The following is a 72,089-nucleotide window of genomic DNA, read 5'->3' as shown; positions in this document are numbered from 1 at the left end:
CTAGTATCGGGTAGTTTTTGAGAAATAAGGAGTGTATATTGGACGTGGGACCCGCTAGTGCGGTAAATGCGATATATTTTTGACAACTTGTTGGGGTTTTGTATTAAGTGATATTATTTTACAAGGTGCTCGGAGATAATTAGAAGTTACCTATATGGATTAGTGTTAGAGAGACAAAGAGATAAGTTTAAGCAAGCAAGGTGACAAGTGTCACTTTGTGATTGGGTTGGACTTTGACCTTTGGACCAACTTTACCAATAAATCAAAAATTGACCAAAATCATCTTCATTCTTCATGCTTCTTGGCTGAACACATTGAGAGAGAAAAGAGAGAAAACCTTTCATTTGGTCACTTCAACTCATGTCCAAATCTTGAGTTCCAACCGATGAAATTGCAAACCACTCCATAAAACTTGCTAGCTAAGGAAGATTGAAGCTCTTGGTGGAGTTGTTTTGGAAGAAAAACCCCTAAGCCATCACCTTTCTTGATATTTGAAGGTATCATGTCTAGCCATCCTTTCTTTGTTCTTGATTATGTTAAATTAATGACTTGTGATGGCTAAAGAGATGTTTTTGTGGAAGATTAGCACTTGAATGCATGAATTCCAGTTTAGGGTTTTAATTTTTCCTATTTTTCCCGGCCCTGTTACCCCTAGTTAGAGGCCGAATTGGCCTTAGCACAAAACATGAAAGTTTTAGAGAATGATGTTTTCTAGTTGCCTGTAAATGTTGAGCGCAATCCGAGCTCGGTAACCTGAGATAAGACTGAAATACCCAGACTGGTCTAGGTTGGAGTTCAGCGAACAGGGTTGTCATTTCACCCAATCTGAACGTGAATTTTGACCATGATCCTTACCGAATTAGATTTTGGCAAAAACATGAAAGTTGTAGCCAATGGTATAAACTAGTTGCCTACAAAATATCAGCTCGAGCCTAGCACTGTAGCTTGTGAAATGACCGAATTACCCTTGACTGTCCATGAAACCTGTTTCGCGCCCAGATTTCTGTTTTCGTATAGTTTTCCATTTTTGACCATGAAAATGCATGATTTGGCCTTGGAGGTCTTTATAAGAAATGTAGGGTTGTGTTTTGGGTTCGAAACACCATAAGATACACTTCAATCGGACTTCGGTAGCCTGAGTTATTGCTGTTTAATAATTGTGCGGTTAGCCAACCTGTTTGTGAGATTCTGGTTTTGTATATTTCAAATTTGACCTAGTTAGGGTGAGAACTGGACTGAGTTGCCTTCATCAAAGTTGTAACCCTATGTCTTAGCTTCACAACGGTATAAATTTCACCCCAATCCGATAAACGTAGCTTCGATTGTATCCGTTACGCAAAAACACGTCAAATCTGTCTTTTGCTAAACCTTTTCCGCACATGTCGTTAGCTTGATTTTGTATTTGTATGACTTGGAGCCTATGGAATGGCTAGTGAAATGAGATGAATTGATGTTGTTTGTAGGTTGGAAATGAAGCATTTATGGGGAAATACTGTCCGAACTTTGAGTATGTATGATTGCTTTGAGTATGTGATTTAGGGCTTGGACTCGGACAAGGTAATGATATATGATGGATGATTTCTGAGCCGTGGAGGTGAGTGACTCTAAACTGTTTCCAAAGTACTTTTGAAATGTTTCTTGCATTATTTACTCGACTGCATATCATGCGTGCTTGCATGTGAGTTCATGACAAGTTTTGGCTTTACTGAGTTCTTGGGGAGTCTTGTGCTGGACACCAACGTCTCCACCCCGTTTATGGTTCATGTTCATGTTTATCTGGAGCTCAAAAAGGGGCTCCCTCTCTCTGTTTACTGTTATACGTTCAAGGATCTATTTGAGCGTTGGGTGTTTAAGTGCAATGATTTCACTGGCTCACCAGAGCAAATATCCGTACATTTGATTTCAGAATCATGACATCATCGAAATGCATTATTGTGAAAGATATTCGATTACTGGTTTTATTCGGTTACTCACTGAGCTTTTAGCTCACCCCAAAACTATTTTATTCCCCTCCACAGGGCTCGAGGCGAAGGAAGTGCTTGTAGTACTTATTCATGTGGCTGGATGGATTATCTCCTGTATAGTTTGAGTTTTCGATTTATCTTGTGTAATAGTTGGGTTTGTATGAATGTTTGGACTTGAATGGATGTATGTGTACGTTCCACGCTTGGGAATTGTTTCCGCTTCGTTTATGACATGTAATTATTGGAGAATTTGATGCATATTTGAGATTTATCTCGTAATTTATTTGAGGACTGAAGTGAACGACTGAGTCCCGGCGAGAGCTGGGCAGGCGGTCCGCCGAACCCTTTGGTTCGCCTTAGGGAAAGGTTGGGCTGTCACAGTTGGTATCAGAGCTTAGGCTTCAGATTCCTGTAGTGTATCCTAGTCTTGAAGTTTAGGATGCCGGACTGTGGGTTTGGTTTGAAATATCAGTGATTCTTGCGGGATGTCTTGACTTGATTGGTACAAGATGGAATGTCGAGGACGACATTCTTTTAAGGAGGGGAGTTTGTGACGCCCCGAAAGAATGAGTGCGAGAACACGAAAATTTTCTAATTTTCTAGGGTTTATTTTTTTTAATCGCCCGCCTTTTCTACATTTTCTTTATTATAAAAATTCCCAGATAAAGTTTATGAGTAAATATAGTTTTAAGATGATTTTTCTAGTATCGGGTAGTTTTTGAGAAATAAGGAGTGTATATTGGACGTGGGACCCGCTAGTGCGGTAAATGCGATATATTTTTGACAACTTGTTGGGGTTTTGTATTAAGTGATATTATTTTACAAGGTGCTCGGAGATAATTAGAAGTTACCTATATGGATTAGTGTTAGAGAGACAAAGAGATAAGTTTAAGCAAGCAAGGTGACAAGTGTCACTTTGTGATTGGGTTGGACTTTGACCTTTGGACCAACTTTACCAATAAATCAAAAATTGACCAAAATCATCTTCATTCTTCATGCTTCTTGGCTGAACACATTGAGAGAGAAAAGAGAGAAAACCTTTCATTTGGTCACTTCAATTCTTGTCCAAATCTTGAGTTCCAACCGATGAAATTGCAAACCACTCCATAAAACTTGCTAGCTAAGGAAGATTGAAGCTCTTGGTGGAGTTGTTTTGGAAGAAAAACCCCTAAGCCATCACCTTTCTTGATATTTGAAGGTATCATGTCTAGCCATCCTTTCTTTGTTCTTGATTATGTTAAATTAATGACTTGTGATGGCTAAAGAGATGTTTTTGTGGAAGATTAGCACTTGAATGCATGAATTCCAGTTTAGGGTTTTAATTTTTCCTATTCTTCCCGGCCCTGTTACCCCTAGTTAGAGGCCGAATTGGCCTTAGCACAAAACATGAAAGTTTTAGAGAATGATGTTTTCTAGTTGCCTGTAAATTTTGAGCCCAATCCGAGCTCGGTAGCCTGAGATAAGACTGAAATACCCAGACTGGTCTAGGTTGGAGTTCAGCGAACAGGGTTGTCATTTCACCCAATCTGACCGTGAATTTTCACCATGATCCTTACCGAATTAGATTTTGGCAAAAACATGAAAGTTGTAGCCAATGGTATAAACTAGTTGCCTACAAAATATCAGCTCGAGCCTAGCACTGTAGCTTGTGAAATGACCGAAATACCCTTGACTGTCCATGAAACCTGTTTCGCGCCCAGATTTCTGTTTTCGTATAGTTTTCCATTTTTGACCATGAAAATGTATGATTTGGCCTTGGAGGTCTTCATAAGAAATGTAGGGTTGTGTTTTGGGTTCGAAACACCATAAGATACACTTCAATCGGACTTCGGTAGCCTGAGTTATTGCTGTTTAATAATTGTGCGGTTAGCCAACCTGTTTGTGAGATTCTGGTTTCGTATATTTCAAATTTGACCTAGTTAGGGTGAGAACTGGACTGAGTTGCCTTCATCAAAGTTGTAACCCTATGTCTTAGCTTCACAACGGTATAAATTTCACCCCAATCTGATAAACGTAGCTTCGATTGTATCCGTTACGCAAAAACACGTCAAATCTGTCTTTTGCTAAACCTTTTCCGCACATGTCGTTAGCTTGATTTTGTATTTGTATGACTTGGAGCCTATGGAATGGCTAGTGAAATGAGATGAATTGATGTTGTTTGTAGGTTGGAAATGAAGCATTTATGGGGAAATACTGTCCGAACTTTGAGTATGTATGATTGCTTTGAGTATGTGATTTAGGGCTTGGACTCGGACAAGGTAATGATATATGATGGATGATTTCTGAGCCGTGGAGGTGAGTGACCCTAAACTGTTTCCAAAGTACTTTTGAAATGTTTCTTGCATTATTTACTCGACTGCATATCATGCGTGCTTGCATGTGAGTTCATGACAAGTTTTGGCTTTACTGAGTTCTTGGGGAGTCTTGTGCTGGACACCAACGTCTCCACCCCGTTTATGGTTCATGTTCATGTTTATCTGGAGCTCAAAAAGGGGCTCCCTCTCTCTGTTTACTGTTATACGTTCAAGGATCTATTTGAGCGTTGGGTGTTTAAGTGCAATGATTTCACTGGCTCACCAGAGCAAATATCCGTACATTTGATTTCAGAATCATGACATCATCGAAATGCATTATTGTGAAAGATATTCGATTACTGGTTTTATTCGGTTACTCACTGAGCTTTTAGCTCACCCCAAAACTATTTTATTCCCCTCCACAGGGCTCGAGGCGAAGGAAGTGCTTGTAGTACTTATTCATGTGGCTGGATGGATTATCTCCTGTATAGTTTGAGTTTTCGATTTATCTTGTGTAATAGTTGGGTTTGTATGAATGTTTGGACTTGAATGGATGTATGTGTACGTTCCACGCTTGGGAATTGTTTCCGCTTCGTTTATGACATGTAATTATTGGAGAATTTGATGCATATTTGAGATTTATCTCGTAATTTATTTGAGGACTGAAGTGAACGACTGAGTCCCGGCGAGAGCTGGGCAGGCGGTCCGCCGAACCCTTTGGTTCGCCTTAGGGGAAGGTTGGGCTGTCACAGTTGGTATCAGAGCTTAGGCTTCAGTTTCCTGTAGTGTATCCTAGGCTTGAAGTTTAGGATGCCGGACTGTGGGTTTGGTTTGAAATATAAGTGATTCCTGCGGGATGTCTTGACTTGATTGGTACAAGATGGAATGTCGAGGACGACATTCTTTTAAGGAGGGGAGTTTGTGACGCCCCGAAAGAATGAGTGCGAGAACACGAAAATTTTCTAATTTTCTAGGGTTTATTTTTTTAATCGCCCGCCTTTTCTACATTTTCTTTATTATAAAAATTCCCAGATAAAGTTTATGAGTAAATATAGTTTTAAAATGATTTTTCTAGTATCGGGTAGTTTTTGAGAAATAAGGAGTGTATATTGGACGTGGGACCCGCTAGTGCGGTAAATGCGATATATTTTTGACAACTTGTTGGGGTTTTGTATTAAGTGATATTATTTTACAAGGTGCTCAGAGATAATTAGAAGTTACCTATATGGATTAGTGTTAGAGAGACAAAGAGATAAGTTTAAGCAAGCAAGGTGACAAGTGTCACTTTGTGATTGGGTTGGAATTTGACCTTTGGACCAACTTTACCAATAAATCAAAAATTGACCAAAATCATCTTCATTCTTCATGCTTCTTGGCTGAACACATTGAGAGAGAAAAGAGAGAAAACCTTTCATTTGGTCACTTCAATTCTTGTCCAAATCTTGAGTTCCAACCGATGAAATTGCAAACCACTCCATAAAACTTGCTAGCTAAGGAAGATTGAAGCTCTTGGTGGAGTTGTTTTGGAAGAAAAACCCCTAAGCCATCACCTTTCTTGATATTTGAAGGTATCATGTCTAGCCATCCTTTCTTTGTTCTTGATTATGTTAAATTAATGACTTGTGATGGCTAAAGAGATGTTTTTGTGGAAGATTAGCACTTGAATGCATGAATTCCAGTTTAGGGTTTTAATTTTTCCTATTCTTCCCGGCCCTGTTACCCCTAGTTAGAGGCCGAATTGGTCTTACAACAAAACATGAAAGTTGTAGAGAATGATGTTTTATAGTTTCCTTTAAATTTTCAGCCCAATCCGAGCTCGGTAGCCTGAGATAAGACTGAAATACCCAGACTGGTCTAGGTTGGAGTTCAGCGAACAGGGTTGTCATTTCACCCAATCTGACCGTGAATTTTCACCATGATCCTTACCGAATTAGATTTTGGCGAAAACATGAAAGTTGTAGCCAATGGTATAAACTAGTTTCCTACAAAATATCAGATCGAGCCTAGCACTGTAGCTTGTGAAATGACCGAAATACCCTTGACTGTCCATGAAACCTGTTTCGCGCCCAGATTTCTGTTTTCGTATAGTTTTCCATTTTTGACCATGAAAATGTATGATTTGGCCTTGGAGGTCTTCATAAGAAATGTGGGGTTGTGTTTTGGGTTCGAAACACCATAAGATACACTTCAATCGGACTTCGGTAGCCTGAGTTATTGCTGTTTAATAATTGTGCCGTTAGCCAACCTGTTTGTGAGATTCTGGTTTCGTATATTTCAAATTTGACCTAGTTAGGGTGAGAACTGGACTGAGTTGCCTTCATCAAAGTTGTAACCCTATGTCTTAGCTTCACAACGGTATAAATTTCACCCCAATCCGATAAACGTAGCTTCGATTGTATCCGTTACGCAAAAACACGTCAAATCTGTCTTTTGCTAAACCTTTTCCGCACATGTCGTTAGCTTGATTTTGTATTTGTATGACTTGGAGCCTATGGAATGGCTAGTGAAATGAGATGAATTGATGTTGTTTGTAGGTTGGAAATGAAGCATTTATGGGGAAATACTGTCCGAACTTTGAGTATGTATGATTGCTTTGAGTATGTGATTTAGGGCTTGGACTCGGACAAGGTAATGATATATGATGGATGATTTCTGAGCCGTGGAGGTGAGTGACCCTAAACTGTTTCCAAAGTACTTTTGAAATGTTTCTTGCATTATTTACTCGACTGCATATCATGCGTGCTTGCATGTGAGTTCATGACAAGTTTTGGCTTTACTGAGTTCTTGGGGAGTCTTGTGCTGGACACCAACGTCTCCACCCCGTTTATGGTTCATGTTCATGTTTATCTGGAGCTCAAAAAGGGGCTCCCTCTCTCTGTTTACTGTTATACGTTCAAGGATCTATTTGAGCGTTGGGTGTTTAAGTGCAATGATTTCACTGGCTCACCAGAGCAAATATCCGTACATTTGATTTCAGAATCATGACATCATCGAAATGCATTATTGTGAAAGATATTTGATTACTGGTTTTATTCGGTTACTCACTGAGCTTTTAGCTCACCCCAAAACTATTTTATTCCCCTCCACAGGGCTCGAGGCGAAGGAAGTGCTTGTAGTACTTATTCATGTGGCTGGATGGATTATCTCCTGTACAGTTTGAGTTTTCGATTTATCTTGTGTAATAGTTGGGTTTGTATGAATGTTTGGACTTGAATGGATGTATGTGTACGTTCCACGCTTGGGAATTGTTTCCGCTTCGTTTATGACATGTAATTATTGGAGAATTTGATGCATATTTGAGATTTATCTCGTAATTTATTTGAGGACTGAAGTGAACGACTGAGTCCCGGCGAGAGCTGGGCAGGCGGTCCGCCGAACCCTTTGGTTCGCCTTAGGGGAAGGTTGGGCTGTCACAGTTGGTATCAGAGCTTAGGCTTCAGTTTCCTGTAGTGTATCCTAGGCTTGAAGTTTAGGATGCCGGACTGTGGGTTTGGTTTGAAATATAAGTGATTCCTGCGGGATGTCTTGACTTGATTGGTACAAGATGGAATGTCGAGGACGACATTCTTTTAAGGAGGGGAGTTTGTGACGCCCCGAAAGAATGAGTGCGAGAACACGAAAATTTTCTAATTTTCTAGGGTTTATTTTTTTAATCGCCCGCCTTTTCTACATTTTCTTTATTATAAAAATTCCCAGATAAAGTTTATGAGTAAATATAGTTTTAAAATGATTTTTCTAGTATCGGGTAGTTTTTGAGAAATAAGGAGTGTATATTGGACGTGGGACCCGCTAGTGCGGTAAATGCGATATATTTTTGACAACTTGTTGGGGTTTTGTATTAAGTGATATTATTTTACAAGGTGCTCAGAGATAATTAGAAGTTACCTATATGGATTAGTGTTAGAGAGACAAAGAGATAAGTTTAAGCAAGCAAGGTGACAAGTGTCACTTTGTGATTGGGTTGGAATTTGACCTTTGGACCAACTTTACCAATAAATCAAAAATTGACCAAAATCATCTTCATTCTTCATGCTTCTTGGCTGAACACATTGAGAGAGAAAAGAGAGAAAACCTTTCATTTGGTCACTTCAATTCTTGTCCAAATCTTGAGTTCCAACCGATGAAATTGCAAACCACTCCATAAAACTTGCTAGCTAAGGAAGATTGAAGCTCTTGGTGGAGTTGTTTTGGAAGAAAAACCCCTAAGCCATCACCTTTCTTGATATTTGAAGGTATCATGTCTAGCCATCCTTTCTTTGTTCTTGATTATGTTAAATTAATGACTTGTGATGGCTAAAGAGATGTTTTTGTGGAAGATTAGCACTTGAATGCATGAATTCCAGTTTAGGGTTTTAATTTTTCCTATTCTTCCCGGCCCTGTTACCCCTAGTTAGAGGCCGAATTGGTCTTACAACAAAACATGAAAGTTGTAGAGAATGATGTTTTATAGTTTCCTTTAAATTTTCAGCCCAATCCGAGCTCGGTAGCCTGAGATAAGACTGAAATACCCAGACTGGTCTAGGTTGGAGTTCAGCGAACAGGGTTGTCATTTCACCCAATCTGACCGTGAATTTTCACCATGATCCTTACCGAATTAGATTTTGGCGAAAACATGAAAGTTGTAGCCAATGGTATAAACTAGTTTCCTACAAAATATCAGATCGAGCCTAGCACTGTAGCTTGTGAAATGACCGAAATACCCTTGACTGTCCATGAAACCTGTTTCGCGCCCAGATTTCTGTTTTCGTATAGTTTTCCATTTTTGACCATGAAAATGTATGATTTGGCCTTGGAGGTCTTCATAAGAAATGTGGGGTTGTGTTTTGGGTTCGAAACACCATAAGATACACTTCAATCGGACTTCGGTAGCCTGAGTTATTGCTGTTTAATAATTGTGCCGTTAGCCAACCTGTTTGTGAGATTCTGGTTTCGTATATTTCAAATTTGACCTAGTTAGGGTGAGAACTGGACTGAGTTGCCTTCATCAAAGTTGTAACCCTATGTCTTAGCTTCACAACGGTATAAATTGCACCCCAATCCGATAAACGTAGCTTCGATTGTATCCGTTACGCAAAAACACGTCAAATCTGTCTTTTGCTAAACCTTTTCCGCACATGTCGTTAGCTTGATTTTGTATTTGTATGACTTGGAGCCTATGGAATGGCTAGTGAAATGAGATGAATTGATGTTGTTTGTAGGTTGGAAATGAAGCATTTAGGGGGAAATACTGTCCGAACTTTGAGTATGTATGATTGCTTTGAGTATGTGATTTAGGGCTTGGACTCGGACAAGGTAATGATATATGATGGATGATTTCTGAGCCGTGGAGGTGAGTGACCCTAAACTGTTTCCAAAGTACTTTTGAAATGTTTCTTGCATTATTTACTCGACTGCATATCATGCGTGCTTGCATGTGAGTTCATGACAAGTTTTGGCTTTACTGAGTTCTTGGGGAGTCTTGTGCTGGACACCAACGTCTCCACCCCGTTTATGGTTCATGTTCATGTTTATCTGGAGCTCAAAAAGGGGCTCCCTCTCTCTGTTTACTGTTATACGTTCAAGGATCTATTTGAGCGTTGGGTGTTTAAGTGCAATGATTTCACTGGCTCACCAGAGCAAATATCCGTACATTTGATTTCAGAATCATGACATCATCGAAATGCATTATTGTGAAAGATATTTGATTACTGGTTTTATTCGGTTACTCACTGAGCTTTTAGCTCACCCCAAAACTATTTTATTCCCCTCCACAGGGCTCGAGGCGAAGGAAGTGCTTGTAGTACTTATTCATGTGGCTGGATGGATTATCTCCTGTACAGTTTGAGTTTTCGATTTATCTTGTGTAATAGTTGGGTTTGTATGAATGTTTGGACTTGAATGGATGTATGTGTACGTTCCACGCTTGGGAATTGTTTCCGCTTCGTTTATGACATGTAATTATTGGAGAATTTGATGCATATTTGAGATTTATCTCGTAATTTATTTGAGGACTGTAGTGAACGACTGAGTCCCGGCGAGAGCTGGGCAGGCGGTCCGCCGAACCCTTTGGTTCGCCTTAGGGGAAGGTTGGGCTGTCACAGTTGGTATCAGAGCTTAGGCTTCAGTTTCCTGTAGTGTATCCTAGGCTTGAAGTTTAGGATGCCGGACTGTGGGTTTGGTTTGAAATATAAGTGATTCCTGCGGGATGTCTTGACTTGATTGGTACAAGATGGAATGTCGAGGACGACATTCTTTTAAGGAGGGGAGTTTGTGACGCCCCGAAAGAATGAGTGCGAGAACACGAAAATTTTCTAATTTTCTAGGGTTTATTTTTTTAATCGCCCGCCTTTTCTACATTTTCTTTATTATAAAAATTCCCAGATAAAGTTTATGAGTAAATATAGTTTTAAAATGATTTTTCTAGTATCGGGTAGTTTTTGAGAAATAAGGAGTGTATATTGGACGTGGGACCCGCTAGTGCGGTAAATGCGATATATTTTTGACAACTTGTTGGGGTTTTGTATTAAGTGATATTATTTTACAAGGTGCTCAGAGATAATTAGAAGTTACCTATATGGATTAGTGTTAGAGAGACAAAGAGATAAGTTTAAGCAAGCAAGGTGACAAGTGTCACTTTGTGATTGGGTTGGAATTTGACCTTTGGACCAACTTTACCAATAAATCAAAAATTGACCAAAATCATCTTCATTCTTCATGCTTCTTGGCTGAACACATTGAGAGAGAAAAGAGAGAAAACCTTTCATTTGGTCACTTCAATTCTTGTCCAAATCTTGAGTTCCAACCGATGAAATTGCAAACCACTCCATAAAACTTGCTAGCTAAGGAAGATTGAAGCTCTTGGTGGAGTTGTTTTGGAAGAAAAACCCCTAAGCCATCACCTTTCTTGATATTTGAAGGTATCATGTCTAGCCATCCTTTCTTTGTTCTTGATTATGTTAAATTAATGACTTGTGATGGCTAAAGAGATGTTTTTGTGGAAGATTAGCACTTGAATGCATGAATTCCAGTTTAGGGTTTTAATTTTTCCTATTCTTCCCGGCCCTGTTACCCCTAGTTAGAGGCCGAATTGGTCTTACAACAAAACATGAAAGTTGTAGAGAATGATGTTTTATAGTTTCCTTTAAATTTTCAGCCCAATCCGAGCTCGGTAGCCTGAGATAAGACTGAAATACCCAGACTGGTCTAGGTTGGAGTTCAGCGAACAGGGTTGTCATTTCACCCAATCTGACCGTGAATTTTCACCATGATCCTTACCGAATTAGATTTTGGCGAAAACATGAAAGTTGTAGCCAATGGTATAAACTAGTTTCCTACAAAATATCAGATCGAGCCTAGCACTGTAGCTTGTGAAATGACCGAAATACCCTTGACTGTCCATGAAACCTGTTTCGCGCCCAGATTTCTGTTTTCGTATAGTTTTCCATTTTTGACCATGAAAATGTATGATTTGGCCTTGGAGGTCTTCATAAGAAATGTGGGGTTGTGTTTTGGGTTCGAAACACCATAAGATACACTTCAATCGGACTTCGGTAGCCTGAGTTATTGCTGTTTAATAATTGTGCCGTTAGCCAACCTGTTTGTGAGATTCTGGTTTCGTATATTTCAAATTTGACCTAGTTAGGGTGAGAACTGGACTGAGTTGCCTTCATCAAAGTTGTAACCCTATGTCTTAGCTTCACAACGGTATAAATTGCACCCCAATCCGATAAACGTAGCTTCGATTGTATCCGTTACGCAAAAACACGTCAAATCTGTCTTTTGCTAAACCTTTTCCGCACATGTCGTTAGCTTGATTTTGTATTTGTATGACTTGGAGCCTATGGAATGGCTAGTGAAATGAGATGAATTGATGTTGTTTGTAGGTTGGAAATGAAGCATTTAGGGGGAAATACTGTCCGAACTTTGAGTATGTATGATTGCTTTGAGTATGTGATTTAGGGCTTGGACTCGGACAAGGTAATGATATATGATGGATGATTTCTGAGCCGTGGAGGTGAGTGACCCTAAACTGTTTCCAAAGTACTTTTGAAATGTTTCTTGCATTATTTACTCGACTGCATATCATGCGTGCTTGCATGTGAGTTCATGACAAGTTTTGGCTTTACTGAGTTCTTGGGGAGTCTTGTGCTGGACACCAACGTCTCCACCCCGTTTATGGTTCATGTTCATGTTTATCTGGAGCTCAAAAAGGGGCTCCCTCTCTCTGTTTACTGTTATACGTTCAAGGATCTATTTGAGCGTTGGGTGTTTAAGTGCAATGATTTCACTGGCTCACCAGAGCAAATATCCGTACATTTGATTTCAGAATCATGACATCATCGAAATGCATTATTGTGAAAGATATTTGATTACTGGTTTTATTCGGTTACTCACTGAGCTTTTAGCTCACCCCAAAACTATTTTATTCCCCTCCACAGGGCTCGAGGCGAAGGAAGTGCTTGTAGTACTTATTCATGTGGCTGGATGGATTATCTCCTGTATAGTTTGAGTTTTCGATTTATCTTGTGTAATAGTTGGGTTTGTATGAATGTTTGGACTTGAATGGATGTATGTGTACGTTCCACGCTTGGGAATTGTTTCCGCTTCGTTTATGACATGTAATTATTGGAGAATTTGATGCATATTTGAGATTTATCTCGTAATTTATTTGAGGACTGTAGTGAACGACTGAGTCCCGGCGAGAGCTGGGCAGGCGGTCCGCCGAACCCTTTGGTTCGCCTTAGGGGAAGGTTGGGCTGTCACAGTTGGTATCAGAGCTTAGGCTTCAGATTCCTGTAGTGTATCCTAGGCTTGAAGTTTAGGATGCCGGACTGTGGGTTTGGTTTGAAATATCAGTGATTCTTGCGGGATGTCTTGACTTGATTGGTACAAGATGGAATGTCGAGGACGACATTCTTTTAAGGAGGGGAGTTTGTGACGCCCCGAAAGAATGAGTGCGAGAACACGAAAATTTTCTAATTTTCTAGGGTTTATTTTTTTTAATCGCCCGCCTTTTCTACATTTTCTTTATTATAAAAATTCCCAGATAAAGTTTATGAGTAAATATAGTTTTAAGATGATTTTTCTAGTATCGGGTAGTTTTTGAGAAATAAGGAGTGTATATTGGACGTGGGACCCGCTAGTGCGGTAAATGCGATATATTTTTGACAACTTGTTGGGGTTTTGTATTAAGTGATATTATTTTACAAGGTGCTCAGAGATAATTAGAAGTTACCTATATGGATTAGTGTTAGAGAGACAAAGAGATAAGTTTAAGCAAGCAAGGTGACAAGTGTCACTTTGTGATTGGGTTGGACTTTGACCTTTGGACCAACTTTACCAATAAATCAAAAATTGACCAAAATCATCTTCATTCTTCATGCTTCTTGGCTGAACACATTGAGAGAGAAAAGAGAGAAAACCTTTCATTTGGTCACTTCAATTCTTGTCCAAATCTTGAGTTCCAACCGATGAAATTGCAAACCACTCCATAAAACTTGCTAGCTAAGGAAGATTGAAGCTCTTGGTGGAGTTGTTTTGGAAGAAAAACCCCTAAGCCATCACCTTTCTTGATATTTGAAGGTATCATGTCTAGCCATCCTTTCTTTGTTCTTGATTATGTTAAATTAATGACTTGTGATGGCTAAAGAGATGTTTTTGTGGAAGATTAGCACTTGAATGCATGAATTCCAGTTTAGGGTTTTAATTTTTCCTATTCTTCCCGGCCCTGTTACCCCTAGTTAGAGGCCGAATTGGTCTTACAACAAAACATGAAAGTTGTAGAGAATGATGTTTTATAGTTTCCTTTAAATTTTCAGCCCAATCCGAGCTCGGTAGCCTGAGATAAGACTGAAATACCCAGACTGGTCTAGGTTGGAGTTCAGCGAACAGGGTTGTCATTTCACCCAATCTGACCGTGAATTTTCACCATGATCCTTACCGAATTAGATTTTGGCGAAAACATGAAAGTTGTAGCCAATGGTATAAACTAGTTTCCTACAAAATATCAGATCGAGCCTAGCACTGTAGCTTGTGAAATGACCGAAATACCCTTGACTGTCCATGAAACCTGTTTCGCGCCCAGATTTCTGTTTTCGTATAGTTTTCCATTTTTGACCATGAAAATGTATGATTTGGCCTTGGAGGTCTTCATAAGAAATGTAGGGTTGTGTTTTGGGTTCGAAACACCATAAGATACACTTCAATCGGACTTCGGTAGCCTGAGTTATTGCTGTTTAATAATTGTGCCGTTAGCCAACCTGTTTGTGAGATTCTGGTTTCGTATATTTCAAATTTGACCTAGTTAGGGTGAGAACTGGACTGAGTTGCCTTCATCAAAGTTGTAACCCTATGTCTTAGCTTCACAACGGTATAAATTTCACCCCAATCCGATAAACGTAGCTTCGATTGTATCCGTTACGCAAAAACACGTCAAATCTGTCTTTTGCTAAACCTTTTCCGCACATGTCGTTAGCTTGATTTTGTATTTGTATGACTTGGAGCCTATGGAATGGCTAGTGAAATGAGATGAATTGATGTTGTTTGTAGGTTGGAAATGAAGCATTTATGGGGAAATACTGTCCGAACTTTGAGTATCTATGATTGCTTTGAGTATGTGATTTAGGGCTTGGACTCGGACAAGGTAATGATATATGATGGATGATTTCTGAGCCGTGGAGGTGAGTGACCCTAAACTGTTTCCAAAGTACTTTTGAAATGTTTCTTGCATTATTTACTCGACTGCATATCATGCGTGCTTGCATGTGAGTTCATGACAAGTTTTGGCTTTACTGAGTTCTTGGGGAGTCTTGTGCTGGACACCAACGTCTCCACCCCGTTTATGGTTCATGTTCATGTTTATCTGGAGCTCAAAAAGGGGCTCCCTCTCTCTGTTTACTGTTATACGTTCAAGGATCTATTTGAGCGTTGGGTGTTTAAGTGCAATGATTTCACTGGCTCACCAGAGCAAATATCCGTACATTTGATTTCAGAATCATGACATCATCGAAATGCATTATTGTGAAAGATATTTGATTACTGGTTTTATTCGGTTACTCACTGAGCTTTTAGCTCACCCCAAAACTATTTTATTTCCCTCCACAGGGCTCGAGGCGAAGGAAGTGATTGTAGTACTTATTCATGTGGCTGGATGGATTATCTCCTGTATAGTTTGAGTTTTCGATTTCTCTTGTGTAATAGTTGGGTTTGTATGAATGTTTGGACTTGAATGGATGTATGTGTACGTTCCACGCTTGGGAATTGTTTCCGCTTCGTTTATGACATGTAATTATTGGAGAATTTGATGCATATTTGAGATTTATCTCGTAATTTATTTGAGGACTGTAGTGAACGACTGAGTCCCGGCGAGAGCTGGGCAGGCGGTCCGCCGAACCCTTTGGTTCGCCTTAGGGGAAGGTGGGGCTGTCACAGTTGGTATCAGAGCTTAGGCTTCAGATTCCTGTAGTGTATCCTAGGCTTGAAGTTTAGGATGCCGGACTGTGGGTTTGGTTTGAAATATCAGTGATTCTTGCGGGATGTCTTGACTTGATTGGTACAAGATGGAATGTCGAGGACGACATTCTTTTAAGGAGGGGAGTTTGTGACGCCCCGAAAGAATGAGTGCGAGAACCCGAAAATTTTCTAATTTTCTAGGGTTTATTTTTTTTAATCGCCCGCCTTTTCTACATTTTCTTTATTATAAAAATTCCCCAGATAAAGTTTATGAGTAAATATAGTTTTAAGATGATTTTTCTAGTATCGGGTAGTTTTTGAGAAATAAGGAGTGTATATTGGACGTGGGACCCGCTAGTGCGGTAAATGCGATATATTTTTGACAACTTGTTGGGGTTTTGTATTAAGTGATATTATTTTACAAGGTGCTCCGAGATAATTAGAAGTTACCTATATGGATTAGTGTTAGAGGGACAAAGAGATAAGCTTAAGCAAGCAAGGTGACAAGTGTCACTTTGTGATTGGGTTGGACTTTGACCTTTGGACCAACTTTACCAATAAATCAAAAATTGACCAAAATCATCTTCATTCTTCATGCTTCTTGGCTGAACACATTGAGAGAGAAAAAAGAGAGAAAACCTTTCATTTGGTCACTTCAATTCTTGTCCAAATCTTGAGTTCCAACCGATTAAATTGCAAACCACTCCATAAAACTTGCTAGCTAAGGAAGATTGAAGCTCTTGGTGGAGTTGTTTTGGAAGAAAAACCCCTAAGCCATCACCTTTCTTGATATTTGAAGGTATCATGTCTAGCCATCCTTTCTTTATTCTTGATTATGTTAAATTAATGACTTGTGATGGCTAAAGAGATGTTTTTGTGGAAGATTAGCACTTGAATGCATGAATTCCAGTTTAGGGTTTTAATTTTTCCTATTCTGCCCGGCCCTGTTACCCCTAGTTAGAGTCCGAATTGGCCTTAGCACAAAACATGAAGTTGTATAGAATGATGTTTTCTAGTTACCTGTAAATTTTCAGCCCAATCGGAGCTCGGTAGCCTGAGATAAGACTGAAATACCCAGACTGGTCTAGGTTGGAGTTCAGCGAACAGGGTTGTCATTTCACCCAATCTGACCGTGAATTTTCACCATGATCCTTACCGAATTAGATTTTTGCCAAAACATGAAAGTTGTAGCCAATGGTATAAAATAGTTTCCTGCAAAATATCGGCTCGAGCCTAGCACTGTAGCTTTTGAAATGACCGAAATACCCTTGACTGTCCATGAAACCTGTTTCGCGCCCAGATTTCTGTTTTCGTATAGTTTTCCATTTTTGACCATGAAAATGCATGATTTGGCCTTGGAGGTCTTCATAAGAAATGTAGGGTTGTGTTTCGGGTTCGAAACACCATAAGATACACTTCAATCGCACTTCGGTAGCCTGAGTTATTGCTGTTTAACAATTGTGCGGTTAGCCAACCTGTTTGTGAGATTCTGGTTTCGTATATTTCAAATTGGACCTAGTTAGGGTGAGAACTGGACTGAGTTGCCTTCATCAAAGTTGTAACCCTATGTCTTAGCTTCACAACGGTATAAATTTCACCCCAATCCGATAAACGTAGCTTCGATTGTATCCGTTACGCAAAAACACGTCAAATCTGTCTTTTGCTAAACCTTTTCCGCACATGTCGTTAGCTTGATTTTGTATTTGTATGACTTGGAGCCTATGGAATGGCTAGTGAAATGAGATGAATTGATGTTGTTTGTAGGTTGGAAATGAAGCATTTATGGGGAAATACTGTCCGAACTTTGAGTATCTATGATTGCTTTGAGTATGTGATTTAGGGCTTGGACTCGGACAAGGTAATGATATATGATGGATGATTTCTGAGCCGTGGAGGTGAGTGACCCTAAACTGTTTCCAAAGTACTTTTGAAATGTTTCTTGCATTATTTAATCGACTGCATATCATGCGTGCTTGCATGTGAGTTCATGACAAGTTTTGGCTTTACTGAGTTCTTGGGGAGTCTTGTGCTGGACACCAACGTCTCCACCCCGTTTATGGTTCATGTTCATGTTTATCTGGAGCTCAAAAAGGGGCTCCCTCTCTCTGTTTACTGTTATACGTTCAAGGATCTATTTGAGCGTTGGGTGTTTAAGTGCAATGATTTCACTGGCTCACCAGAGCAAATATCCGTACATTTGATTTCAGAATCATGACATCATCGAAATGCATTATTGTGAAAGATATTTGATTACTGGTTTTATTCGGTTACTCACTGAGCTTTTAGCTCACCCCAAAACTATTTTATTTCCCTCCACAGGGCTCGAGGCGAAGGAAGTGATTGTAGTACTTATTCATGTGGCTGGATGGATTATCTCCTGTATAGTTTGAGTTTTCGATTTCTCTTGTGTAATAGTTGGGTTTGTATGAATGTTTGGACTTGAATGGATGTATGTGTACGTTCCACGCTTGGGAATTGTTTCCGCTTCGTTTATGACATGTAATTATTGGAGAATTTGATGCATATTTGAGATTTATCTCGTAATTTATTTGAGGACTGTAGTGAACGACTGAGTCCCGGCGAGAGCTGGGCAGGCGGTCCGCCGAACCCTTTGGTTCGCCTTAGGGGAAGGTGGGGCTGTCACAGTTGGTATCAGAGCTTAGGCTTCAGATTCCTGTAGTGTATCCTAGGCTTGAAGTTTAGGATGCCGGACTGTGGGTTTGGTTTGAAATATCAGTGATTCTTGCGGGATGTCTTGACTTGATTGGTACAAGATGGAATGTCAAGGACGACATTCTTTTAAGGAGGGGAGTTTGTGACGCCCCGAAAGAATGAGTGCGAGAACCCGAAAATTTTCTAATTTTCTAGGGTTTATTTTTTTTAATCGCCCGCCTTTTCTACATTTTCTTTATTATAAAAATTCCCCAGATAAAGTTTATGAGTAAATATAGTTTTAAGATGATTTTTCTAGTATCGGGTAGTTTTTGAGAAATAAGGAGTGTATATTGGACGTGGGACCCGCTAGTGCGGTAAATGCGATATATTTTTGACAACTTGTTGGGGTTTTGTATTAAGTGATATTATTTTACAAGGTGCTCCGAGATAATTAGAAGTTACCTATATGGATTAGTGTTAGAGGGACAAAGAGATAAGCTTAAGCAAGCAAGGTGACAAGTGTCACTTTGTGATTGGGTTGGACTTTGACCTTTGGACCAACTTTACCAATAAATCAAAAATTGACCAAAATCATCTTCATTCTTCATGCTTCTTGGCTGAACACATTGAGAGAGAAAAAAGAGAGAAAACCTTTCATTTGGTCACTTCAATTCTTGTCCAAATCTTGAGTTCCAACCGATTAAATTGCAAACCACTCCATAAAACTTGCTAGCTAAGGAAGATTGAAGCTCTTGGTGGAGTTGTTTTGGAAGAAAAACCCCTAAGCCATCACCTTTCTTGATATTTGAAGGTATCATGTCTAGCCATCCTTTCTTTATTCTTGATTATGTTAAATTAATGACTTGTGATGGCTAAAGAGATGTTTTTGTGGAAGATTAGCACTTGAATGCATGAATTCCAGTTTAGGGTTTTAATTTTTCCTATTCTGCCCGGCCCTGTTACCCCTAGTTAGAGTCCGAATTGGCCTTAGCACAAAACATGAAGTTGTATAGAATGATGTTTTCTAGTTGCCTGTAAATTTTCAGCCCAATCGGAGCTCGGTAGCCTGAGATAAGACTGAAATACCCAGACTGGTCTAGGTTGGAGTTCAGCGAACAGGATTGTCATTTCACCCAATCTGACCGTGAATTTTCACCATGATCCTTACCGAATTAGATTTTTGCCAAAACATGAAAGTTGTAGCCAATGGTATAAAATAGTTTCCTGCAAAATATCGGCTCGAGCCTAGCACTGTAGCTTTTGAAATGACCGAAATACCCTTGACTGTCCATGAAACCTGTTTCGCGCCCAGATTTCTGTTTTCGTATAGTTTTCCATTTTTGACCATGAAAATGCATGATTTGGCCTTGGAGGTCTTCATAAGAAATGTAGGGTTGTGTTTCGGGTTCGAAACACCATAAGATACACTTCAATCGCACTTCGGTAGCCTGAGTTATTGCTGTTTAACAATTGTGCGGTTAGCCAACCTGTTTGTGAGATTCTGGTTTCGTATATTTCAAATTGGACCTAGTTAGGGTGAGAACTGGACTGAGTTGCCTTCATCAAAGTTGTAACCCTATGTCTTAGCTTCACAACGGTATAAATTTCACCCCAATCCGATAAACGTAGCTTCGATTGTATCCGTTACGCAAAAACACGTCAAATCTGTCTTTTGCTAAACCTTTTCCGCACATGTCGTTAGCTTGATTTTGTATTTGTATGACTTGGAGCCTATGGAATGGCTAGTGAAATGAGATGAATTGATGTTGTTTGTAGGTTGGAAATGAAGCATTTATGGGGAAATACTGTCCGAACTTTGAGTATCTATGATTGCTTTGAGTATGTGATTTAGGGCTTGGACTCGGACAAGGTAATGATATATGATGGATGATTTCTGAGCCGTGGAGGTGAGTGACCCTAAACTGTTTCCAAAGTACTTTTGAAATGTTTCTTGCATTATTTAATCGACTGCATATCATGCGTGCTTGCATGTGAGTTCATGACAAGTTTTGGCTTTACTGAGTTCTTGGGGAGTCTTGTGCTGGACACCAACGTCTCCACCCCGTTTATGGTTCATGTTCATGTTTATCTGGAGCTCAAAAAGGGGCTCCCTCTCTCTGTTTACTGTTATACGTTCAAGGATCTATTTGAGCGTTGGGTGTTTAAGTGCAATGATTTCACTGGCTCACCAGAGCAAATATCCGTACATTTGATTTCAGAATCATGACATCATCGAAATGCATTATTGTGAAAGATATTTGATTACTGGTTTTATTCGGTTACTCACTGAGCTTTTAGCTCACCCCAAAACTATTTTATTCCCCTCCACAGGGCTCGAGGCGAAGGAAGTGATTGTAGTACTTATTCATGTGGCTGGATGGATTATCTCCTGTATAGTTTGAGTTTTCGATTTCTCTTGTGTAATAGTTGGGTTTGTATGAATGTTTGGACTTGAATGGATGTATGTGTACGTTCCACGCTTGGGAATTGTTTCCGCTTCGTTTATGACATGTAATTATTGGAGAATTTGATGCATATTTGAGATTTATCTCGTAATTTATTTGAGGACTGTAGTGAACGACTGAGTCCCGGCGAGAGCTGGGCAGGCGGTCCGCCGAACCCTTTGGTTCGCCTTAGGGGAAGGTGGGGCTGTCACAGTTGGTATCAGAGCTTAGGCTTCAGATTCCTGTAGTGTATCCTAGGCTTGAAGTTTAGGATGCCGGACTGTGGGTTTGGTTTGAAATATCAGTGATTCTTGCGGGATGTCTTGACTTGATTGGTACAAGATGGAATGTCGAGGACGACATTCTTTTAAGGAGGGGAGTTTGTGACGCCCCGAAAGAATGAGTGCGAGAACCCGAAAATTTTCTAATTTTCTAGGGTTTATTTTTTTTAATCGCCCGCCTTTTCTACATTTTCTTTATTATAAAAATTCCCCAGATAAAGTTTATGAGTAAATATAGTTTTAAGATGATTTTTCTAGTATCGGGTAGTTTTTGAGAAATAAGGAGTGTATATTGGACGTGGGACCCGCTAGTGCGGTAAATGCGATATATTTTTGACAACTTGTTGGGGTTTTGTATTAAGTGATATTATTTTACAAGGTGCTCCGAGATAATTAGAAGTTACCTATATGGATTAGTGTTAGAGGGACAAAGAGATAAGCTTAAGCAAGCAAGGTGACAAGTGTCACTTTGTGATTGGGTTGGACTTTGACCTTTGGACCAACTTTACCAATAAATCAAAAATTGACCAAAATCATCTTCATTCTTCATGCTTCTTGGCTGAACACATTGAGAGAGAAAAAAGAGAGAAAACCTTTCATTTGGTCACTTCAATTCTTGTCCAAATCTTGAGTTCCAACCGATTAAATTGCAAACCACTCCATAAAACTTGCTAGCTAAGGAAGATTGAAGCTCTTGGTGGAGTTGTTTTGGAAGAAAAACCCCTAAGCCATCACCTTTCTTGATATTTGAAGGTATCATGTCTAGCCATCCTTTCTTTATTCTTGATTATGTTAAATTAATGACTTGTGATGGCTAAAGAGATGTTTTTGTGGAAGATTAGCACTTGAATGCATGAATTCCAGTTTAGGGTTTTAATTTTTCCTATTCTGCCCGGCCCTGTTACCCCTAGTTAGAGTCCGAATTGGCCTTAGCACAAAACATGAAGTTGTATAGAATGATGTTTTCTAGTTGCCTGTAAATTTTCAGCCCAATCGGAGCTCGGTAGCCTGAGATAAGACTGAAATACCCAGACTGGTCTAGGTTGGAGTTCAGCGAACAGGATTGTCATTTCACCCAATCTGACCGTGAATTTTCACCATGATCCTTACCGAATTAGATTTTTGCCAAAACATGAAAGTTGTAGCCAATGGTATAAAATAGTTTCCTGCAAAATATCGGCTCGAGCCTAGCACTGTAGCTTTTGAAATGACCGAAATACCCTTGACTGTCCATGAAACCTGTTTCGCGCCCAGATTTCTGTTTTCGTATAGTTTTCCATTTTTGACCATGAAAATGCATGATTTGGCCTTGGAGGTCTTCATAAGAAATGTAGGGTTGTGTTTCGGGTTCGAAACACCATAAGATACACTTCAATCGCACTTCGGTAGCCTGAGTTATTGCTGTTTAACAATTGTGCGGTTAGCCAACCTGTTTGTGAGATTCTGGTTTCGTATATTTCAAATTGGACCTAGTTAGGGTGAGAACTGGACTGAGTTGCCTTCATCAAAGTTGTAACCCTATGTCTTAGCTTCACAACGGTATAAATTTCACCCCAATCCGATAAACGTAGCTTCGATTGTATCCGTTACGCAAAAACACGTCAAATCTGTCTTTTGCTAAACCTTTTCCGCACATGTCGTTAGCTTGATTTTGTATTTGTATGACTTGGAGCCTATGGAATGGCTAGTGAAATGAGATGAATTGATGTTGTTTGTAGGTTGGAAATGAAGCATTTATGGGGAAATACTGTCCGAACTTTGAGTATCTATGATTGCTTTGAGTATGTGATTTAGGGCTTGGACTCGGACAAGGTAATGATATATGATGGATGATTTCTGAGCCGTGGAGGTGAGTGACCCTAAACTGTTTCCAAAGTACTTTTGAAATGTTTCTTGCATTATTTACTCGACTGCATATCATGCGTGCTTGCATGTGAGTTCATGACAAGTTTTGGCTTTACTGAGTTCTTGGGGAGTCTTGTGCTGGACACCAACGTCTCCACCCCGTTTATGGTTCATGTTCATGTTTATCTGGAGCTCAAAAAGGGGCTCCCTCTCTCTGTTTACTGTTATACGTTCAAGGATCTATTTGAGCGTTGGGTGTTTAAGTGCAATGATTTCACTGGCTCACCAGAGCAAATATCCGTACATTTGATTTCAGAATCATGACATCATCGAAATGCATTATTGTGAAAGATATTTGATTACTGGTTTTATTCGGTTACTCACTGAGCTTTTAGCTCACCCCAAAACTATTTTATTCCCCTCCACAGGGCTCGAGGCGAAGGAAGTGATTGTAGTACTTATTCATGTGGCTGGATGGATTATCTCCTGTATAGTTTGAGTTTTCGATTTCTCTTGTGTAATAGTTGGGTTTGTATGAATGTTTGGACTTGAATGGATGTATGTGTACGTTCCACGCTTGGGAATTGTTTCCGCTTCGTTTATGACATGTAATTATTGGAGAATTTGATGCATATTTGAGATTTATCTCGTAATTTATTTGAGGACTGTAGTGAACGACTGAGTCCCGGCGAGAGCTGGGCAGGCGGTCCGCCGAACCCTTTGGTTCGCCTTAGGGGAAGGTGGGGCTGTCACAGTTGGTATCAGAGCTTAGGCTTCAGATTCCTGTAGTGTATCCTAGGCTTGAAGTTTAGGATGCCGGACTGTGGGTTTGGTTTGAAATATCAGTGATTCTTGCGGGATGTCTTGACTTGATTGGTACAAGATGGAATGTCAAGGACGACATTCTTTTAAGGAGGGGAGTTTGTGACGCCCCGAAAGAATGAGTGCGAGAACCCGAAAATTTTCTAATTTTCTAGGGTTTATTTTTTTTAATCGCCCGCCTTTTCTACATTTTCTTTATTATAAAAATTCCCCAGATAAAGTTTATGAGTAAATATAGTTTTAAGATGATTTTTCTAGTATCGGGTAGTTTTTGAGAAATAAGGAGTGTATATTGGACGTGGGACCCGTTAGTGCGGTAAATGCGATATATTTTTGACAACTTGTTGGGGTTTTGTATTAAGTGATATTATTTTACAAGGTGCTCCGAGATAATTAGAAGTTACCTATATGGATTAGTGTTAGAGGGACAAAGAGATAAGCTTAAGCAAGCAAGGTGACAAGTGTCACTTTGTGATTGGGTTGGACTTTGACCTTTGGACCAACTTTACCAATAAATCAAAAATTGACCAAAATCATCTTCATTCTTCATGCTTCTTGGCTGAACACATTGAGAGAGAAAAAAGAGAGAAAACCTTTCATTTGGTCACTTCAATTCTTGTCCAAATCTTGAGTTCCAACCGATTAAATTGCAAACCACTCCATAAAACTTGCTAGCTAAGGAAGATTGAAGCTCTTGGTGGAGTTGTTTTGGAAGAAAAACCCCTAAGCCATCACCTTTCTTGATATTTGAAGGTATCATGTCTAGCCATCCTTTCTTTATTCTTGATTATGTTAAATTAATGACTTGTGATGGCTAAAGAGATGTTTTTGTGGAAGATTAGCACTTGAATGCATGAATTCCAGTTTAGGGTTTTAATTTTTCCTATTCTGCCCGGCCCTGTTACCCCTAGTTAGAGTCCGAATTGGCCTTAGCACAAAACATGAAGTTGTATAGAATGATGTTTTCTAGTTGCCTGTAAATTTTCAGCCCAATCGGAGCTCGGTAGCCTGAGATAAGACTGAAATACCCAGACTGGTCTAGGTTGGAGTTCAGCGAACAGGGTTGTCATTTCACCCAATCTGACCGTGAATTTTCACCATGATCCTTACCGAATTAGATTTTTGCCAAAACATGAAAGTTGTAGCCAATGGTATAAAATAGTTTCCTGCAAAATATCGGCTCGAGCCTAGCACTGTAGCTTTTGAAATGACCGAAATACCCTTGACTGTCCATGAAACCTGTTTCGCGCCCAGATTTCTGTTTTCGTATAGTTTTCCATTTTTGACCATGAAAATGCATGATTTGGCCTTGGAGGTCTTCATAAGAAATGTAGGGTTGTGTTTCGGGTTCGAAACACCATAAGATACACTTCAATCGCACTTCGGTAGCCTGAGTTATTGCTGTTTAACAATTGTGCGGTTAGCCAACCTGTTTGTGAGATTCTGGTTTCGTATATTTCAAATTGGACCTAGTTAGGGTGAGAACTGGACTGAGTTGCCTTCATCAAAGTTGTAACCCTATGTCTTAGCTTCACAACGGTATAAATTTCACCCCAATCCGATAAACGTAGCTTCGATTGTATCCGTTACGCAAAAACACGTCAAATCTGTCTTTTGCTAAACCTTTTCCGCACATGTCGTTAGCTTGATTTTGTATTTGTATGACTTGGAGCCTATGGAATGGCTAGTGAAATGAGATGAATTGATGTTGTTTGTAGGTTGGAAATGAAGCATTTATGGGGAAATACTGTCCGAACTTTGAGTATCTATGATTGCTTTGAGTATGTGATTTAGGGCTTGGACTCGGACAAGGTAATGATATATGATGGATGATTTCTGAGCCGTGGAGGTGAGTGACCCTAAACTGTTTCCAAAGTACTTTTGAAATGTTTCTTGCATTATTTACTCGACTGCATATCATGCGTGCTTGCATGTGAGTTCATGACAAGTTTTGGCTTTACTGAGTTCTTGGGGAGTCTTGTGCTGGACACCAACGTCTCCACCCCGTTTATGGTTCATGTTCATGTTTATCTGGAGCTCAAAAAGGGGCTCCCTCTCTCTGTTTACTGTTATACGTTCAAGGATCTATTTGAGCGTTGGGTGTTTAAGTGCAATGATTTCACTGGCTCACCAGAGCAAATATCCGTACATTTGATTTCAGAATCATGACATCATCGAAATGCATTATTGTGAAAGATATTTGATTACTGGTTTTATTCGGTTACTCACTGAGCTTTTAGCTCACCCCAAAACTATTTTATTCCCCTCCACAGGGCTCGAGGCGAAGGAAGTGATTGTAGTACTTATTCATGTGGCTGGATGGATTATCTCCTGTATAGTTTGAGTTTTCGATTTCTCTTGTGTAATAGTTGGGTTTGTATGAATGTTTGGACTTGAATGGATGTATGTGTACGTTCCACGCTTGGGAATTGTTTCCGCTTCGTTTATGACATGTAATTATTGGAGAATTTGATGCATATTTGAGATTTATCTCGTAATTTATTTGAGGACTGTAGTGAACGACTGAGTCCCGGCGAGAGCTGGGCAGGCGGTCCGCCGAACCCTTTGGTTCGCCTTAGGGGAAGGTGGGGCTGTCACAGTTGGTATCAGAGCTTAGGCTTCAGATTCCTGTAGTGTATCCTAGGCTTGAAGTTTAGGATGCCGGACTGTGGGTTTGGTTTGAAATATCAGTGATTCTTGCGGGATGTCTTGACTTGATTGGTACAAGATGGAATGTCGAGGACGACATTCTTTTAAGGAGGGGAGTTTGTGACGCCCCGAAAGAATGAGTGCGAGAACCCGAAAATTTTCTAATTTTCTAGGGTTTATTTTTTTTAATCGCCCGCCTTTTCTACATTTTCTTTATTATAAAAATTCCCCAGATAAAGTTTATGAGTAAATATAGTTTTAAGATGATTTTTCTAGTATCGGGTAGTTTTTGAGAAATAAGGAGTGTATATTGGACGTGGGACCCGCTAGTGCGGTAAATGCGATATATTTTTGACAACTTGTTGGGGTTTTGTATTAAGTGATATTATTTTACAAGGTGCTCCGAGATAATTAGAAGTTACCTATATGGATTAGTGTTAGAGGGACAAAGAGATAAGCTTAAGCAAGCAAGGTGACAAGTGTCACTTTGTGATTGGGTTGGACTTTGACCTTTGGACCAACTTTACCAATAAATCAAAAATTGACCAAAATCATCTTCATTCTTCATGCTTCTTGGCTGAACACATTGAGAGAGAAAAAAGAGAGAAAACCTTTCATTTGGTCACTTCAATTCTTGTCCAAATCTTGAGTTCCAACCGATTAAATTGCAAACCACTCCATAAAACTTGCTAGCTAAGGAAGATTGAAGCTCTTGGTGGAGTTGTTTTGGAAGAAAAACCCCTAAGCCATCACCTTTCTTGATATTTGAAGGTATCATGTCTAGCCATCCTTTCTTTGTTCTTGATTATGTTAAATTAATGACTTGTGATGGCTAAAGAGATGTTTTTGTGGAAGATTAGCACTTGAATGCATGAATTCCAGTTTAGGGTTTTAATTTTTCCTATTCTGCCCGGCCCTGTTACCCCTAGTTAGAGTCCGAATTGGCCTTAGCACAAAACATGAAGTTGTATAGAATGATGTTTTCTAGTTGCCTGTAAATTTTCAGCCCAATCGGAGCTCGGTAGCCTGAGATAAGACTGAAATACCCAGACTGGTCTAGGTTGGAGTTCAGCGAACAGGGTTGTCATTTCACCCAATCTGACCGTGAATTTTCACCATGATCCTTACCGAATTAGATTTTTGCCAAAACATGAAAGTTGTAGCCAATGGTATAAAATAGTTTCCTGCAAAATATCGGCTCGAGCCTAGCACTGTAGCTTTTGAAATGACCGAAATACCCTTGACTGTCCATGAAACCTGTTTCGCGCCCAGATTTCTGTTTTCGTATAGTTTTCCATTTTTGACCATGAAAATGCATGATTTGGCCTTGGAGGTCTTCATAAGAAATGTAGGGTTGTGTTTCGGGTTCGAAACACCATAAGATACACTTCAATCGCACTTCGGTAGCCTGAGTTATTGCTGTTTAACAATTGTGCGGTTAGCCAACCTGTTTGTGAGATTCTGGTTTCGTATATTTCAAATTGGACCTAGTTAGGGTGAGAACTGGACTGAGTTGCCTTCATCAAAGTTGTAACCCTATGTCTTAGCTTCACAACGGTATAAATTTCACCCCAATCCGATAAACGTAGCTTCGATTGTATCCGTTACGCAAAAACACGTCAAATCTGTCTTTTGCTAAACCTTTTCCGCACATGTCGTTAGCTTGATTTTGTATTTGTATGACTTGGAGCCTATGGAATGGCTAGTGAAATGAGATGAATTGATGTTGTTTGTAGGTTGGAAATGAAGCATTTATGGGGAAATACTGTCCGAACTTTGAGTATGTATGATTGCTTTGAGTATGTGATTTAGGGCTTGGACTCGGACAAGGTAATGATATATGATGGATGATTTCTGAGCCGTGGAGGTGAGTGACCCTAAACTGTTTCCAAAGTACTTTTGAAATGTTTCTTGCATTATTTACTCGACTGCATATCATGCGTGCTTGCATGTGAGTTCATGACAAGTTTTGGCTTTACTGAGTTCTTGGGGAGTCTTGTGCTGGACACCAACGTCTCCACCCCGTTTATGGTTCATGTTCATGTTTATCTGGAGCTCAAAAAGGGGCTCCCTCTCTCTGTTTACTGTTATACGTTCAAGGATCTATTTGAGCGTTGGGTGTTTAAGTGCAATGATTTCACTGGCTCACCAGAGCAAATATCCGTACATTTGATTTCAGAATCATGACATCATCGAAATGCATTATTGTGAAAGATATTTGATTACTGGTTTTATTCGGTTACTCACTGAGCTTTTAGCTCACCCCAAAACTATTTTATTCCCCTCCACAGGGCTCGAGGCGAAGGAAGTGATTGTAGTACTTATTCATGTGGCTGGATGGATTATCTCCTGTATAGTTTGAGTTTTCGATTTCTCTTGTGTAATAGTTGGGTTTGTATGAATGTTTGGACTTGAATGGATGTATGTGTACGTTCCACGCTTGGGAATTGTTTCCGCTTCGTTTATGACATGTAATTATTGGAGAATTTGATGCATATTTGAGATTTATCTCGTAATTTATTTGAGGACTGTAGTGAACGACTGAGTCCCGGCGAGAGCTGGGCAGGCGGTCCGCCGAACCCTTTGGTTCGCCTTAGGGGAAGGTGGGGCTGTCACAGTTGGTATCAGAGCTTAGGCTTCAGATTCCTGTAGTGTATCCTAGGCTTGAAGTTTAGGATGCCGGACTGTGGGTTTGGTTTGAAATATCAGTGATTCTTGCGGGATGTCTTGACTTGATTGGTACAAGATGGAATGTCGAGGACGACATTCTTTTAAGGAGGGGAGTTTGTGACGCCCCGAAAGAATGAGTGCGAGAACCCGAAAATTTTCTAATTTTCTAGGGTTTATTTTTTTTAATCGCCCGCCTTTTCTACATTTTCTTTATTATAAAAATTCCCCAGATAAAGTTTATGAGTAAATATAGTTTTAAGATGATTTTTCTAGTATCGGGTAGTTTTTGAGAAATAAGGAGTGTATATTGGACGTGGGACCCGCTAGTGCGGTAAATGCGATATATTTTTGACAACTTGTTGGGGTTTTGTATTAAGTGATATTATTTTACAAGGTGCTCCGAGATAATTAGAAGTTACCTATATGGATTAGTGTTAGAGGGACAAAGAGATAAGCTTAAGCAAGCAAGGTGACAAGTGTCACTTTGTGATTGGGTTGGACTTTGACCTTTGGACCAACTTTACCAATAAATCAAAAATTGACCAAAATCATCTTCATTCTTCATGCTTCTTGGCTGAACACATTGAGAGAGAAAAGAGAGAAAACCTTTCATTTGGTCACTTCAATTCTTGTCCAAATCTTGAGTTCCAACCGATTAAATTGCAAACCACTCCATAAAACTTGCTAGCTAAGGAAGATTGAAGCTCTTGGTGGAGTTGTTTTGGAAGAAAAACCCCTAAGCCATCACCTTTCTTGATATTTGAAGGTATCATGTCTAGCCATCCTTTCTTTGTTCTTGATTATGTTAAATTAATGACTTGTGATGGCTAAAGAGATGTTTTTGTGGAAGATTAGCACTTGAATGCATGAATTCCAGTTTAGGGTTTTAATTTTTCCTATTCTGCCCGGCCCTGTTACCCCTAGTTAGAGTCCGAATTGGCCTTAGCACAAAACATGAAGTTGTATAGAATGATGTTTTCTAGTTGCCTGTAAATTTTCAGCCCAATCGGAGCTCGGTAGCCTGAGATAAGACTGAAATACCCAGACTGGTCTAGGTTGGAGTTCAGCGAACAGGGTTGTCATTTCACCCAATCTGACCGTGAATTTTCACCATGATCCTTACCGAATTAGATTTTGGCCAAAACATGAAATTTGTAGCCAATGGTATAAAATAGTTTCCTGCAAAATATCGGCTCGAGCCTAGCACTGTAGCTTTTGAAATGACCGAAATACCCTTGACTGTCCATGAAACCTGTTTCGCGCCCAGATTTCTGTTTTCGTATAGTTTTCCATTTTTGACCATGAAAATGCATGATTTGGCCTTGGAGGTCTTCATAAGAAATGTAGGGTTGTGTTTCGGGTTTGAAACACCATAAGATAGACTTCAATCGCACTTCGGTAGCCTGAGTTATTGCTGTTTAACAGTTGTGCGGTTAGCCAACCTGTTTGTGAGATTCTGGTTTCGTATATTTCAAATTGGACCTAGTTAGGGTGAGAACTGGACTGAGTTGCCTTCATCAAAGTTGTAACCCTATGTCTTAGCTTCACAACGGTATAAATTTCACCCCAATCCGATAAACGTAGCTTCGATTGTATCCGTTACGTAAAAACACGTCAAATCTGTCTTTTGCTAAACCTTTTCCGCACATGTCGTTAGCTTGATTTTGTATTTGTATGACTTGGAGCCTATGGAATGGCTAGTGAAATGAGATGAATTGATGTTGTTTGTAGGTTGGAAATGAAGCATTTATGGGGAAATACTGTCCGAACTTTGAGTATGTATGATTGCTTTGAGTATGTGATTTAGGGCTTGGACTCGGACAAGGTAATGATATATGATGGATGATTTCTAGGCCGTGGAGGTGAGTGACCCTAAACTGTTTCCAAAGTACTTTTGAAATGTTTCTTGCATTATTTACTCGACTGCATATCATGCGTGCTTGCATGTGAGTTCATGACAAGTTTTGGCTTTACTGAGTTCTTGGGGAGTCTTGTGCTGGACACCAACGTCTCCACCCCGTTTATGGTTCATGTTCATGTTTATCTGGAGCTCAAAAAGGGGCTCCCTCTCTCTGTTTACTGTTATACGTTCAAGGATCTATTTGAGCGTTGGGTGTTTAAGTGCAATGATTTCACTGGCTCACCAGAGCAAATATCCATACATTTGATTTCAGAATCATGACATCATCGAAATGCATTATTGTGAAAGATATTTGATTACTGGTTTTATTCGGTTACTCACTGAGCTTTTAGCTCACCCCAAAACTATTTTATTCCCTTCCACAGGGCTCGAGGCGAAGGAAGTGATTGTAGTACTTATTCATGTGGCTGGATGGATTATCTCCTGTATAGTTTGAGTTTTCGATTTCTCTTGTGTAATAGTTGGGTTTGTATGAATGTTTGGACTTGAATGGATGTATGTGTACGTTCCACGCTTGGGAATTGTTTCCGCTTCGTTTATGACATGTAATTATTGGAGAATTTGATGCATATTTGAGATTTATCTCGTAATTTATTTGAGGACTGTAGTGAACGACTGAGTCCCGGCGAGAGCTGGGCAGGCGGTCCGCCGAACCCTTTGGTTCGCCTTAGGGAAAGGTGGGGCTGTCACAGTTGGTATCAGAGCTTAGGCTTCAGATTCCTGTAGTGTATCCTAGGCTTGAAGTTTAGGATGCCGGACTGTGGGTTTGGTTTGAAATATCAGTGATTCTTGCGGGATGTCTTGACTTGATTGGTACAAGATGGAATGTCGAGGACGACATTCTTTTAAGGAGGGGAGTTTGTGACGCCCCGAAAGAATGAGTGCGAGAACCCGAAAATTTTCTAATTTTCTAGGGTTTATTTTTTTTAATCGCCCGCCTTTTCTACATTTTCTTTATTATAAAAATTCCCCAGATAAAGTTTATGAGTAAATATAGTTTTAAGATGATTTTTCTAGTATCGGGTAGTTTTTGAGAAATAAGGAGTGTATATTGGACGTGGGACCCGCTAGTGCGGTAAATGCGATATATTTTTGACAACTTGTTGGGGTTTTGTATTAAGTGATATTATTTTACAAGGTGCTCCGAGATAATTAGAAGTTACCTATATGGATTAGTGTTAGAGGGACAAAGAGATAAGCTTAAGCAAGCAAAGTGACAAGTGTCACTTTGTGATTGGGTTGGACTTTGACCTTTGGACCAACTTTACCAATAAATCAAAAATTGACCAAAATCATCTTCATTCTTCATGCTTCTTGGCTGAACACATTGAGAGAGAAAAAAGAGAGAAAACCTTTCATTTGGTCACTTCAATTCTTGTCCAAATCTTGAGTTCCAACCGATTAAATTGCAAACCACTCCATAAAACTTGCTAGCTAAGGAAGATTGAAGCTCTTGGTGGAGTTGTTTTGGAAGAAAAACCCCTAAGCCATCACCTTTCTTGATATTTGAAGGTATCATGTCTAGCCATCCTTTCTTTGTTCTTGATTATGTTAAATTAATGACTTGTGATGGCTAAAGAGATGTTTTTGTGGAAGATTAGCACTTGAATGCATGAATTCCAGTTTAGGGTTTTAATTTTTCCTATTCTTCCCGGCCCTGTTACCCCTAGTTAGAGTCCGAATTGGCCTTAGCACAAAACATGAAGTTGTATAGAATGATGTTTTCTAGTTGCCTGTAAATTTTCAGCCCAATCGGAGCTCGGTAGCCTGAGATAAGACTGAAATACCCAGACTGGTCTAGGTTGGAGTTCAGCGAACAGGGTTGTCATTTCACCCAATATGACCGTGAATTTTCACCATGATCCTTACCGAATTAGATTTTTGCCAAAACATGAAAGTTGTAGCCAATGGTATAAAATAGTTTCCTACAAAATATCGGCTCGAGCCTATCACTGTAGCTTTTGAAATGACCGAAATACCCTTGACTGTCCATGAAACCTGTTTCGCGCCCAGATTTCTGTTTTCGTATAGTTTTCCATTTTTGACCATGAAAATGCATGATTTGGCCTTGGAGGTCTTCATAAGAAATGTAGGGTTGTGTTTCGGGTTCGAAACACCATAAGATACACTCCAATCGCACTTCGGTAGCCTGAGTTATTGCTGTTTAACAATTGTGCGGTTAGCCAACCTGTTTGTGAGATTCTGGTTTCGTATATTTCAAATTGGACCTATTTAGGGTGAGAACTGGACTGAGTTGCCTTCATCAAAGTTGTAACCCTATGTCTTAGCTTCACAACGGTATAAATTTCACCCCAATCCGATAAACGTAGCTTCGATTGTATCCGTTACGCAAAAACACGTCAAATCTGTCTTTTGCTAAACCTTTTCCGCACATGTCGTTAGCTTGATTTTGTATTTGTATGACTTGGAGCCTATGGAATGGCTAGTGAAATGAGATGAATTGATGTTGTTTGTAGGTTGGAAATGAAGCATTTATGGGGAAATACTGTCCGAACTTTGAGTATGTATGATTGCTTTGAGTATGTGATTTAGGGCTTGGACTCGGACAAGGTAATGATATATGATGGATGATTTCTGAGCCGTGGAGGTGAGTGACCCTAAACTGTTTCCAAAGTACTTTTGAAATGTTTCTTGCATTATTTACTCGACTGCATATCATGCGTGCTTGCATGTGAGTTCATGACAAGTTTTGGCTTTACTGAGTTCTTGGGGAGTCTTGTGCTGGACACCAACGTCTCCACCCCGTTTATGGTTCATGTTCATGTTTATCTGGAGCTCAAAAAGGGGCTCCCTCTCTCTGTTTACTGTTATACGTTCAAGGATCTATTTGAGCGTTGGGTGTTTAAGTGCAATGATTTCACTGGCTCACCAGAGCAAATATCCGTACATTTGATTTCAGAATCATGACATCATCGAAATGCATTATTGTGAAAGATATTTGATTACTGGTTTTATTCGGTTACTCACTGAGCTTTTAGCTCACCCCAAAACTATTTTATTCCCCTCCACAGGGCTCGAGGCGAAGGAAGTGATTGTAGTACTTATTCATGTGGCTGGATGGATTATCTCCTGTATAGTTTGAGTTTTCGATTTCTCTTGTGTAATAGTTGGGTTTGTATGAATGTTTGGACTTGAATGGATGTATGTGTACGTTCCACGCTTGGGAATTGTTTCCGCTTCGTTTATGACATGTAATTATTGGAGAATTTGATGCATATTTGAGATTTATCTCGTAATTTATTTGAGGACTGTAGTGAACGACTGAGTCCCGGCGAGAGCTGGGCAGGCGGTCCGCCGAACCCTTTGGTTCGCCTTAGGGGAAGGTGGGGCTGTCACAGTTGGTATCAGAGCTTAGGCTTCAGATTCCTGTAGTGTATCCTAGGCTTGAAGTTTAGGATGCCGGACTGTGGGTTTGGTTTGAAATATCAGTGATTCTTGCGGGATGTCTTGACTTGATTGGTACAAGATGGAATGTCGAGGACGACATTCTTTTAAGGAGGGGAGTTTGTGACGCCCCGAAAGAATGAGTGCGAGAACCCGAAAATTTTCTAATTTTCTAGGGTTTATTTTTTTTAATCGCCCGCCTTTTCTACATTTTCTTTATTATAAAAATTCCCCAGATAAAGTTTATGAGTAAATATAGTTTTAAGATGATTTTTCTAGTATCGGGTAGTTTTTGAGAAATAAGGAGTGTATATTGGACGTGGGACCCGCTAGTGCGGTAAATGCGATATATTTTTGACAACTTGTTGGGGTTTTGTATTAAATGATATTATTTTACAAGGTGCTCCGAGATAATTAGAAGTTACCTATATGGATTAGTGTTAGAGGGACAAAGAGATAAGCTTAAGCAAGCAAGGTGACAAGTGTCACTTTGTGATTGGGTTGGACTTTGACCTTTGGACCAACTTTACCAATAAATCAAAAATTGACCAAAATCATCTTCATTCTTCATGCTTCTTGGCTGAACACATTGAGAGAGAAAAGAGAGAAAACCTTTCATTTGGTCACTTCAATTCTTGTCCAAATCTTGAGTTCCAACCGATTAAATTGCAAACCACTCCATAAAACTTGCTAGCTAAGGAAGATTGAAGCTCTTGGTGGAGTTGTTTTGGAAGAAAAACCCCTAAGCCATCACCTTTCTTGATATTTGAAGGTATCATGTCTAGCCATCCTTTCTTTGTTCTTGATTATGTTAAATTAATGACTTGTGATGGCTAAAGAGATGTTTTTGTGGAAGATTAGCACTTGAATGCATGAATTCCAGTTTAGGGTTTTAATTTTTCCTATTCTGCCCGGCCCTGTTACCCCTAGTTAGAGTCCGAATTGGCCTTAGCACAAAACATGAAGTTGTATAGAATGATGTTTTCTAGTTGCCTGTAAATTTTCAGCCCAATCGGAGCTCGGTAGCCTGAGATAAGACTGAAATACCCAGACTGGTCTAGGTTGGAGTTCAGCGAACAGGGTTGTCATTTCACCCAATCTGACCGTGAATTTTCACCATGATCCTTACCGAATTAGATTTTGGCCAAAACATGAAATTTGTAGCCAATGGTATAAAATAGTTTCCTGCAAAATATCGGCTCGAGCCTAGCACTGTAGCTTTTGAAATGACCGAAATACCCTTGACTGTCCATGAAACCTGTTTCGCGCCCAGATTTCTGTTTTCGTATAGTTTTCCATTTTTGACCATGAAAATGCATGATTTGGCCTTGGAGGTCTTCATAAGAAATGTAGGGTTGTGTTTCGGGTTTGAAACACCATAAGATACACTTCAATCGCACTTCGGTAGCCTGAGTTATTGCTGTTTAACAGTTGTGCGGTTAGCCAACCTGTTTGTGAGATTCTGGTTTCGTATATTTCAAATTGGACCTAGTTAGGGTGAGAACTGGACTGAGTTGCCTTCATCAAAGTTGTAACCCTATGTCTTAGCTTCACAACGGTATAAATTTCACCCCAATCCGATAAACGTAGCTTCGATTGTATCCGTTACGTAAAAACACGTCAAATCTGTCTTTTGCTAAACCTTTTCCGCACATGTCGTTAGCTTGATTTTGTATTTGTATGACTTGGAGCCTATGGAATGGCTAGTGAAATGAGATGAATTGATGTTGTTTGTAGGTTGGAAATGAAGCATTTATGGGGAAATACTGTCCGAACTTTGAGTATGTATGATTGCTTTGAGTATGTGATTTAGGTCTTGGACTCGGACAAGGTAATGATATATGATGGATGATTTCTAGGCCGTGGAGGTGAGTGACCCTAAACTGTTTCCAAAGTACTTTTGAAATGTTTCTTGCATTATTTACTCGACTGCATATCATGCGTGCTTGCATGTGAGTTCATGACAAGTTTTGGCTTTACTGAGTTCTTGGGGAGTCTTGTGCTGGACACCAACGTCTCCACCCCGTTTATGGTTCATGTTCATGTTTATCTGGAGCTCAAAAAGGGGCTCCCTCTCTCTGTTTACTGTTATACGTTCAAGGATCTATTTGAGCGTTGGGTGTTTAAGTGCAATGATTTCACTGGCTCACCAGAGCAAATATCCATACATTTGATTTCAGAATCATGACATCATCGAAATGCATTATTGTGAAAGATATTTGATTACTGGTTTTATTCGGTTACTCACTGAGCTTTTAGCTCACCCCAAAACTATTTTATTCCCCTCCACAGGGCTCGAGGCGAAGGAAGTGATTGTAGTACTTATTCATGTGGCTGGATGGATTATCTCCTGTATAGTTTGAGTTTTCGATTTCTCTTGTGTAATAGTTGGGTTTGTATGAATGTTTGGACTTGAATGGATGTATGTGTACGTTCCACGCTTGGGAATTGTTTCCGCTTCGTTTATGACATGTAATTATTGGAGAATTTGATGCATATTTGAGATTTATCTCGTAATTTATTTGAGGACTGTAGTGAACGACTGAGTCCCGGCGAGAGCTGGGCAGGCGGTCCGCCGAACCCTTTGGTTCGCCTTAGGGGAAGGTGGGGCTGTCACAGTTGGTATCAGAGCTTAGGCTTCAGATTCCTGTAGTGTATCCTAGGCTTGAAGTTTAGGATGCCGGACTGTGGGTTTGGTTTGAAATATCAGTGATTCTTGCGGGATGTCTTGACTTGATTGGTACAAGATGGAATGTCGAGGACGACATTCTTTTAAGGAGGGGAGTTTGTGACGCCCCGAAAGAATGAGTGCGAGAACCCGAAAATTTTCTAATTTTCTAGGGTTTATTTTTTTTAATCGCCCGCCTTTTCTACATTTTCTTTATTATAAAAATTCCCCAGATAAAGTTTATGAGTAAATATAGTTTTAAGATGATTTTTCTAGTATCGGGTAGTTTTTGAGAAATAAGGAGTGTATATTGGACGTGGGACCCGCTAGTGCGGTAAATGCGATATATTTTTGACAACTTGTTGGGGTTTTGTATTAAGTGATATTATTTTACAAGGTGCTCCGAGATAATTAGAAGTTACCTATATGGATTAGTGTTAGAGGGACAAAGAGATAAGCTTAAGCAAGCAAGGTGACAAGTGTCACTTTGTGATTGGGTTGGACTTTGACCTTTGGACCAACTTTACCAATAAATCAAAAATTGACCAAAATCATCTTCATTCTTCATGCTTCTTGGCTGAACACATTGAGAGAGAAAAGAGAGAAAACCTTTCATTTGGTCACTTCAATTCTTGTCCAAATCTTGAGTTCCAACCGATTAAATTGCAAACCACTCCATAAAACTTGCTAGCTAAGGAAGATTGAAGCTCTTGGTGGAGTTGTTTTGGAAGAAAAACCCCTAAGCCATCACCTTTCTTGATATTTGAAGGTATCATGTCTAGCCATCCTTTCTTTGTTCTTGATTATGTTAAATTAATGACTTGTGATGGCTAAAGAGATGTTTTTGTGGAAGATTAGCACTTGAATGCATGAATTCCAGTTTAGGGTTTTAATTTTTCCTATTCTGCCCGGCCCTGTTACCCCTAGTTAGAGTCCGAATTGGCCTTAGCACAAAACATGAAGTTGTATAGAATGATGTTTTCTAGTTGCCTGTAAATTTTCAGCCCAATCGGAGCTCGGTAGCCTGAGATAAGACTGAAATACCCAGACTGGTCTAGGTTGGAGTTCAGCGAACAGGGTTGTCATTTCACCCAATCTGACCGTGAATTTTCACCATGATCCTTACCGAATTAGATTTTGGCCAAAACATGAAATTTGTAGCCAATGGTATAAAATAGTTTCCTGCAAAATATCGGCTCGAGCCTAGCACTGTAGCTTTTGAAATGACCGAAATACCCTTGACTGTCCATGAAACCTGTTTCGCGCCCAGATTTCTGTTTTCGTATAGTTTTCCATTTTTGACCATGAAAATGCATGATTTGGCCTTGGAGGTCTTCATAAGAAATGTAGGGTTGTGTTTCGGGTTTGAAACACCATAAGATACACTTCAATCGCACTTCGGTAGCCTGAGTTATTGCTGTTTAACAATTGTGCGGTTAGCCAACCTGTTTGTGAGATTCTGGTTTCGTATATTTCAAATTGGACCTAGTTAGGGTGAGAACTGGACTGAGTTGCCTTCATCAAAGTTGTAACCCTATGTCTTAGCTTCACAACGGTATAAATTTCACCCCAATCCGATAAACGTAGCTTCGATTGTATCCGTTACGTAAAAACACGTCAAATCTGTCTTTTGCTAAACCTTTTCCGCACATGTCGTTAGCTTGATTTTGTATTTGTATGACTTGGAGCCTATGGAATGGCTAGTGAAATGAGATGAATTGATGTTGTTTGTAGGTTGGAAATGAAGCATTTATGGGGAAATACTGTCCGAACTTTGAGTATGTATGATTGCTTTGAGTATGTGATTTAGGGCTTGGACTCGGACAAGGTAATGATATATGATGGATGATTTCTAGGCCGTGGAGGTGAGTGACCCTAAACTGTTTCCAAAGTACTTTTGAAATGTTTCTTGCATTATTTACTCGACTGCATATCATGCGTGCTTGCATGTGAGTTCATGACAAGTTTTGGCTTTACTGAGTTCTTGGGGAGTCTTGTGCTGGACACCAACGTCTCCACCCCGTTTATGGTTCATGTTCATGTTTATCTGGAGCTCAAAAAGGGGCTCCCTCTCTCTGTTTACTGTTATACGTTCAAGGATCTATTTGAGCGTTGGGTGTTTAAGTGCAATGATTTCACTGGCTCACCAGAGCAAATATCCATACATTTGATTTCAGAATCATGACATCATCGAAATGCATTATTGTGAAAGATATTTGATTACTGGTTTTATTCGGTTACTCACTGAGCTTTTAGCTCACCCCAAAACTATTTTATTCCCCTCCACAGGGCTCGAGGCGAAGGAAGTGATTGTAGTACTTATTCATGTGGCTGGATGGATTATCTCCTGTATAGTTTGAGTTTTCGATTTCTCTTGTGTAATAGTTGGGTTTGTATGAATGTTTGGACTTGAATGGATGTATGTGTACGTTCCACGCTTGGGAATTGTTTCCGCTTCGTTTATGACATGTAATTATTGGAGAATTTGATGCATATTTGAGATTTATCTCGTAATTTATTTGAGGACTGTAGTGAACGACTGAGTCCCGGCGAGAGCTGGGCAGGCGGTCCGCCGAACCCTTTGGTTCGCCTTAGGGGAAGGTGGGGCTGTCACAGTTGGTATCAGAGCTTAGGCTTCAGATTCCTGTAGTGTATCCTAGGCTTGAAGTTTAGGATGCCGGACTGTGGGTTTGGTTTGAAATATCAGTGATTCTTGCGGGATGTCTTGACTTGATTGGTACAAGATGGAATGTCGAGGACGACATTCTTTTAAGGAGGGGAGTTTGTGACGCCCCGAAAGAATGAGTGCGAGAACCCGAAAATTTTCTAATTTTCTAGGGTTTATTTTTTTTAATCGCCCGCCTTTTCTACATTTTCTTTATTATAAAAATTCCCCAGATAAAGTTTATGAGTAAATATAGTTTTAAGATGATTTTTCTAGTATCGGGTAGTTTTTGAGAAATAAGGAGTGTATATTGGACGTGGGACCCGCTAGTGCGGTAAATGCGATATATTTTTGACAACTTGTTGGGGTTTTGTATTAAGTGATATTATTTTACAAGGTGCTCCGAGATAATTAGAAGTTACCTATATGGATTAGTGTTAGAGGGACAAAGAGATAAGCTTAAGCAAGCAAGGTGACAAGTGTCACTTTGTGATTGGGTTGGACTTTGACCTTTGGACCAACTTTACCAATAAATCAAAAATTGACCAAAATCATCTTCATTCTTCATGCTTCTTGGCTGAACACATTGAGAGAGAAAAGAGAGAAAACCTTTCATTTGGTCACTTCAATTCTTGTCCAAATCTTGAGTTCCAACCGATTAAATTGCAAACCACTCCATAAAACTTGCTAGCTAAGGAAGATTGAAGCTCTTGGTGGAGTTGTTTTGGAAGAAAAACCCCTAAGCCATCACCTTTCTTGATATTTGAAGGTATCATGTCTAGCCATCCTTTCTTTGTTCTTGATTATGTTAAATTAATGACTTGTGATGGCTAAAGAGATGTTTTTGTGGAAGATTAGCACTTGAATGCATGAATTCCAGTTTAGGGTTTTAATTTTTCCTATTCTGCCCGGCCCTGTTACCCCTAGTTAGAGTCCGAATTGGCCTTAGCACAAAACATGAAGTTGTATAGAATGATGTTTTCTAGTTGCCTGTAAATTTTCAGCCCAATCGGAGCTCGGTAGCCTGAGATAAGACTGAAATACCCAGACTGGTCTAGGTTGGAGTTCAGCGAACAGGGTTGTCATTTCACCCAATCTGACCGTGAATTTTCACCATGATCCTTACCGAATTAGATTTTGGCCAAAACATGAAATTTGTAGCCAATGGTATAAAATAGTTTCCTGCAAAATATCGGCTCGAGCCTAGCACTGTAGCTTTTGAAATGACCGAAATACCCTTGACTGTCCATGAAACCTGTTTCGCGCCCAGATTTCTGTTTTCGTATAGTTTTCCATTTTTGACCATGAAAATGCATGATTTGGCCTTGGAGGTCTTCATAAGAAATGTAGGGTTGTGTTTCGGGTTTGAAACACCATAAGATACACTTCAATCGCACTTCGGTAGCCTGAGTTATTGCTGTTTAACAATTGTGCGGTTAGCCAACCTGTTTGTGAGATTCTGGTTTCGTATATTTCAAATTGGACCTAGTTAGGGTGAGAACTGGACTGAGTTGCCTTCATCAAAGTTGTAACCCTATGTCTTAGCTTCACAACGGTATAAATTTCACCCCAATCCGATAAACGTAGCTTCGATTGTATCCGTTACGCAAAAACACGTCAAATCTGTCTTTTGCTAAACCTTTTCCGCACATGTCGTTAGCTTGATTTTGTATTTGTATGACTTGGAGCCTATGGAATGGCTAGTGAAATGAGATGAATTGATGTTGTTTGTAGGTTGGAAATGAAGCATTTATGGGGAAATACTGTCCGAACTTTGAGTATGTATGATTGCTTTGAGTATGTGATTTAGGGCTTGGACTCGGACAAGGTAATGATATATGATGGATGATTTCTAGGCCGTGGAGGTGAGTGACCCTAAACTGTTTCCAAAGTACTTTTGAAATGTTTCTTGCATTATTTACTCGACTGCATATCATGCGTGCTTGCATGTGAGTTCATGACAAGTTTTGGCTTTACTGAGTTCTTGGGGAGTCTTGTGCTGGACACCAACGTCTCCACCCCGTTTATGGTTCATGTTCATGTTTATCTGGAGCTCAAAAAGGGGCTCCCTCTCTCTGTTTACTGTTATACGTTCAAGGATCTATTTGAGCGTTGGGTGTTTAAGTGCAATGATTTCACTGGCTCACCAGAGCAAATATCCGTACATTTGATTTCAGAATCATGACATCATCGAAATGCATTATTGTGAAAGATATTTGATTACTGGTTTTATTCGGTTACTCACTGAGCTTTTAGCTCACCCCAAAACTATTTTATTCCCCTCCACAGGGCTCGAGGCGAAGGAAGTGATTGTAGTACTTATTCATGTGGCTGGATGGATTATCTCCTGTATAGTTTGAGTTTTCGATTTCTCTTGTGTAATAGTTGGGTTTGTATGAATGTTTGGACTTGAATGGATGTATGTGTACGTTCCACGCTTGGGAATTGTTTCCGCTTCGTTTATGACATGTAATTATTGGAGAATTTGATGCATATTTGAGATTTATCTCGTAATTTATTTGAGGACTGTAGTGAACGACTGAGTCCCGGCGAGAGCTGGGCAGGCGGTCCGCCGAACCCTTTGGTTCGCCTTAGGGGAAGGTGGGGCTGTCACAGTTGGTATCAGAGCTTAGGCTTCAGATTCCTGTAGTGTATCCTAGGCTTGAAGTTTAGGATGCCGGACTGTGGGTTTGGTTTGAAATATCAGTGATTCTTGCGGGATGTCTTGACTTGATTGGTACAAGATGGAATGTCGAGGACGACATTCTTTTAAGGAGGGGAGTTTGTGACGCCCCGAAAGAATGAGTGCGAGAACCCGAAAATTTTCTAATTTTCTAGGGTTTATTTTTTTTAATCGCCCGCCTTTTCTACATTTTCTTTATTATAAAAATTCCCCAGATAAAGTTTATGAGTAAATATAGTTTTAAGATGATTTTTCTAGTATCGGGTAGTTTTTGAGAAATAAGGAGTGTATATTGGACGTGGGACCCGCTAGTGCGGTAAATGCGATATATTTTTGACAACTTGTTGGGGTTTTGTATTAAGTGATATTATTTTACAAGGTGCTCCGAGATAATTAGAAGTTACCTATATGGATTAGTGTTAGAGGGACAAAGAGATAAGCTTAAGCAAGCAAGGTGACAAGTGTCACTTTGTGATTGGGTTGGACTTTGACCTTTGGACCAACTTTACCAATAAATCAAAAATTGACCAAAATCATCTTCATTCTTCATGCTTCTTGGCTGAACACATTGAGAGAGAAAAAAGAGAGAAAACCTTTCATTTGGTCACTTCAATTCTTGTCCAAATCTTGAGTTCCAACCGATTAAATTGCAAACCACTCCATAAAACTTGCTAGCTAAGGAAGATTGAAGCTCTTGGTGGAGTTGTTTTGGAAGAAAAACCCCTAAGCCATCACCTTTCTTGATATTTGAAGGTATCATGTCTAGCCATCCTTTCTTTATTCTTGATTATGTTAAATTAATGACTTGTGATGGCTAAAGAGATGTTTTTGTGGAAGATTAGCACTTGAATGCATGAATTCCAGTTTAGGGTTTTAATTTTTCCTATTCTGCCCGGCCCTGTTACCCCTAGTTAGAGTCCGAATTGGCCTTAGCACAAAACATGAAGTTGTATAGAATGATGTTTTCTAGTTGCCTGTAAATTTTCAGCCCAATCGGAGCTCGGTAGCCTGAGATAAGACTGAAATACCCAGACTGGTCTAGGTTGGAGTTCAGCGAACAGGGTTGTCATTTCACCCAATCTGACCGTGAATTTTCACCATGATCCTTACCGAATTAGATTTTTGCCAAAACATGAAAGTTGTAGCCAATGGTATAAAATAGTTTCCTGCAAAATATCGGCTCGAGCCTAGCACTGTAGCTTTTGAAATGACCGAAATACCCTTGACTGTCCATGAAACCTGTTTCGCGCCCAGATTTCTGTTTTCGTATAGTTTTCCATTTTTGACCATGAAAATGCATGATTTGGCCTTGGAGGTCTTCATAAGAAATGTAGGGTTGTGTTTCGGGTTCGAAACACCATAAGATACACTTCAATCGCACTTCGGTAGCCTGAGTTATTGCTGTTTAACAATTGTGCGGTTAGCCAACCTGTTTGTGAGATTCTGGTTTCGTATATTTCAAATTGGACCTAGTTAGGGTGAGAACTGGACTGAGTTGCCTTCATCAAAGTTGTAACCCTATGTCTTAGCTTCACAACGGTATAAATTTCACCCCAATCCGATAAACGTAGCTTCGATTGTATCCGTTACGCAAAAACACGTCAAATCTGTCTTTTGCTAAACCTTTTCCGCACATGTCGTTAGCTTGATTTTGTATTTGTATGACTTGGAGCCTATGGAATGGCTAGTGAAATGAGATGAATTGATGTTGTTTGTAGGTTGGAAATGAAGCATTTATGGGGAAATACTGTCCGAACTTTGAGTATCTATGATTGCTTTGAGTATGTGATTTAGGGCTTGGACTCGGACAAGGTAATGATATATGATGGATGATTTCTGAGCCGTGGAGGTGAGTGACCCTAAACTGTTTCCAAAGTACTTTTGAAATGTTTCTTGCATTATTTACTCGACTGCATATCATGCGTGCTTGCATGTGAGTTCATGACAAGTTTTGGCTTTACTGAGTTCTTGGGGAGTCTTGTGCTGGACACCAACGTCTCCACCCCGTTTATGGTTCATGTTCATGTTTATCTGGAGCTCAAAAAGGGGCTCCCTCTCTCTGTTTACTGTTATACGTTCAAGGATCTATTTGAGCGTTGGGTGTTTAAGTGCAATGATTTCACTGGCTCACCAGAGCAAATATCCGTACATTTGATTTCAGAATCATGACATCATCGAAATGCATTATTGTGAAAGATATTTGATTACTGGTTTTATTCGGTTACTCACTGAGCTTTTAGCTCACCCCAAAACTATTTTATTCCCCTCCACAGGGCTCGAGGCGAAGGAAGTGATTGTAGTACTTATTCATGTGGCTGGATGGATTATCTCCTGTATAGTTTGAGTTTTCGATTTCTCTTGTGTAATAGTTGGGTTTGTATGAATGTTTGGACTTGAATGGATGTATGTGTACGTTCCACGCTTGGGAATTGTTTCCGCTTCGTTTATGACATGTAATTATTGGAGAATTTGATGCATATTTGAGATTTATCTCGTAATTTATTTGAGGACTGTAGTGAACGACTGAGTCCCGGCGAGAGCTGGGCAGGCGGTCCGCCGAACCCTTTGGTTCGCCTTAGGGGAAGGTGGGGCTGTCACAGTTGGTATCAGAGCTTAGGCTTCAGATTCCTGTAGTGTATCCTAGGCTTGAAGTTTAGGATGCCGGACTGTGGGTTTGGTTTGAAATATCAGTGATTCTTGCGGGATGTCTTGACTTGATTGGTACAAGATGGAATGTCGAGGACGACATTCTTTTAAGGAGGGGAGTTTGTGACGCCCCGAAAGAATGAGTGCGAGAACCCGAAAATTTTCTAATTTTCTAGGGTTTATTTTTTTTAATCGCCCGCCTTTTCTACATTTTCTTTATTATAAAAATTCCCCAGATAAAGTTTATGAGTAAATATAGTTTTAAGATGATTTTTCTAGTATCGGGTAGTTTTTGAGAAATAAGGAGTGTATATTGGACGTGGGACCCGCTAGTGCGGTAAATGCGATATATTTTTGACAACTTGTTGGGGTTTTGTATTAAGTGATATTATTTTACAAGGTGCTCCGAGATAATTAGAAGTTACCTATATGGATTAGTGTTAGAGGGACAAAGAGATAAGCTTAAGCAAGCAAGGTGACAAGTGTCACTTTGTGATTGGGTTGGACTTTGACCTTTGGACCAACTTTACCAATAAATCAAAAATTGACCAAAATCATCTTCATTCTTCATGCTTCTTGGCTGAACACATTGAGAGAGAAAAAAGAGAGAAAACCTTTCATTTGGTCACTTCAATTCTTGTCCAAATCTTGAGTTCCAACCGATTAAATTGCAAACCACTCCATAAAACTTGCTAGCTAAGGAAGATTGAAGCTCTTGGTGGAGTTGTTTTGGAAGAAAAACCCCTAAGCCATCACCTTTCTTGATATTTGAAGGTATCATGTCTAGCCATCCTTTCTTTATTCTTGATTATGTTAAATTAATGACTTGTGATGGCTAAAGAGATGTTTTTGTGGAAGATTAGCACTTGAATGCATGAATTCCAGTTTAGGGTTTTAATTTTTCCTATTCTGCCCGGCCCTGTTACCCCTAGTTAGAGTCCGAATTGGCCTTAGCACAAAACATGAAGTTGTATAGAATGATGTTTTCTAGTTGCCTGTAAATTTTCAGCCCAATCGGAGCTCGGTAGCCTGAGATAAGACTGAAATACCCAGACTGGTCTAGGTTGGAGTTCAGCGAACAGGGTTGTCATTTCACCCAATCTGACCGTGAATTTTCACCATGATCCTTACCGAATTAGATTTTTGCCAAAACATGAAAGTTGTAGCCAATGGTATAAAATAGTTTCCTGCAAAATATCGGCTCGAGCCTAGCACTGTAGCTTTTGAAATGACCGAAATACCCTTGACTGTCCATGAAACCTGTTTCGCGCCCAGATTTCTGTTTTCGTATAGTTTTCCATTTTTGACCATGAAAATGCATGATTTGGCCTTGGAGGTCTTCATAAGAAATGTAGGGTTGTGTTTCGGGTTCGAAACACCATAAGATACACTTCAATCGCACTTCGGTAGCCTGAGTTATTGCTGTTTAACAATTGTGCGGTTAGCCAACCTGTTTGTGAGATTCTGGTTTCGTATATTTCAAATTGGACCTAGTTAGGGTGAGAACTGGACTGAGTTGCCTTCATCAAAGTTGTAACCCTATGTCTTAGCTTCACAACGGTATAAATTTCACCCCAATCCGATAAACGTAGCTTCGATTGTATCCGTTACGCAAAAACACGTCAAATCTGTCTTTTGCTAAACCTTTTCCGCACATGTCGTTAGCTTGATTTTGTATTTGTATGACTTGGAGCCTATGGAATGGCTAGTGAAATGAGATGAATTGATGTTGTTTGTAGGTTGGAAATGAAGCATTTATGGGGAAATACTGTCCGAACTTTGAGTATCTATGATTGCTTTGAGTATGTGATTTAGGGCTTGGACTCGGACAAGGTAATGATATATGATGGATGATTTCTGAGCCGTGGAGGTGAGTGACCCTAAACTGTTTCCAAAGTACTTTTGAAATGTTTCTTGCATTATTTACTCGACTGCATATCATGCGTGCTTGCATGTGAGTTCATGACAAGTTTTGGCTTTACTGAGTTCTTGGGGAGTCTTGTGCTGGACACCAACGTCTCCACCCCGTTTATGGTTCATGTTCATGTTTATCTGGAGCTCAAAAAGGGGCTCCCTCTCTCTGTTTACTGTTATACGTTCAAGGATCTATTTGAGCGTTGGGTGTTTAAGTGCAATGATTTCACTGGCTCACCAGAGCAAATATCCGTACATTTGATTTCAGAATCATGACATCATCGAAATGCATTATTGTGAAAGATATTTGATTACTGGTTTTATTCGGTTACTCACTGAGCTTTTAGCTCACCCCAAAACTATTTTATTCCCCTCCACAGGGCTCGAGGCGAAGGAAGTGATTGTAGTACTTATTCATGTGGCTGGATGGATTATCTCCTGTATAGTTTGAGTTTTCGATTTCTCTTGTGTAATAGTTGGGTTTGTATGAATGTTTGGACTTGAATGGATGTATGTGTACGTTCCACGCTTGGGAATTGTTTCCGCTTCGTTTATGACATGTAATTATTGGAGAATTTGATGCATATTTGAGATTTATCTCGTAATTTATTTGAGGACTGTAGTGAACGACTGAGTCCCGGCGAGAGCTGGGCAGGCGGTCCGCCGAACCCTTTGGTTCGCCTTAGGGGAAGGTGGGGCTGTCACAGTTGGTATCAGAGCTTAGGCTTCAGATTCCTGTAGTGTATCCTAGGCTTGAAGTTTAGGATGCCGGACTGTGGGTTTGGTTTGAAATATCAGTGATTCTTGCGGGATGTCTTGACTTGATTGGTACAAGATGGAATGTCGAGGACGACATTCTTTTAAGGAGGGGAGTTTGTGACGCCCCGAAAGAATGAGTGCGAGAACCCGAAAATTTTCTAATTTTCTAGGGTTTATTTTTTTTAATCGCCCGCCTTTTCTACATTTTCTTTATTATAAAAATTCCCCAGATAAAGTTTATGAGTAAATATAGTTTTAAGATGATTTTTCTAGTATCGGGTAGTTTTTGAGAAATAAGGAGTGTATATTGGACGTGGGACCCGCTAGTGCGGTAAATGCGATATATTTTTGACAACTTGTTGGGGTTTTGTATTAAGTGATATTATTTTACAAGGTGCTCCGAGATAATTAGAAGTTACCTATATGGATTAGTGTTAGAGGGACAAAGAGATAAGCTTAAGCAAGCAAGGTGACAAGTGTCACTTTGTGATTGGGTTGGACTTTGACCTTTGGACCAACTTTACCAATAAATCAAAAATTGACCAAAATCATCTTCATTCTTCATGCTTCTTGGCTGAACACATTGAGAGAGAAAAAAGAGAGAAAACCTTTCATTTGGTCACTTCAATTCTTGTCCAAATCTTGAGTTCCAACCGATTAAATTGCAAACCACTCCATAAAACTTGCTAGCTAAGGAAGATTGAAGCTCTTGGTGGAGTTGTTTTGGAAGAAAAACCCCTAAGCCATCACCTTTCTTGATATTTGAAGGTATCATGTCTAGCCATCCTTTCTTTGTTCTTGATTATGTTAAATTAATGACTTGTGATGGCTAAAGAGATGTTTTTGTGGAAGATTAGCACTTGAATGCATGAATTCCAGTTTAGGGTTTTAATTTTTCCTATTCTGCCCGGCCCTGTTACCCCTAGTTAGAGTCCGAATTGGCCTTAGCACAAAACATGAAGTTGTATAGAATGATGTTTTCTAGTTGCCTGTAAATTTTCAGCCCAATCGGAGCTCGGTAGCCTGAGATAAGACTGAAATACCCAGACTGGTCTAGGTTGGAGTTCAGCGAACAGGGTTGTCATTTCACCCAATCTGACCGTGAATTTTCACCATGATCCTTACCGAATTAGATTTTTGCCAAAACATGAAAGTTGTAGCCAATGGTATAAAATAGTTTCCTGCAAAATATCGGCTCGAGCCTAGCACTGTAGCTTTTGAAATGACCGAAATACCCTTGACTGTCCATGAAACCTGTTTCGCGCCCAGATTTCTGTTTTCGTATAGTTTTCCATTTTTGACCATGAAAATGCATGATTTGGCCTTGGAGGTCTTCATAAGAAATGTAGGGTTGTGTTTCGGGTTCGAAACACCATAAGATACACTTCAATCGCACTTCGGTAGCCTGAGTTATTGCTGTTTAACAATTGTGCGGTTAGCCAACCTGTTTGTGAGATTCTGGTTTCGTATATTTCAAATTGGACCTAGTTAGGGTGAGAACTGGACTGAGTTGCCTTCATCAAAGTTGTAACCCTATGTCTTAGCTTCACAACGGTATAAATTTCACCCCAATCCGATAAACGTAGCTTCGATTGTATCCGTTACGCAAAAACACGTCAAATCTGTCTTTTGCTAAACCTTTTCCGCACATGTCGTTAGCTTGATTTTGTATTTGTATGACTTGGAGCCTATGGAATGGCTAGTGAAATGAGATGAATTGATGTTGTTTGTAGGTTGGAAATGAAGCATTTATGGGGAAATACTGTCCGAACTTTGAGTATGTATGATTGCTTTGAGTATGTGATTTAGGGCTTGGACTCGGACAAGGTAATGATATATGATGGATGATTTCTGAGCCGTGGAGGTGAGTGACCCTAAACTGTTTCCAAAGTACTTTTGAAATGTTTCTTGCATTATTTACTCGACTGCATATCATGCGTGCTTGCATGTGAGTTCATGACAAGTTTTGGCTTTACTGAGTTCTTGGGGAGTCTTGTGCTGGACACCAACGTCTCCACCCCGTTTATGGTTCATGTTCATGTTTATCTGGAGCTCAAAAAGGGGCTCCCTCTCTCTGTTTACTGTTATACGTTCAAGGATCTATTTGAGCGTTGGGTGTTTAAGTGCAATGATTTCACTGGCTCACCAGAGCAAATATCCGTACATTTGATTTCAGAATCATGACATCATCGAAATGCATTATTGTGAAAGATATTTGATTACTGGTTTTATTCGGTTACTCACTGAGCTTTTAGCTCACCCCAAAACTATTTTATTCCCCTCCACAGGGCTCGAGGCGAAGGAAGTGATTGTAGTACTTATTCATGTGGCTGGATGGATTATCTCCTGTATAGTTTGAGTTTTCGATTTCTCTTGTGTAATAGTTGGGTTTGTATGAATGTTTGGACTTGAATGGATGTATGTGTACGTTCCACGCTTGGGAATTGTTTCCGCTTCGTTTATGACATGTAATTATTGGAGAATTTGATGCATATTTGAGATTTATCTCGTAATTTATTTGAGGACTGTAGTGAACGACTGAGTCCCGGCGAGAGCTGGGCAGGCGGTCCGCCGAACCCTTTGGTTCGCCTTAGGGGAAGGTGGGGCTGTCACAGTTGGTATCAGAGCTTAGGCTTCAGATTCCTGTAGTGTATCCTAGGCTTGAAGTTTAGGATGCCGGACTGTGGGTTTGGTTTGAAATATCAGTGATTCTTGCGGGATGTCTTGACTTGATTGGTACAAGATGGAATGTCGAGGACGACATTCTTTTAAGGAGGGGAGTTTGTGACGCCCCGAAAGAATGAGTGCGAGAACCCGAAAATTTTCTAATTTTCTAGGGTTTATTTTTTTTAATCGCCCGCCTTTTCTACATTTTCTTTATTATAAAAATTCCCCAGATAAAGTTTATGAGTAAATATAGTTTTAAGATGATTTTTCTAGTATCGGGTAGTTTTTGAGAAATAAGGAGTGTATATTGGACGTGGGACCCGCTAGTGCGGTAAATGCGATATATTTTTGACAACTTGTTGGGGTTTTGTATTAAGTGATATTATTTTACAAGGTGCTCCGAGATAATTAGAAGTTACCTATATGGATTAGTGTTAGAGGGACAAAGAGATAAGCTTAAGCAAGCAAGGTGACAAGTGTCACTTTGTGATTGGGTTGGACTTTGACCTTTGGACCAACTTTACCAATAAATCAAAAATTGACCAAAATCATCTTCATTCTTCATGCTTCTTGGCTGAACACATTGAGAGAGAAAAGAGAGAAAACCTTTCATTTGGTCACTTCAATTCTTGTCCAAATCTTGAGTTCCAACCGATTAAATTGCAAACCACTCCATAAAACTTGCTAGCTAAGGAAGATTGAAGCTCTTGGTGGAGTTGTTTTGGAAGAAAAACCCCTAAGCCATCACCTTTCTTGATATTTGAAGGTATCATGTCTAGCCATCCTTTCTTTGTTCTTGATTATGTTAAATTAATGACTTGTGATGGCTAAAGAGATGTTTTTGTGGAAGATTAGCACTTGAATGCATGAATTCCAGTTTAGGGTTTTAATTTTTCCTATTCTGCCCGGCCCTGTTACCCCTAGTTAGAGTCCGAATTGGCCTTAGCACAAAACATGAAGTTGTATAGAATGATGTTTTCTAGTTGCCTGTAAATTTTCAGCCCAATCGGAGCTCGGTAGCCTGAGATAAGACTGAAATACCCAGACTGGTCTAGGTTGGAGTTCAGCGAACAGGGTTGTCATTTCACCCAATCTGACCGTGAATTTTCACCATGATCCTTACCGAATTAGATTTTGGCCAAAACATGAAATTTGTAGCCAATGGTATAAAATAGTTTCCTGCAAAATATCGGCTCGAGCCTAGCACTGTAGCTTTTGAAATGACCGAAATACCCTTGACTGTCCATGAAACCTGTTTCGCGCCCAGATTTCTGTTTTCGTATAGTTTTCCATTTTTGACCATGAAAATGCATGATTTGGCCTTGGAGGTCTTCATAAGAAATGTAGGGTTGTGTTTCGGGTTTGAAACACCATAAGATACACTTCAATCGCACTTCGGTAGCCTGAGTTATTGCTGTTTAACAATTGTGCGGTTAGCCAACCTGTTTGTGAGATTCTGGTTTCGTATATTTCAAATTGGACCTAGTTAGGGTGAGAACTGGACTGAGTTGCCTTCATCAAAGTTGTAACCCTATGTCTTAGCTTCACAACGGTATAAATTTCACCCCAATCCGATAAACGTAGCTTCGATTGTATCCGTTACGTAAAAACACGTCAAATCTGTCTTTTGCTAAACCTTTTCCGCACATGTCGTTAGCTTGATTTTGTATTTGTATGACTTGGAGCCTATGGAATGGCTAGTGAAATGAGATGAATTGATGTTGTTTGTAGGTTGGAAATGAAGCATTTATGGGGAAATACTGTCCGAACTTTGAGTATGTATGATTGCTTTGAGTATGTGATTTAGGGCTTGGACTCGGACAAGGTAATGATATATGATGGATGATTTCTAGGCCGTGGAGGTGAGTGACCCTAAACTGTTTCCAAAGTACTTTTGAAATGTTTCTTGCATTATTTACTCGACTGCATATCATGCGTGCTTGCATGTGAGTTCATGACAAGTTTTGGCTTTACTGAGTTCTTGGGGAGTCTTGTGCTGGACACCAACGTCTCCACCCCGTTTATGGTTCATGTTCATGTTTATCTGGAGCTCAAAAAGGGGCTCCCTCTCTCTGTTTACTGTTATACGTTCAAGGATCTATTTGAGCGTTGGGTGTTTAAGTGCAATGATTTCACTGGCTCACCAGAGCAAATATCCATACATTTGATTTCAGAATCATGACATCATCGAAATGCATTATTGTGAAAGATATTTGATTACTGGTTTTATTCGGTTACTCACTGAGCTTTTAGCTCACCCCAAAACTATTTTATTCCCCTCCACAGGGCTCGAGGCGAAGGAAGTGATTGTAGTACTTATTCATGTGGCTGGATGGATTATCTCCTGTATAGTTTGAGTTTTCGATTTCTCTTGTGTAATAGTTGGGTTTGTATGAATGTTTGGACTTGAATGGATGTATGTGTACGTTCCACGCTTGGGAATTGTTTCCGCTTCGTTTATGACATGTAATTATTGGAGAATTTGATGCATATTTGAGATTTATCTCGTAATTTATTTGAGGACTGTAGTGAACGACTGAGTCCCGGCGAGAGCTGGGCAGGCGGTCCGCCGAACCCTTTGGTTCGCCTTAGGGGAAGGTGGGGCTGTCACAGTTGGTATCAGAGCTTAGGCTTCAGATTCCTGTAGTGTATCCTAGGCTTGAAGTTTAGGATGCCGGACTGTGGGTTTGGTTTGAAATATCAGTGATTCTTGCGGGATGTCTTGACTTGATTGGTACAAGATGGAATGTCGAGGACGACATTCTTTTAAGGAGGGGAGTTTGTGACGCCCCGAAAGAATGAGTGCGAGAACCCGAAAATTTTCTAATTTTCTAGGGTTTATTTTTTTTAATCGCCCGCCTTTTCTACATTTTCTTTATTATAAAAATTCCCCAGATAAAGTTTATGAGTAAATATAGTTTTAAGATGATTTTTCTAGTATCGGGTAGTTTTTGAGAAATAAGGAGTGTATATTGGACGTGGGACCCGCTAGTGCGGTAAATGCGATATATTTTTGACAACTTGTTGGGGTTTTGTATTAAGTGATATTATTTTACAAGGTGCTCCGAGATAATTAGAAGTTACCTATATGGATTAGTGTTAGAGGGACAAAGAGATAAGCTTAAGCAAGCAAGGTGACAAGTGTCACTTTGTGATTGGGTTGGACTTTGACCTTTGGACCAACTTTACCAATAAATCAAAAATTGACCAAAATCATCTTCATTCTTCATGCTTCTTGGCTGAACACATTGAGAGAGAAAAGAGAGAAAACCTTTCATTTGGTCACTTCAATTCTTGTCCAAATCTTGAGTTCCAACCGATTAAATTGCAAACCACTCCATAAAACTTGCTAGCTAAGGAAGATTGAAGCTCTTGGTGGAGTTGTTTTGGAAGAAAAACCCCTAAGCCATCACCTTTCTTGATATTTGAAGGTATCATGTCTAGCCATCCTTTCTTTGTTCTTGATTATGTTAAATTAATGACTTGTGATGGCTAAAGAGATGTTTTTGTGGAAGATTAGCACTTGAATGCATGAATTCCAGTTTAGGGTTTTAATTTTTCCTATTCTGCCCGGCCCTGTTACCCCTAGTTAGAGTCCGAATTGGCCTTAGCACAAAACATGAAGTTGTATAGAATGATGTTTTCTAGTTGCCTGTAAATTTTCAGCCCAATCGGAGCTCGGTAGCCTGAGATAAGACTGAAATACCCAGACTGGTCTAGGTTGGAGTTCAGCGAACAGGGTTGTCATTTCACCCAATCTGACCGTGAATTTTCACCATGATCCTTACCGAATTAGATTTTGGCCAAAACATGAAATTTGTAGCCAATGGTATAAAATAGTTTCCTGCAAAATATCGGCTCGAGCCTAGCACTGTAGCTTTTGAAATGACCGAAATACCCTTGACTGTCCATGAAACCTGTTTCGCGCCCAGATTTCTGTTTTCGTATAGTTTTCCATTTTTGACCATGAAAATGCATGATTTGGCCTTGGAGGTCTTCATAAGAAATGTAGGGTTGTGTTTCGGGTTTGAAACACCATAAGATACACTTCAATCGCACTTCGGTAGCCTGAGTTATTGCTGTTTAACAATTGTGCGGTTAGCCAACCTGTTTGTGAGATTCTGGTTTCGTATATTTCAAATTGGACCTAGTTAGGGTGAGAACTGGACTGAGTTGCCTTCATCAAAGTTGTAACCCTATGTCTTAGCTTCACAACGGTATAAATTTCACCCCAATCCGATAAACGTAGCTTCGATTGTATCCGTTACGTAAAAACACGTCAAATCTGTCTTTTGCTAAACCTTTTCCGCACATGTCGTTAGCTTGATTTTGTATTTGTATGACTTGGAGCCTATGGAATGGCTAGTGAAATGAGATGAATTGATGTTGTTTGTAGGTTGGAAATGAAGCATTTATGGGGAAATACTGTCCGAACTTTGAGTATGTATGATTGCTTTGAGTATGTGATTTAGGGCTTGGACTCGGACAAGGTAATGATATATGATGGATGATTTCTAGGCCGTGGAGGTGAGTGACCCTAAACTGTTTCCAAAGTACTTTTGAAATGTTTCTTGCATTATTTACTCGACTGCATATCATGCGTGCTTGCATGTGAGTTCATGACAAGTTTTGGCTTTACTGAGTTCTTGGGGAGTCTTGTGCTGGACACCAACGTCTCCACCCCGTTTATGGTTCATGTTCATGTTTATCTGGAGCTCAAAAAGGGGCTCCCTCTCTCTGTTTACTGTTATACGTTCAAGGATCTATTTGAGCGTTGGGTGTTTAAGTGCAATGATTTCACTGGCTCACCAGAGCAAATATCCATACATTTGATTTCAGAATCATGACATCATCGAAATGCATTATTGTGAAAGATATTTGATTACTGGTTTTATTCGGTTACTCACTGAGCTTTTAGCTCACCCCAAAACTATTTTATTCCCCTCCACAGGGCTCGAGGCGAAGGAAGTGATTGTAGTACTTATTCATGTGGCTGGATGGATTATCTCCTGTATAGTTTGAGTTTTCGATTTCTCTTGTGTAATAGTTGGGTTTGTATGAATGTTTGGACTTGAATGGATGTATGTGTACGTTCCACGCTTGGGAATTGTTTCCGCTTCGTTTATGACATGTAATTATTGGAGAATTTGATGCATATTTGAGATTTATCTCGTAATTTATTTGAGGACTGTAGTGAACGACTGAGTCCCGGCGAGAGCTGGGCAGGCGGTCCGCCGAACCCTTTGGTTCGCCTTAGGGGAAGGTGGGGCTGTCACAGTTGGTATCAGAGCTTAGGCTTCAGATTCCTGTAGTGTATCCTAGGCTTGAAGTTTAGGATGCCGGACTGTGGGTTTGGTTTGAAATATCAGTGATTCTTGCGGGATGTCTTGACTTGATTGGTACAAGATGGAATGTCGAGGACGACATTCTTTTAAGGAGGGGAGTTTGTGACGCCCCGAAAGAATGAGTGCGAGAACCCGAAAATTTTCTAATTTTCTAGGGTTTATTTTTTTTAATCGCCCGCCTTTTCTACATTTTCTTTATTATAAAAATTCCCCAGATAAAGTTTATGAGTAAATATAGTTTTAAGATGATTTTTCTAGTATCGGGTAGTTTTTGAGAAATAAGGAGTGTATATTGGACGTGGGACCCGCTAGTGCGGTAAATGCGATATATTTTTGACAACTTGTTGGGGTTTTGTATTAAGTGATATTATTTTACAAGGTGCTCCGAGATAATTAGAAGTTACCTATATGGATTAGTGTTAGAGGGACAAAGAGATAAGCTTAAGCAAGCAAGGTGACAAGTGTCACTTTGTGATTGGGTTGGACTTTGACCTTTGGACCAACTTTACCAATAAATCAAAAATTGACCAAAATCATCTTCATTCTTCATGCTTCTTGGCTGAACACATTGAGAGAGAAAAGAGAGAAAACCTTTCATTTGGTCACTTCAATTCTTGTCCAAATCTTGAGTTCCAACCGATTAAATTGCAAACCACTCCATAAAACTTGCTAGCTAAGGAAGATTGAAGCTCTTGGTGGAGTTGTTTTGGAAGAAAAACCCCTAAGCCATCACCTTTCTTGATATTTGAAGGTATCATGTCTAGCCATCCTTTCTTTGTTCTTGATTATGTTAAATTAATGACTTGTGATGGCTAAAGAGATGTTTTTGTGGAAGATTAGCACTTGAATGCATGAATTCCAGTTTAGGGTTTTAATTTTTCCTATTCTGCCCGGCCCTGTTACCCCTAGTTAGAGTCCGAATTGGCCTTAGCACAAAACATGAAGTTGTATAGAATGATGTTTTCTAGTTGCCTGTAAATTTTCAGCCCAATCGGAGCTCGGTAGCCTGAGATAAGACTGAAATACCCAGACTGGTCTAGGTTGGAGTTCAGCGAACAGGGTTGTCATTTCACCCAATCTGACCGTGAATTTTCACCATGATCCTTACCGAATTAGATTTTGGCCAAAACATGAAATTTGTAGCCAATGGTATAAAATAGTTTCCTGCAAAATATCGGCTCGAGCCTAGCACTGTAGCTTTTGAAATGACCGAAATACCCTTGACTGTCCATGAAACCTGTTTCGCGCCCAGATTTCTGTTTTCGTATAGTTTTCCATTTTTGACCATGAAAATGCATGATTTGGCCTTGGAGGTCTTCATAAGAAATGTAGGGTTGTGTTTCGGGTTTGAAACACCATAAGATACACTTCAATCGCACTTCGGTAGCCTGAGTTATTGCTGTTTAACAATTGTGCGGTTAGCCAACCTGTTTGTGAGATTCTGGTTTCGTATATTTCAAATTGGACCTAGTTAGGGTGAGAACTGGACTGAGTTGCCTTCATCAAAGTTGTAACCCTATGTCTTAGCTTCACAACGGTATAAATTTCACCCCAATCCGATAAACGTAGCTTCGATTGTATCCGTTACGTAAAAACACGTCAAATCTGTCTTTTGCTAAACCTTTTCCGCACATGTCGTTAGCTTGATTTTGTATTTGTATGACTTGGAGCCTATGGAATGGCTAGTGAAATGAGATGAATTGATGTTGTTTGTAGGTTGGAAATGAAGCATTTATGGGGAAATACTGTCCGAACTTTGAGTATGTATGATTGCTTTGAGTATGTGATTTAGGGCTTGGACTCGGACAAGGTAATGATATATGATGGATGATTTCTAGGCCGTGGAGGTGAGTGACCCTAAACTGTTTCCAAAGTACTTTTGAAATGTTTCTTGCATTATTTACTCGACTGCATATCATGCGTGCTTGCATGTGAGTTCATGACAAGTTTTGGCTTTACTGAGTTCTTGGGGAGTCTTGTGCTGGACACCAACGTCTCCACCCCGTTTATGGTTCATGTTCATGTTTATCTGGAGCTCAAAAAGGGGCTCCCTCTCTCTGTTTACTGTTATACGTTCAAGGATCTATTTGAGCGTTGGGTGTTTAAGTGCAATGATTTCACTGGCTCACCAGAGCAAATATCCATACATTTGATTTCAGAATCATGACATCATCGAAATGCATTATTGTGAAAGATATTTGATTACTGGTTTTATTCGGTTACTCACTGAGCTTTTAGCTCACCCCAAAACTATTTTATTCCCCTCCACAGGGCTCGAGGCGAAGGAAGTGATTGTAGTACTTATTCATGTGGCTGGATGGATTATCTCCTGTATAGTTTGAGTTTTCGATTTCTCTTGTGTAATAGTTGGGTTTGTATGAATGTTTGGACTTGAATGGATGTATGTGTACGTTCCACGCTTGGGAATTGTTTCCGCTTCGTTTATGACATGTAATTATTGGAGAATTTGATGCATATTTGAGATTTATCTCGTAATTTATTTGAGGACTGTAGTGAACGACTGAGTCCCGGCGAGAGCTGGGCAGGCGGTCCGCCGAACCCTTTGGTTCGCCTTAGGGGAAGGTGGGGCTGTCACAGTTGGTATCAGAGCTTAGGCTTCAGATTCCTGTAGTGTATCCTAGGCTTGAAGTTTAGGATGCCGGACTGTGGGTTTGGTTTGAAATATCAGTGATTCTTGCGGGATGTCTTGACTTGATTGGTACAAGATGGAATGTCGAGGACGACATTCTTTTAAGGAGGGGAGTTTGTGACGCCCCGAAAGAATGAGTGCGAGAACCCGAAAATTTTCTAATTTTCTAGGGTTTATTTTTTTTAATCGCCCGCCTTTTCTACATTTTCTTTATTATAAAAATTCCCCAGATAAAGTTTATGAGTAAATATAGTTTTAAGATGATTTTTCTAGTATCGGGTAGTTTTTGAGAAATAAGGAGTGTATATTGGACGTGGGACCCGCTAGTGCGGTAAATGCGATATATTTTTGACAACTTGTTGGGGTTTTGTATTAAGTGATATTATTTTACAAGGTGCTCCGAGATAATTAGAAGTTACCTATATGGATTAGTGTTAGAGGGACAAAGAGATAAGCTTAAGCAAGCAAGGTGACAAGTGTCACTTTGTGATTGGGTTGGACTTTGACCTTTGGACCAACTTTACCAATAAATCAAAAATTGACCAAAATCATCTTCATTCTTCATGCTTCTTGGCTGAACACATTGAGAGAGAAAAGAGAGAAAACCTTTCATTTGGTCACTTCAATTCTTGTCCAAATCTTGAGTTCCAACCGATTAAATTGCAAACCACTCCATAAAACTTGCTAGCTAAGGAAGATTGAAGCTCTTGGTGGAGTTGTTTTGGAAGAAAAACCCCTAAGCCATCACCTTTCTTGATATTTGAAGGTATCATGTCTAGCCATCCTTTCTTTGTTCTTGATTATGTTAAATTAATGACTTGTGATGGCTAAAGAGATGTTTTTGTGGAAGATTAGCACTTGAATGCATGAATTCCAGTTTAGGGTTTTAATTTTTCCTATTCTGCCCGGCCCTGTTACCCCTAGTTAGAGTCCGAATTGGCCTTAGCACAAAACATGAAGTTGTATAGAATGATGTTTTCTAGTTGCCTGTAAATTTTCAGCCCAATCGGAGCTCGGTAGCCTGAGATAAGACTGAAATACCCAGACTGGTCTAGGTTGGAGTTCAGCGAACAGGGTTGTCATTTCACCCAATCTGACCGTGAATTTTCACCATGATCCTTACCGAATTAGATTTTGGCCAAAACATGAAATTTGTAGCCAATGGTATAAAATAGTTTCCTGCAAAATATCGGCTCGAGCCTAGCACTGTAGCTTTTGAAATGACCGAAATACCCTTGACTGTCCATGAAACCTGTTTCGCGCCCAGATTTCTGTTTTCGTATAGTTTTCCATTTTTGACCATGAAAATGCATGATTTGGCCTTGGAGGTCTTCATAAGAAATGTAGGGTTGTGTTTCGGGTTTGAAACACCATAAGATACACTTCAATCGCACTTCGGTAGCCTGAGTTATTGCTGTTTAACAATTGTGCGGTTAGCCAACCTGTTTGTGAGATTCTGGTTTCGTATATTTCAAATTGGACCTAGTTAGGGTGAGAACTGGACTGAGTTGCCTTCATCAAAGTTGTAACCCTATGTCTTAGCTTCACAACGGTATAAATTTCACCCCAATCCGATAAACGTAGCTTCGATTGTATCCGTTACGTAAAAACACGTCAAATCTGTCTTTTGCTAAACCTTTTCCGCACATGTCGTTAGCTTGATTTTGTATTTGTATGACTTGGAGCCTATGGAATGGCTAGTGAAATGAGATGAATTGATGTTGTTTGTAGGTTGGAAATGAAGCATTTATGGGGAAATACTGTCCGAACTTTGAGTATGTATGATTGCTTTGAGTATGTGATTTAGGGCTTGGACTCGGACAAGGTAATGATATATGATGGATGATTTCTAGGCCGTGGAGGTGAGTGACCCTAAACTGTTTCCAAAGTACTTTTGAAATGTTTCTTGCATTATTTACTCGACTGCATATCATGCGTGCTTGCATGTGAGTTCATGACAAGTTTTGGCTTTACTGAGTTCTTGGGGAGTCTTGTGCTGGACACCAACGTCTCCACCCCGTTTATGGTTCATGTTCATGTTTATCTGGAGCTCAAAAAGGGGCTCCCTCTCTCTGTTTACTGTTATACGTTCAAGGATCTATTTGAGCGTTGGGTGTTTAAGTGCAATGATTTCACTGGCTCACCAGAGCAAATATCCATACATTTGATTTCAGAATCATGACATCATCGAAATGCATTATTGTGAAAGATATTTGATTACTGGTTTTATTCGGTTACTCACTGAGCTTTTAGCTCACCCCAAAACTATTTTATTCCCCTCCACAGGGCTCGAGGCGAAGGAAGTGATTGTAGTACTTATTCATGTGGCTGGATGGATTATCTCCTGTATAGTTTGAGTTTTCGATTTCTCTTGTGTAATAGTTGGGTTTGTATGAATGTTTGGACTTGAATGGATGTATGTGTACGTTCCACGCTTGGGAATTGTTTCCGCTTCGTTTATGACATGTAATTATTGGAGAATTTGATGCATATTTGAGATTTATCTCGTAATTTATTTGAGGACTGTAGTGAACGACTGAGTCCCGGCGAGAGCTGGGCAGGCGGTCCGCCGAACCCTTTGGTTCGCCTTAGGGGAAGGTGGGGCTGTCACAGTTGGTATCAGAGCTTAGGCTTCAGATTCCTGTAGTGTATCCTAGGCTTGAAGTTTAGGATGCCGGACTGTGGGTTTGGTTTGAAATATCAGTGATTCTTGCGGGATGTCTTGACTTGATTGGTACAAGATGGAATGTCGAGGACGACATTCTTTTAAGGAGGGGAGTTTGTGACGCCCCGAAAGAATGAGTGCGAGAACCCGAAAATTTTCTAATTTTCTAGGGTTTATTTTTTTTAATCGCCCGCCTTTTCTACATTTTCTTTATTATAAAAATTCCCCAGATAAAGTTTATGAGTAAATATAGTTTTAAGATGATTTTTCTAGTATCGGGTAGTTTTTGAGAAATAAGGAGTGTATATTGGACGTGGGACCCGCTAGTGCGGTAAATGCGATATATTTTTGACAACTTGTTGGGGTTTTGTATTAAGTGATATTATTTTACAAGGTGCTCCGAGATAATTAGAAGTTACCTATATGGATTAGTGTTAGAGGGACAAAGAGATAAGCTTAAGCAAGCAAGGTGACAAGTGTCACTTTGTGATTGGGTTGGACTTTGACCTTTGGACCAACTTTACCAATAAATCAAAAATTGACCAAAATCATCTTCATTCTTCATGCTTCTTGGCTGAACACATTGAGAGAGAAAAGAGAGAAAACCTTTCATTTGGTCACTTCAATTCTTGTCCAAATCTTGAGTTCCAACCGATTAAATTGCAAACCACTCCATAAAACTTGCTAGCTAAGGAAGATTGAAGCTCTTGGTGGAGTTGTTTTGGAAGAAAAACCCCTAAGCCATCACCTTTCTTGATATTTGAAGGTATCATGTCTAGCCATCCTTTCTTTGTTCTTGATTATGTTAAATTAATGACTTGTGATGGCTAAAGAGATGTTTTTGTGGAAGATTAGCACTTGAATGCATGAATTCCAGTTTAGGGTTTTAATTTTTCCTATTCTGCCCGGCCCTGTTACCCCTAGTTAGAGTCCGAATTGGCCTTAGCACAAAACATGAAGTTGTATAGAATGATGTTTTCTAGTTGCCTGTAAATTTTCAGCCCAATCGGAGCTCGGTAGCCTGAGATAAGACTGAAATACCCAGACTGGTCTAGGTTGGAGTTCAGCGAACAGGGTTGTCATTTCACCCAATCTGACCGTGAATTTTCACCATGATCCTTACCGAATTAGATTTTGGCCAAAACATGAAATTTGTAGCCAATGGTATAAAATAGTTTCCTGCAAAATATCGGCTCGAGCCTAGCACTGTAGCTTTTGAAATGACCGAAATACCCTTGACTGTCCATGAAACCTGTTTCGCGCCCAGATTTCTGTTTTCGTATAGTTTTCCATTTTTGACCATGAAAATGCATGATTTGGCCTTGGAGGTCTTCATAAGAAATGTAGGGTTGTGTTTCGGGTTTGAAACACCATAAGATACACTTCAATCGCACTTCGGTAGCCTGAGTTATTGCTGTTTAACAATTGTGCGGTTAGCCAACCTGTTTGTGAGATTCTGGTTTCGTATATTTCAAATTGGACCTAGTTAGGGTGAGAACTGGACTGAGTTGCCTTCATCAAAGTTGTAACCCTATGTCTTAGCTTCACAACGGTATAAATTTCACCCCAATCCGATAAACGTAGCTTCGATTGTATCCGTTACGTAAAAACACGTCAAATCTGTCTTTTGCTAAACCTTTTCCGCACATGTCGTTAGCTTGATTTTGTATTTGTATGACTTGGAGCCTATGGAATGGCTAGTGAAATGAGATGAATTGATGTTGTTTGTAGGTTGGAAATGAAGCATTTATGGGGAAATACTGTCCGAACTTTGAGTATGTATGATTGCTTTGAGTATGTGATTTAGGGCTTGGACTCGGACAAGGTAATGATATATGATGGATGATTTCTAGGCCGTGGAGGTGAGTGACCCTAAACTGTTTCCAAAGTACTTTTGAAATGTTTCTTGCATTATTTACTCGACTGCATATCATGCGTGCTTGCATGTGAGTTCATGACAAGTTTTGGCTTTACTGAGTTCTTGGGGAGTCTTGTGCTGGACACCAACGTCTCCACCCCGTTTATGGTTCATGTTCATGTTTATCTGGAGCTCAAAAAGGGGCTCCCTCTCTCTGTTTACTGTTATACGTTCAAGGATCTATTTGAGCGTTGGGTGTTTAAGTGCAATGATTTCACTGGCTCACCAGAGCAAATATCCATACATTTGATTTCAGAATCATGACATCATCGAAATGCATTATTGTGAAAGATATTTGATTACTGGTTTTATTCGGTTACTCACTGAGCTTTTAGCTCACCCCAAAACTATTTTATTCCCCTCCACAGGGCTCGAGGCGAAGGAAGTGATTGTAGTACTTATTCATGTGGCTGGATGGATTATCTCCTGTATAGTTTGAGTTTTCGATTTCTCTTGTGTAATAGTTGGGTTTGTATGAATGTTTGGACTTGAATGGATGTATGTGTACGTTCCACGCTTGGGAATTGTTTCCGCTTCGTTTATGACATGTAATTATTGGAGAATTTGATGCATATTTGAGATTTATCTCGTAATTTATTTGAGGACTGTAGTGAACGACTGAGTCCCGGCGAGAGCTGGGCAGGCGGTCCGCCGAACCCTTTGGTTCGCCTTAGGGGAAGGTGGGGCTGTCACAGTTGGTATCAGAGCTTAGGCTTCAGATTCCTGTAGTGTATCCTAGGCTTGAAGTTTAGGATGCCGGACTGTGGGTTTGGTTTGAAATATCAGTGATTCTTGCGGGATGTCTTGACTTGATTGGTACAAGATGGAATGTCGAGGACGACATTCTTTTAAGGAGGGGAGTTTGTGACGCCCCGAAAGAATGAGTGCGAGAACCCGAAAATTTTCTAATTTTCTAGGGTTTATTTTTTTTAATCGCCCGCCTTTTCTACATTTTCTTTATTATAAAAATTCCCCAGATAAAGTTTATGAGTAAATATAGTTTTAAGATGATTTTTCTAGTATCGGGTAGTTTTTGAGAAATAAGGAGTGTATATTGGACGTGGGACCCGCTAGTGCGGTAAATGCGATATATTTTTGACAACTTGTTGGGGTTTTGTATTAAGTGATATTATTTTACAAGGTGCTCCGAGATAATTAGAAGTTACCTATATGGATTAGTGTTAGAGGGACAAAGAGATAAGCTTAAGCAAGCAAGGTGACAAGTGTCACTTTGTGATTGGGTTGGACTTTGACCTTTGGACCAACTTTACCAATAAATCAAAAATTGACCAAAATCATCTTCATTCTTCATGCTTCTTGGCTGAACACATTGAGAGAGAAAAGAGAGAAAACCTTTCATTTGGTCACTTCAATTCTTGTCCAAATCTTGAGTTCCAACCGATTAAATTGCAAACCACTCCATAAAACTTGCTAGCTAAGGAAGATTGAAGCTCTTGGTGGAGTTGTTTTGGAAGAAAAACCCCTAAGCCATCACCTTTCTTGATATTTGAAGGTATCATGTCTAGCCATCCTTTCTTTGTTCTTGATTATGTTAAATTAATGACTTGTGATGGCTAAAGAGATGTTTTTGTGGAAGATTAGCACTTGAATGCATGAATTCCAGTTTAGGGTTTTAATTTTTCCTATTCTGCCCGGCCCTGTTACCCCTAGTTAGAGTCCGAATTGGCCTTAGCACAAAACATGAAGTTGTATAGAATGATGTTTTCTAGTTGCCTGTAAATTTTCAGCCCAATCGGAGCTCGGTAGCCTGAGATAAGACTGAAATACCCAGACTGGTCTAGGTTGGAGTTCAGCGAACAGGGTTGTCATTTCACCCAATCTGACCGTGAATTTTCACCATGATCCTTACCGAATTAGATTTTGGCCAAAACATGAAATTTGTAGCCAATGGTATAAAATAGTTTCCTGCAAAATATCGGCTCGAGCCTAGCACTGTAGCTTTTGAAATGACCGAAATACCCTTGACTGTCCATGAAACCTGTTTCGCGCCCAGATTTCTGTTTTCGTATAGTTTTCCATTTTTGACCATGAAAATGCATGATTTGGCCTTGGAGGTCTTCATAAGAAATGTAGGGTTGTGTTTCGGGTTTGAAACACCATAAGATACACTTCAATCGCACTTCGGTAGCCTGAGTTATTGCTGTTTAACAATTGTGCGGTTAGCCAACCTGTTTGTGAGATTCTGGTTTCGTATATTTCAAATTGGACCTAGTTAGGGTGAGAACTGGACTGAGTTGCCTTCATCAAAGTTGTAACCCTATGTCTTAGCTTCACAACGGTATAAATTTCACCCCAATCCGATAAACGTAGCTTCGATTGTATCCGTTACGTAAAAACACGTCAAATCTGTCTTTTGCTAAACCTTTTCCGCACATGTCGTTAGCTTGATTTTGTATTTGTATGACTTGGAGCCTATGGAATGGCTAGTGAAATGAGATGAATTGATGTTGTTTGTAGGTTGGAAATGAAGCATTTATGGGGAAATACTGTCCGAACTTTGAGTATGTATGATTGCTTTGAGTATGTGATTTAGGGCTTGGACTCGGACAAGGTAATGATATATGATGGATGATTTCTAGGCCGTGGAGGTGAGTGACCCTAAACTGTTTCCAAAGTACTTTTGAAATGTTTCTTGCATTATTTACTCGACTGCATATCATGCGTGCTTGCATGTGAGTTCATGACAAGTTTTGGCTTTACTGAGTTCTTGGGGAGTCTTGTGCTGGACACCAACGTCTCCACCCCGTTTATGGTTCATGTTCATGTTTATCTGGAGCTCAAAAAGGGGCTCCCTCTCTCTGTTTACTGTTATACGTTCAAGGATCTATTTGAGCGTTGGGTGTTTAAGTGCAATGATTTCACTGGCTCACCAGAGCAAATATCCATACATTTGATTTCAGAATCATGACATCATCGAAATGCATTATTGTGAAAGATATTTGATTACTGGTTTTATTCGGTTACTCACTGAGCTTTTAGCTCACCCCAAAACTATTTTATTCCCCTCCACAGGGCTCGAGGCGAAGGAAGTGATTGTAGTACTTATTCATGTGGCTGGATGGATTATCTCCTGTATAGTTTGAGTTTTCGATTTCTCTTGTGTAATAGTTGGGTTTGTATGAATGTTTGGACTTGAATGGATGTATGTGTACGTTCCACGCTTGGGAATTGTTTCCGCTTCGTTTATGACATGTAATTATTGGAGAATTTGATGCATATTTGAGATTTATCTCGTAATTTATTTGAGGACTGTAGTGAACGACTGAGTCCCGGCGAGAGCTGGGCAGGCGGTCCGCCGAACCCTTTGGTTCGCCTTAGGGGAAGGTGGGGCTGTCACAGTTGGTATCAGAGCTTAGGCTTCAGATTCCTGTAGTGTATCCTAGGCTTGAAGTTTAGGATGCCGGACTGTGGGTTTGGTTTGAAATATCAGTGATTCTTGCGGGATGTCTTGACTTGATTGGTACAAGATGGAATGTCGAGGACGACATTCTTTTAAGGAGGGGAGTTTGTGACGCCCCGAAAGAATGAGTGCGAGAACCCGAAAATTTTCTAATTTTCTAGGGTTTATTTTTTTTAATCGCCCGCCTTTTCTACATTTTCTTTATTATAAAAATTCCCCAGATAAAGTTTATGAGTAAATATAGTTTTAAGATGATTTTTCTAGTATCGGGTAGTTTTTGAGAAATAAGGAGTGTATATTGGACGTGGGACCCGCTAGTGCGGTAAATGCGATATATTTTTGACAACTTGTTGGGGTTTTGTATTAAGTGATATTATTTTACAAGGTGCTCCGAGATAATTAGAAGTTACCTATATGGATTAGTGTTAGAGGGACAAAGAGATAAGCTTAAGCAAGCAAGGTGACAAGTGTCACTTTGTGATTGGGTTGGACTTTGACCTTTGGACCAACTTTACCAATAAATCAAAAATTGACCAAAATCATCTTCATTCTTCATGCTTCTTGGCTGAACACATTGAGAGAGAAAAGAGAGAAAACCTTTCATTTGGTCACTTCAATTCTTGTCCAAATCTTGAGTTCCAACCGATTAAATTGCAAACCACTCCATAAAACTTGCTAGCTAAGGAAGATTGAAGCTCTTGGTGGAGTTGTTTTGGAAGAAAAACCCCTAAGCCATCACCTTTCTTGATATTTGAAGGTATCATGTCTAGCCATCCTTTCTTTGTTCTTGATTATGTTAAATTAATGACTTGTGATGGCTAAAGAGATGTTTTTGTGGAAGATTAGCACTTGAATGCATGAATTCCAGTTTAGGGTTTTAATTTTTCCTATTCTGCCCGGCCCTGTTACCCCTAGTTAGAGTCCGAATTGGCCTTAGCACAAAACATGAAGTTGTATAGAATGATGTTTTCTAGTTGCCTGTAAATTTTCAGCCCAATCGGAGCTCGGTAGCCTGAGATAAGACTGAAATACCCAGACTGGTCTAGGTTGGAGTTCAGCGAACAGGGTTGTCATTTCACCCAATCTGACCGTGAATTTTCACCATGATCCTTACCGAATTAGATTTTGGCCAAAACATGAAATTTGTAGCCAATGGTATAAAATAGTTTCCTGCAAAATATCGGCTCGAGCCTAGCACTGTAGCTTTTGAAATGACCGAAATACCCTTGACTGTCCATGAAACCTGTTTCGCGCCCAGATTTCTGTTTTCGTATAGTTTTCCATTTTTGACCATGAAAATGCATGATTTGGCCTTGGAGGTCTTCATAAGAAATGTAGGGTTGTGTTTCGGGTTTGAAACACCATAAGATACACTTCAATCGCACTTCGGTAGCCTGAGTTATTGCTGTTTAACAATTGTGCGGTTAGCCAACCTGTTTGTGAGATTCTGGTTTCGTATATTTCAAATTGGACCTAGTTAGGGTGAGAACTGGACTGAGTTGCCTTCATCAAAGTTGTAACCCTATGTCTTAGCTTCACAACGGTATAAATTTCACCCCAATCCGATAAACGTAGCTTCGATTGTATCCGTTACGTAAAAACACGTCAAATCTGTCTTTTGCTAAACCTTTTCCGCACATGTCGTTAGCTTGATTTTGTATTTGTATGACTTGGAGCCTATGGAATGGCTAGTGAAATGAGATGAATTGATGTTGTTTGTAGGTTGGAAATGAAGCATTTATGGGGAAATACTGTCCGAACTTTGAGTATGTATGATTGCTTTGAGTATGTGATTTAGGGCTTGGACTCGGACAAGGTAATGATATATGATGGATGATTTCTAGGCCGTGGAGGTGAGTGACCCTAAACTGTTTCCAAAGTACTTTTGAAATGTTTCTTGCATTATTTACTCGACTGCATATCATGCGTGCTTGCATGTGAGTTCATGACAAGTTTTGGCTTTACTGAGTTCTTGGGGAGTCTTGTGCTGGACACCAACGTCTCCACCCCGTTTATGGTTCATGTTCATGTTTATCTGGAGCTCAAAAAGGGGCTCCCTCTCTCTGTTTACTGTTATACGTTCAAGGATCTATTTGAGCGTTGGGTGTTTAAGTGCAATGATTTCACTGGCTCACCAGAGCAAATATCCATACATTTGATTTCAGAATCATGACATCATCGAAATGCATTATTGTGAAAGATATTTGATTACTGGTTTTATTCGGTTACTCACTGAGCTTTTAGCTCACCCCAAAACTATTTTATTCCCCTCCACAGGGCTCGAGGCGAAGGAAGTGATTGTAGTACTTATTCATGTGGCTGGATGGATTATCTCCTGTATAGTTTGAGTTTTCGATTTCTCTTGTGTAATAGTTGGGTTTGTATGAATGTTTGGACTTGAATGGATGTATGTGTACGTTCCACGCTTGGGAATTGTTTCCGCTTCGTTTATGACATGTAATTATTGGAGAATTTGATGCATATTTGAGATTTATCTCGTAATTTATTTGAGGACTGTAGTGAACGACTGAGTCCCGGCGAGAGCTGGGCAGGCGGTCCGCCGAACCCTTTGGTTCGCCTTAGGGGAAGGTGGGGCTGTCACAGTTGGTATCAGAGCTTAGGCTTCAGATTCCTGTAGTGTATCCTAGGCTTGAAGTTTAGGATGCCGGACTGTGGGTTTGGTTTGAAATATCAGTGATTCTTGCGGGATGTCTTGACTTGATTGGTACAAGATGGAATGTCGAGGACGACATTCTTTTAAGGAGGGGAGTTTGTGACGCCCCGAAAGAATGAGTGCGAGAACCCGAAAATTTTCTAATTTTCTAGGGTTTATTTTTTTTAATCGCCCGCCTTTTCTACATTTTCTTTATTATAAAAATTCCCCAGATAAAGTTTATGAGTAAATATAGTTTTAAGATGATTTTTCTAGTATCGGGTAGTTTTTGAGAAATAAGGAGTGTATATTGGACGTGGGACCCGCTAGTGCGGTAAATGCGATATATTTTTGACAACTTGTTGGGGTTTTGTATTAAGTGATATTATTTTACAAGGTGCTCCGAGATAATTAGAAGTTACCTATATGGATTAGTGTTAGAGGGACAAAGAGATAAGCTTAAGCAAGCAAGGTGACAAGTGTCACTTTGTGATTGGGTTGGACTTTGACCTTTGGACCAACTTTACCAATAAATCAAAAATTGACCAAAATCATCTTCATTCTTCATGCTTCTTGGCTGAACACATTGAGAGAGAAAAGAGAGAAAACCTTTCATTTGGTCACTTCAATTCTTGTCCAAATCTTGAGTTCCAACCGATTAAATTGCAAACCACTCCATAAAACTTGCTAGCTAAGGAAGATTGAAGCTCTTGGTGGAGTTGTTTTGGAAGAAAAACCCCTAAGCCATCACCTTTCTTGATATTTGAAGGTATCATGTCTAGCCATCCTTTCTTTGTTCTTGATTATGTTAAATTAATGACTTGTGATGGCTAAAGAGATGTTTTTGTGGAAGATTAGCACTTGAATGCATGAATTCCAGTTTAGGGTTTTAATTTTTCCTATTCTGCCCGGCCCTGTTACCCCTAGTTAGAGTCCGAATTGGCCTTAGCACAAAACATGAAGTTGTATAGAATGATGTTTTCTAGTTGCCTGTAAATTTTCAGCCCAATCGGAGCTCGGTAGCCTGAGATAAGACTGAAATACCCAGACTGGTCTAGGTTGGAGTTCAGCGAACAGGGTTGTCATTTCACCCAATCTGACCGTGAATTTTCACCATGATCCTTACCGAATTAGATTTTGGCCAAAACATGAAAGTTGTAGCCAATGGTATAAAATAGTTTCCTGCAAAATATCGGCTCGAGCCTAGCACTGTAGCTTTTAAAATGACCGAAATACCCTTGACTGTCCATGAAACCTGTTTCGCGCCCAGATTTCTGTTTTCGTATAGTTTTCCATTTTTGACCATGAAAATGCATGATTTGGCCTTGGAGGTCTTCATAAGAAATGTAGGGTTGTGTTTCGGGTTCGAAACACCATAAGATACACTTCAATCGCACTTCGGTAGCCTGAGTTATTGCTGTTTAACAATTGTGCGGTTAGCCAACCTGTTTGTGAGATTCTGGTTTCGTATATTTCAAATTGGACCTAGTTAGGGTGAGAACTGGACTGAGTTGCCTTCATCAAAGTTGTAACCCTATGTCTTAGCTTCACAACGGTATAAATTTCACCCCAATCCGATAAACGTAGCTTCGATTGTATCCGTTACGTAAAAACACGTCAAATCTGTCTTTTGCTAAACCTTTTCCGCACATGTCGTTAGCTTGATTTTGTATTTGTATGACTTGGAGCCTATGGAATGGCTAGTGAAATGAGATGAATTGATGTTGTTTGTAGGTTGGAAATGAAGCATTTATGGGGAAATACTGTCCGAACTTTGAGTATGTATGATTGCTTTGAGTATGTGATTTAGGGCTTGGACTCGGACAAGGTAATGATATATGATGGATGATTTCTAGGCCGTGGAGGTGAGTGACCCTAAACTGTTTCCAAAGTACTTTTGAAATGTTTCTTGCATTATTTACTCGACTGCATATCATGCGTGCTTGCATGTGAGTTCATGACAAGTTTTGGCTTTACTGAGTTCTTGGGGAGTCTTGTGCTGGACACCAACGTCTCCACCCCGTTTATGGTTCATGTTCATGTTTATCTGGAGCTCAAAAAGGGGCTCCCTCTCTCTGTTTACTGTTATACGTTCAAGGATCTATTTGAGCGTTGGGTGTTTAAGTGCAATGATTTCACTGGCTCACCAGAGCAAATATCCATACATTTGATTTCAGAATCATGACATCATCGAAATGCATTATTGTGAAAGATATTTGATTACTGGTTTTATTCGGTTACTCACTGAGCTTTTAGCTCACCCCAAAACTATTTTATTCCCCTCCACAGGGCTCGAGGCGAAGGAAGTGATTGTAGTACTTATTCATGTGGCTGGATGGATTATCTCCTGTATAGTTTGAGTTTTCGATTTCTCTTGTGTAATAGTTGGGTTTGTATGAATGTTTGGACTTGAATGGATGTATGTGTACGTTCCACGCTTGGGAATTGTTTCCGCTTCGTTTATGACATGTAATTATTGGAGAATTTGATGCATATTTGAGATTTATCTCGTAATTTATTTGAGGACTGTAGTGAACGACTGAGTCCCGGCGAGAGCTGGGCAGGCGGTCCGCCGAACCCTTTGGTTCGCCTTAGGGGAAGGTGGGGCTGTCACAGTTGGTATCAGAGCTTAGGCTTCAGATTCCTGTAGTGTATCCTAGGCTTGAAGTTTAGGATGCCGGACTGTGGGTTTGGTTTGAAATATCAGTGATTCTTGCGGGATGTCTTGACTTGATTGGTACAAGATGGAATGTCGAGGACGACATTCTTTTAAGGAGGGGAGTTTGTGACGCCCCGAAAGAATGAGTGCGAGAACCCGAAAATTTTCTAATTTTCTAGGGTTTATTTTTTTTAATCGCCCGCCTTTTCTACATTTTCTTTATTATAAAAATTCCCCAGATAAAGTTTATGAGTAAATATAGTTTTAAGATGATTTTTCTAGTATCGGGTAGTTTTTGAGAAATAAGGAGTGTATATTGGACGTGGGACCCGCTAGTGCGGTAAATGCGATATATTTTTGACAACTTGTTGGGGTTTTGTATTAAGTGATATTATT

This window comes from Coffea arabica, chromosome 10e (genome assembly GCF_036785885.1).
Source record: "Coffea arabica cultivar ET-39 chromosome 10e, Coffea Arabica ET-39 HiFi, whole genome shotgun sequence".
NCBI classification, from domain to species: domain Eukaryota; kingdom Viridiplantae; phylum Streptophyta; class Magnoliopsida; order Gentianales; family Rubiaceae; genus Coffea; species Coffea arabica.
This window is presented reverse-complemented; position numbering follows the sequence as displayed.